This window comes from Pan paniscus, chromosome 16 (genome assembly GCF_029289425.2).
Source record: "Pan paniscus chromosome 16, NHGRI_mPanPan1-v2.0_pri, whole genome shotgun sequence".
NCBI classification, from domain to species: Eukaryota; Metazoa; Chordata; class Mammalia; order Primates; family Hominidae; genus Pan; species Pan paniscus.
Genome location: NC_073265.2, coordinates 15,070,788 through 15,142,876, shown reverse-complemented (window position 1 = coordinate 15,142,876; position 72,089 = coordinate 15,070,788). Strand labels below are relative to the sequence as shown.

Sequence of the window (72,089 nt, the reverse complement as noted above, 5' to 3'; positions counted from 1 at the left end):
TCCAAGATGCCTGAAGTGTTTAAGTGGCTATTGCTAATTGGATAGTGTTGACTGTGGAAGTAATGGATCCCAAATTGAAATGGGAGATTAGATGATTAGACGTATTCTCCAGACGCTTACAAAAACAATTATGTGTGTGCGTGTGTGTGTGGAGAGAGAGAGAGAGAAAGGTATATAGACAGACTGGGCGCGGTGGCTCACGCCGCTAATCCCAGCACTTTGGGAGGCCGAGGCGGGCAGATCACCTGAGGTCAGGAGTTTGAGACAAGCCTGGCCAACATGATGAAAACCCGTCTCTACTAAAAATACAAAAATTGGCTGGGCGTGGTGGTCTGTAAAAAATTGGCTGGGCCTGTAGTCCCAGCTACTCGGGAGGCTGAGGCAAGAGAATCACTTGAACCCGGGAGGTGGAGGTTGCAGTGAGCTGAGATCATGCCACTGCATTCCAGCTTGGGTGGCAGAATAAGACTCTGTCTCAAAAAAAAGCAAAAAAGGATATATAGATAGACAATAGACATATTCTATTACAGATGGAAAGAAATAAACTAAATAGGTTAAACTAGATAGAAATAGATAACTGTTAAAACGAGATAGATGGTAGGTATATAATTAATAGAAAAGACATAAATTAGGACAATTAAATGATAGACCTAGGTAAATATATAAATGATAGATAGATAACAGATATATTATTAATACATAGGAATAGGTGAGTTAGATTACATAAATGATAGAGATAGGTAGATAAATATATGACAGACATATAGAGAGATAACTGGATAGATGCATAGATGATAGCTAGATAGGCAGATAGTAGAGGGATGATAGGCAAATAGATAGATACAGGGATAGATGATAGGTACACAACTGATACATAGATTATAGATTTGATACATAAATATATAGATAAATGGATGGATAATAGAGGATGGATATATAGTAGATGATAAATAGTAGAGAGCTGATAGACAGCTAGCTAGCTAGATGGATAGATGATAGGTAGACAGATAATTGATACATAGATTATAGATTCAACAGATAAATACATATATAGATAGATGGATAGATGGATGGATAATAGATAGATGATGGATATATAGTAGACTATAGATAGTAGAGATGGTAGGTAGATAGCTAGCTAGCTAGATGGAGAGATGATAGATAAGTGATACACAGATTATAGATTCAACAGATAGATAGATAATGCATTAGATGGATAGATGAATAGATAGCTACAGGGATAGATGATAGGTAGATAGATAATTGTTACATAGGTTACAGATTCAATAGATAAATGCATATATAGATAGATGGATAGATGGATGGATAATAGATAGATGATGGATATATAGTAGACTATAGATAGTAGAGAGATGGTAGGTGGATAGACAGCTAGCTAGCTAGATGGAGAGATGATAGGTAGATAAGTGACACATAGATTATAGATTCAACAGATAGATAATGCATTAGATAGATAGGTGGATAGATGGTTACAGGGATAGATGATAGGTAGATAGATAATTGATACATAGGTTACAGATTCAATAGATAAATGCATATATAGATAGATGGATAGATGGATGGATAATAGATGATGGATATATAGTAGACGATAGATACTAGAGAGATGATAGGTAGATAGACAGCTAGCTAGATGGATAGATGATAGGTAGATAATTGATACATAGATTATAGATTCAATAGATAAATAGATAATACATTAGATGGATAGATAGATCAATAGGTAGGTAGGTAGATAGCTACAGGGATAGGTGATAGGTAGATAATTGATACACAGGTTATAGATTCAATAGATAAATACATATATAGATAGATGGATAGATTGATGGATGGATGATAGAGGATGGATATATAATAGATGATAGATAGATAGTAGAGAGATGATAGGTAGATAGACGGCTAGCTAGCCAGACAGATAGATGATAGGTAGATAATTGATACATAGATTATAGATTCAATAGATAAATACATAGATTAGATAATACATTAGATAGATAGGTAGATAGGTAAGTTGATAGATAGCTACAGGGATAGATGATAGATAAATAGAATAGGTAGATAGATAATTGATACACAGATTATAGATTCAATAGATAAATACATATATAGATACATGGATAGATGGATGGATGCATAGATGGATGGATGATAGATAGATGATGGATATATAGTAGATGATAGTAGAGAGATGATAGGTAGATAGACGGCTAGCTAGCCAAACAGATAGATGATAGGTAGATAATTGATACATAGATTATAGATTCAATAGAGAAATACATAGATTAGATAATACATTAGATAGGTAATTAGGTAAGTTGATAGCTACAGGGATAGATGATAGGTAGATAATTGATACATAAGTTATAGATTCAATAGATAAATACATATATAGATAGATGGATAGATGGATGGATGCATAGATGGATGGATGATAGATGATGGATATATAGTAGATGATAGATAGATAGTAGAGAGATGATAGGTAGATAGACAGCTAGCTAGCCAGACAGATAGATAATAGGTGGATAGTTGATACATAGGTTATAGATTCAATAGATAAATACATAGATAATACATTAGATGGATGGATAGATAGATGTATAGATAGATAGCTGGATAGATAGCTACAGGGATAGATGATAGGTAGATAGATAATTGATACATAGATTATAGATTCAATAGATAAATACATAGATTACATAATACATTAGATGGATAGATAGGTAGATAGGTAACTCGATAGATAGCTACAGGGATAGATGATAGGTAGATAGACAATTGATACATAGATTATAGATTCAATAGATAAATACATAGATGGATGGATGGATGATAGATGATGGATATATAGTAGATGATAGATGATTGATAGATAGATGATAGATGTTAGATAGATTATATATAAATAGATCAATAGGTTGATAGATGATAGATGGGTAATAGATAGACAGAAACTCCCCAGTCTGCCTAAGATATTTTCTGTTATTTTATAAGACATAACCCTCATGAGTTCTTTTGTATCTGCTGCTGCTGTTATTCTGAAAATAGTGTAAAGTTTTGGAGTTTCAGGTACAAGAGGACCCTGCAGATATCAGCCACCTGCTTTTCCCTCCCTTCCTGGGGAGGTTCGGTTCTGCCTAACACGCACTCTCTGGTACATCCCTGTGGGTCTCAGAGTCGCCCCCTCCTTGTCTGCAAAGAGGGAGGTGCGGTACCCACTCCGGGGACCCCCTCCATCCTTGGGGCACTCAGCGTGTGAGTCAGCTTGGCCTTCTCCTTCACAGACAAGTGGCATTGTCACAAGAGAGCATGGGCCATTCAGAGGACTCTCACCCTCATGAGGCTGGCATTGCGTGACACCGCGTTGGAGCCAGAGGCAACCTCAAAACGCATGGGCCCTGCTTCCCTCTTCTCAGAAATGAGGAGATTCTCTGGTAGAGATGACTTTTGGGGGCTCATGGGGTCGGTGCAGGGGGGTTGTCCGGGGCTGAGCTAGGACCCGGCTCTCAGGAGCCTCTTTACACTTCAGGTTGTCTGTGCCGAGCAGATCCTGGGCTGTTGAATCATGGTAGGCAAACCACAGAACGATCCTTTGGGGTGAAACCTCAGGCTCTGTTCACTCACTGGCGTCGTCAAACCACACCTGCAAAGAGCTGGCAAACTATTTCCTAAGCACAGAAATCCTCATGCTTATTTGCAGCCATTCCGAGCCCTGCAGGTGGCTAGGGAGAGAGCCATAAGGTATTTCTTGTGGCGGGGGCGGGGGGCCCTCTCTGGCATTCCCAGGGCTGCCCCCAGGACCTGGAATCAAGCAGGAGAAAGAAGGACATAACCGAGAGAAGGCTTCCTCTCCGTGAGGCCGTGGAGTCCAGCCCCGGCGGAAAATAAACTTCTTAATATGATTGAGATCAACAGACAGGGCTTTTCTCTGTGATACATTTAAGCAAATTGAATGCAATTACCTCAATTGAATTCAGAGCAAGGCCTGCCCTGACCTTCCGCTGAAGCATTCTGCCCGCTTGGAGAGCAGGCCGGGGCACACATGACATCATTTGGACAATTTGCACATATTTATACAATTTGTCATGATGCGGTCTGCACAGGCTGGAGGATGCGAGGTTTGCCTCCAGCACCGCTGTGAAATCAGGCCTGTGAGAATCACGTGCTGGACATATCTCTTGTGTGTGCTATTTACTTCGAATTCAAGTGTACCTAGTCACTAGTGGGGGGAGTGGGGTGGATGTGTCTCTGTGTGTGTGTGTGTGTGTGTGTGTGTGTGTGTGTGTGTGTGTGTGTGTGGCGGGCAGAAGATGCAAATCCGTTGATACAAATCAACAAGCAATATTATGGTATAAGGGAGGGAAATAAAGCCAGCAGGTGCTATAATACATGTCAAAAAAAAAGTCTGTTTTATGCTTATGCCACTGTAAGACAACAGACAGCTGTGTAAAGGTGTGGCTTCAGCGACTGCCGAGGAAGGGTTATTTGCAGGTACAGCCATGGGATGTCAGAGGTGTCTCTATTCTGACCTCAGGCACTGAGGTCCTGCCCACGAATGGCGTGGTAGCATGGGGAATATTCGAAGGAAAACAGAGAGGTGTCTGGATGATCTGTTTTGTTGCAGGAAGCAAACCAGCATGATGCAGGCAGCCTGAACTGAGAAAAGGAGGTTTCCAGATTTCCAAAGACAAGCTGAGTTCACTGACATGTATCAGGGAGAAAAGCTCATTCAGGGATCTCCGCTGTATTACAAATTTTAATTTCTCCTGGCGTGGGAGTTCACAGCAGCCTTATGGAGGGAAATTCCTCCAAGCATGCGTGTCATAAACTGAACTACAGGGTTTAGGGTCCTCACGCTGCCCAGGGATGCTGGAGGTCCACAGGTCAACTGCAGGGAGATGGATTCCCCAAATGAGCAAGAGGGTTCTGATGCTCAGGAAATAGATTAGTAGCTCCAGGCAGGTGTGGCTTCGTGACTGTAAGGAAATGGAAGCACAGAGTTGTTGAGCATGTAGAACTTTCATTTCTTGCACATTTATTCAGAGATAGAGCATATGCATTTTTGGTAGAAAATTCAATATTGCTGTTGATCTCAAATTCAAGTGTAGCTGGGCACACATGCATACAGCTGTTTACCTTGAATTCAAGTGTACCTGGGCTGCTGTTTACTTTGAATTCAAGTGTATCTGGGCATGCATGCATACTGCTGTTCACCTCGAATTCAAGTGTAGCTGAGCACACATCTGTTCTCCTGTTTATCTCGAATTCAAGTGTTATCTGGGCATGCTTCGTGCTGCTGTTCACCTTGAAGTCACGTGTACCTAAGCACGCATCTGTTCTGCTGTTTACCTTGAATTCAAGTGTAGCTGAGCACACATCTGTTCTGCTGTTTATCTCGAATTCAAGTGTATCTGGGCATGCATCGTGCTGATGTTTACCTCGAACTCAAGTGTAGCTGGGCACACATCGTGCTGCCGTTCACCTTGAATTCAAGTGTACCTGAGCATGCATCCATACTGCTGTTTATCTCAAATTCAAGTGTAACTGGGCACGCATCTTTTCTGCTGTTTATCTTGAATTCAAGTGTAGCTGGGCACACATGCATACTGCTGTTCACCTCGAATTCAAGTGTACCTGAGCACGCATCTGTTTTGCTGTTTATCTCCAACTCAAATGTACCTGAGCATGCATCTGTTCTGCTGTTTACCTCGAATTCCACTGTGCCTGGGTACGCATGCCATACTTTTATTGGGTAACTAGAGCAATTTGTAAAGCAAACTATCATCATTTTCCCCAAGTTGTAACCCTTGGCAAATCATTTCCCCCAAGTTTCAACTTTGTTGAAATGGAAGCTAAGAAATTCCACACAATGTATATATTCCTGGTAATGTTTGCCCAGTACCTGAGCCAGCACCTAGGGAGGTAAGAGCAGACAGTGGAGGCTGGGATACAGACAGATTTGGATGACCCAGAACAAATCTGATCTTCTAGAACCAAGAAATCCCACAGAGACGGGACAAATTGGCCCGTTTGGGGCCAGCGTCCTGCGGGATCCCAGATGCTTATGTTATGTGTATTTTAACACAATTTTAAAAATTGGAAAATAAAACAAAACACCTAGAGCCATGATCTCCAAGGCCATATGTGTTCTGCCCCTATTACTCCTCACTCACTCCATTCCAGCCCCACTGGCTTTTTTCTGGCTCCTCAGACATGCCAAGCACTCCCTGCCTGAGGGCCTTTGCAGTGTCTGTTGCCCTCACGTGGAATGCTCTTCCCACAGATCTCTCTATGACTCTCTCTCTCTCACTTGCTCTGCTCTAATGTCTCTTTTTCGTGAGGCCTTTCCTGATCACCCTACAGAAAAGCACCCAGCAACATTCTCTATTCCTTTTCCTTGCCTTGTCTTGGTAGCACTTGCTCCTTGCTGACATATAGAAAGAATATGTGTTTATGCAATGGTGAATGTGATGACCACAGATTTTTCCCCAGCCCTGTTCTAGGCAGAGACTGGGAAATGGGTCATTCCTGTCCCCTATTCCAATTCTCTCCTTCTATAATGGCTTATTTTTCCTTTTTAATGTTCTAACCTAATGTCGAGCAATTTCAGTTGATTTTTTCATAAGCTGGAAGGTCCATGAAATCTCTTTCTATGGCCATTATTTTCTCAAACACTGCAGTGTCTTTTTTCAGTGTTTTCCATATATAATGATATTCCTAGGAATATCTCCTTGGCCTTCCTATCTAAATTCACCCAATGTGGTGTTCTTCATATTTCAAGTGAATTCAATACTGCCTTCATAATTGTTGGCGCCTTTAAACTTTTATTGTCCCTGATAGGTAGGGGCTCATCTTATTGGTTAAATGAATGATTTTGGCAATTTCGCTTTTAAAATTATTTTTATTTTTATTTTGAGACAGGGTCTCAGTCTGTTGCCCAGCCTGGAGTGCAGTGACGTGATCTCAGCTCACTGCAGCCTCGACATCCCAGGCTCAAGCAATCTTCCCACCTCAGCCTCCCAAGTAGTTGGGATTGCAGACATGTGCCACAGCACTCCACTAATTTTTTTCTATTTTTGTAGAGACACGATCTTGTTATGTTTCCCAGGCTGGTCTGTAACTCATACACTCAAGTAATCAGCCCATCTGGGTCTCCCAAAGTGCTGGGATTACAGGCTTCAGCCACAATGCCCAGCCTAAAATGTCTTTTTGATAGAGTGATTTTGAAGATTAAGCAGGCTAGTGGGTCAAGCACGTAGTACAACATTTGAAGCCCAAAGGCAGGGAGTGTGAGCCCCAGGTGGTGGTGGTGGGGATGAAAGGAGAAGCAGGAGGCAATGGGGAATGAGACACTTGAGACTGGAACTCAGGGCTCTTCAGAGAGAGAAGCTTCCAGGTCCTGGAGAAGGGGCGAGACCCATGCGAGTCCCCTGGACGCTCAAAAGGAAGGGCCAGGTTTCCCTGACACAGTGGGCTCTGTGGTCTCCTCCCCTCCTTTTCACCTCAGGAGGGAGGGAAAGAGGGAAAGAGAAGGTCCTGCAGAGGAGGCAGGATGGCCGGTTGAGGGGGGCCTTGGGCGCTTTTTCCCAAGGGCTGCCTCCTGCGGCTGCCCCAGGGGCTTCCTTGAACAAGAATTCCCTGCTCTCCCGCTGAGAGCCAGGGTGGGTCCTCTGTCCCTCACCATGAAGTTCAATGAGTATTGGAGAGTCCGCATGAGGTGAAGGGGCTTCAGCCCAACCACTGGTCCCTGCTGCACTCACTCTTCAAGAAGGACTACCAGCTGCCTGATGGTGAGCATGGAGCAGGTCTGAGTGGACCAGACTAGGGCCAAGAAACACACCAAAATTGAAACACAAAGAAATACAAAACATGAACAGACCAATAACAAATAATGAGATCAAAGCTGTAATAAAAAGTCTCCCAGTAAAGAAAAGCCCCAGTATTCTATGGCTTCACTACTGAATTCTAACAAACATTTAAAGAACGAACACCAATCCTACCGAAACTATTCCACAAAATAGAGATGGGGAATACTTCCAAACTCATTCTATAACACCAGAATTACCTTTATACCAAAATTAAAGACACTTTAAAAAAAGAAAACTACAATATCTCCAACTAATATTGATGCAAATATCCTCAACAAAATGCTAGCAAACCTTTAAGCAATACATTAAATATATCATTCTTCATGATCATGTGTGATTTATCACAAGGATGCAAGAATGGTTGCAAATAAATCCAAATGATACATCACATCAACAAAATGAAGGAAAAGATTATATAATCATTTAAATTAAGGCATTTTAAAAAAGCATTTGATAAAATTCAACATCCCATCATGATTAAAAACCCTCAAAAACCTGGGTAGAGAAAGAACATTATTAACATAATGAAAGCCATATATGACATACCCACAGCTAGTATCATACTGACAAGGGAAACACTGAAATCCTCTTCTCTAAGATCTGGAACATGACCAGGATGCCCACTTTCACCACTTTTATTCTCCATAGTACTGGAAGTCCTAGCAAAAGCAATCAGACAAGAGAGAGAAATAAAGGGCATCTAAAGGGAAGAAGACAAATTATCCTTGTTTTGCAGATGATATAATCTTATATTTGTAAAAAACCTGAAGACTCCACAAAAACTACTAGAACTGATAAATTCAGTAGAGTTTCTGGATACAAATCAATATATAAAAATCAGTAGCTTTTTTTTTTTTTTTTTTTTGAGACAGAGTCTCGCTCTGTCACCCAGGCTGGAGTGTAGTGGTGCAATCTTGGCTCACTGCAAGCTCCGCCTCCTGGGTTCACACCGTTCTCCTGCCTCAGCCTCCCGAGGAGCTGGGGCTACAGGCACCCACCATCACGCCTGGCTAACTTTTTTTGTATTTTTAGTAGAGATGGGGTTTCATCGTGTTAGCCAGTATGGTCTCAATCTCCTGACCTTGTGATCTGCCCACCTCACCTTCCCAAAGTGCTGGGATTACAGGCGTGAGCCACCGCATCCGGCAGGAATCAGTAGCATTTCTATATGCCAAGAGTGAACAATCTGAAAAAGAATTTAAAAAGAAATACCATTTATCATAGCCACAAATAGAACTAAATACATAGAAATCAACCAAAGAAGTAAAGGATTTCTACAACAAAAACTATAACAAATCATAAAATAAATTGAAGACACAAAAATTGAAAGATATTCCATGTTCATGGATTGATAGTGTTAGTATGTTAAAATGTCTATATTACCAAAAGCAATTCACAGATTAAATGCAGGAATCACATTAACTGACTCCAAATTATATTACAAAGCTATAGTAACTCTAGCAGCCTGGTACTGGCATAAAAATAGACACATAAACCAATGGAATTGAACAGATAACCCAGAAAAAAATGTTATACATTTTCACTGAACTCATTTTCAACAAAGGTGCCAAGAACTTAAATTAGGGAAAAGACAATCTCTTCAATAAATCATGCTTGGAAAACTGGATATCTACATGCAAAAGAATGAAATTATAACCCCAACTCTTGCCAAATACAAAATTCAGATCAAAATGGATTAAATACTTAAATCTAAGACCTCGAATTAAAGAACTACTGCAAGAAAACATTGGGGAAAGTCTCTCCAGGTCTTGGCAAAAATGTCTTGAGTAATACCCCACAAGCACAGGCAACCAAAGCAAATATGGACAAATGAAGTTACATCAAGTTAAAAATCTTCTGCATGTCAAAGGAAATGATCAATAAAGTGAGGAGACAACCCACAGAATAGGAGAACATATTTGCAAACTATTCACCTGACAAAGGATTAATAACTAGAACAGATAAGCAGCTCGAACTACTCTATAGGAAAAAAATCTAGTAATCTGATCTTTAAAATGGGCAAAATCTTTCAATAAACACGTCTTAAAAGAAGGCATATGAATTGCAAGCAGTTATATTATCAGAAACATGCAAATCAAAACTACAATGAGATATCATCTTATCCCAGTTAAAATGAATTTTGTCCAAAAGTCAGGCAACAGCAAATGCTAGTGAAAATGTGGAGAAATGGGAAGCCTGGTACACTGTTGGTGGAAATGTAAATTAGTACAACCACTATGGAAACAGCTTGGAGGTTCCTCATAAAACTAAACTAGAGCTTCCATATAATCCAGCAATTTCACTGCTAAGTATATACTCACAAGAAAGGAACTCAGTATGTTGAAGAGATGTCTACATTCCCATGTTTGTTGCAGCATTGTTGAAAATAGCCAAGATTTGGAAGCAACGTAAGTGTCAATCAACAGATGAATGGATAAAGAAAATGTAGTATGTATACACAGTGGAGCCAGAAAGAAAGAATGAGATTCTGTCATTTTTAACAACATGGATGAGGGTTATTATGTTAAATGAAATAAGCCAGGCACAGAAAGACAAACTTTGCATGTTCTCACTTATTTATGGGCGCTAAGGATCCCATTGAGTTGAACTCAACGGAGATAGAGAGTAGAAGGATGGTTACCAGAGGCTGAGAAGCATAGTAAGGGGGCAGTTTGGTAGGGCCATGGAGGGAAGTGAGGATGGCTAATGGGTACAAGAAATAGTTAAAAAGAATGAATAAGAGGTAGAGGTACTATTTGATTGCACAACAGGGTATTTGTGCTAATAGCACAACAGTAGTATTTGTACTGATAACACAGTTTGTACTGGTAGCACAACAGTAGTACTGGATACCACAACACTGCAATTGTCAATAATTGACAATTATTATAATCAATAATAATTTAGTTGTACCTTTTAAAATAACTGAAATCATATAATTCAATTTTTGTAATACAGAGTAAATGCTTGAGGAGATGGATACCCCATTTACCATGCTGTGATTGTTACACGTTGCATGCCTGTATCAAAGTATCTCATGTACCCCATTTATACATACAACTACTGTATACCCACAAAAAATAAAAATAAATGTGATATAATAATCAGGTATGGTTTTGCCGGGGTATATATTACATTGTTGTATTTTGCCTAGTCTATAGGATTAGGGGGAATAGCTGTGGTAAATTCCCACAGAGGCAGTTGCAAAACTCCCTACACTTCTCTCTCCCATTTGCACTTTAGTTTGTTAAAATCTGCTAAAGCTGTTTCTAATTCACTACTTTGTAGCATTCTTTGGCTTTGTTTTGGAGGACTAGTAAATCAGTTAGCTGATATTGGTTTGAAAACCCTGAATCATAGGTCTTAAGCATTATTTGGAATTCCTTGGCAAACCTAAGGTGTCTTGAGTCAGATCAGGAAATCCAAACATCAGAGCACTTAATTTTGACTTGGTGTAAGGTGTATATCTTATGTTTGAACCCACTCTTCCTGTGGGTTTTGTTTTAAAAGAAATGACTACTATTTTGTCTTCTCCTGTAGCCATTTCTGGACCCTTTGTGGTTTAAGAAGGAATACAGAGAGGAGAAAGAGAAAAAAAATGAAATCATCCAGGCAAGGAAGTTTAGAAAGCAGAGGTTTAGGAGAAGAAAAAGAAGAGACAGTTTCTGGCAGCTTCCTGATTTTAGAAGCTGATTTTGCTACTTTTCTTTAATTCTGAGGTAGTTTCAAATATTTTGTTGTTACCTTTCTGGAAAGAAATAAGTTTATCATTTCTACTTTTGGATGTTTTTAGGTGCCAGCTAAAATACAAAACTCATTTATTTTCCTTGATGCAGAAACCTAACTTCTCTAATTTAGCATACCAGAAGACCAGTTTGGGAATATTTAAAGTTCTTCACTTTGGGAACCTTAAATGTTGGTCGTCCTTAGTAAAATCCTCCCTTTACATAAATGTTTGCAAGAAGAGGTGCTATAATTATCACACATAAAACCAGCTGGGGTGCCCAAAGGGGGACACTCTCCTTGCCTGTCCTTGATTTTAGAGATTTTTTTCTCATTTTTCTTTAAAAGGAGTAGTTGAACTGTGGCTTGTGATTTGGTTAGAGGATCAGAGTGTGCCGATTGTGGATGAGACTCCATGGTGTCTATCACTGAGTCGTTTCTGTCCTCTTGTATCTCCCAGTTTCTCTGTCTTGGCATTTATCACCTCCAGGTAGATGCAAATCAAAACAATACCAGACATTACCTTATCTTAAGTAGAATGGCCATAATCGAAATGACAAAAGAGAACAAGTGTTGGCAAGGATGTGGAATAAAGGGAACTCTTATAAACTGTTGGTTTGAATACAAATTAATACAGCCACTATGAAAAACAAGTATGGAAGTTTCTCAACCTAAAATGGAACTACTGTATGTTCCAGCAATTCCACAACTGGGCATATAGCCAAAAGAAATAAAATCAGTATGTTAAAGAGATAGCTACACTCCCATGTTTATTACAGCACTATTGACAATGGCCAAGATATGGAATCAATCACAGTGCCCATCAAAGAATAAATGGATAAGACAACATGGTATGTAAACATAATGAAATGCTATTTGGCCACAAATATATGGCATAATAAAATAAATGGCAGAATAAAATTCTGCCATTTAAGACAACATAGATGAACCTGAAGGACATTATGTTAAGTGAAATAAGCCAGACATAGAGAGACAAATAACACAGGAATTTATTAAATGTGGAATCTAAACAAGCTTATCTCTTAGAAGTAGAGAGTAGAATGGTGGTTACCAGAGCCTGCGGTGGTTAGTGGGGAGGACAGGATGGAAAGATGTTGGTCAAAGGAAACATAATTATTATTAGATAGAAGAAATATATTTTACAAGATCTGTTATGCAGCACGGCAGTCATACTTAATTATGATATATTGCAGTCCTGAAAAATGAAAAGGTAGTTGATGTTAAGTGTTTTCACCACAAAAAAACAATAACTTTTAGATCATGCATTTGTTACTTAGCTAGATTTAATCATTTTATAATCTATATGTAATTCAAAACATACATAATAAACTTACACAATGTTATTTTCAATTAAAAACAAATTTTAAAATTATGCTTAAAAAATTTTTTATTCAAGCTAGAATTTGAATATAGCTAAATATCTTCAATAAATAAGAAAAATTAAAATAATTTCAAAAATTAAAACTAAGAGATTTGCTTGCCAATAGGAGCTGCATAAGAGTGTACTCAAGAAGAAAATAACATTTTCCTGTATGAAGGTAAAATTAAAATGAAGGGGTGAGAGACAGACCTTGAGAATACAAAATCATAGTGGACATTGAACTGAGGAAAGCACACAGTTCTTGGCACCAAAAAATTAAAAGATATTGAGATATTATAAAAGTACAATTCACATGTTTTATTTAAATCAGAAAGAAAATTATGTGCTTTTTGTATAATTTAATTGATTACAAAGAAATAATTTTTAGAAAATTTTATCACCAACTTGTTAAAAATAGATGGCACTTCCATTGAAACTTTTGCAGAATATTGATGATTCTTTTATCAGATCTGATTAGCACCAGAGGACTGACAGTGGCATAGGCATTGACCACAAACTTGTGGACACCATAGGTGACAGGGCCAATTACCCATAACAGCATTGTGGATGATGAGAGGATGAAGTCCACTGAGTACATCAGCACAAAGAAATTCACCAGCATCAGGATGGTCTTGGCGGCCATTTTCACTAGAGAGGTCCTTAATATAAGGCTGCTGCTGTGAAAGTGCTGGGAGTGCCTCTGATGCTTGGACAAAAGAATGACCATGTATACACTTGAGAGCAGCGTGATTCCTATGAAGAAGGCATCTCTGGATAATGACAGCATAAGAAATAGCGCCCTGATGAGGACATTCATTGGGAAAAATGTGCAATATTTGCTGATATTCAAAATCATCTGGGTCATTGGAATAACCTACAGTGTAGATTATCATGTCACTACTGAAAGACAAATTGCTAAACCAAAAAACGGATAAGCCCAGGGTATCGTATTTTGTAAATTTCTGTTTAAATCTCACCAACCAGGAGGTGCTGGGGCTGATGGTAATGGCCTGGAGCGTGCTCAGGAGGCAGGTGGTGCAGATGGAGAGGCCCCTCATCACCTTGTGCAAATAGAAGAAAGCTTTAGGCCGGGCGCGGTGGCTCATGCCTGTAATCCCAGCACTTTGGGAGGCCGAGGCGGGTGGATCACGAGGTCAGGAGATCGAGACCATCCTGGCTAACACGGTGAAACCCCGTCTCTACTAAAAAATACAAAAAAAAATTAGCCGGGCGTGGTGGCCTGTAGTCCCAGCCACTTGGGAGGCTGAGGCAGGAGAATGGCGTGAACCCGGGAGGTGGAGCCTGCAGTGAGCTGAGATCGCACCACTGCACTCCAGCCTGGGCAACAGAGCGAGACTCCGTCTCCAAAAAAAAAAAAAAAAGAAAGAAAGCTTTACGTCTAAAGTTATTCTGAAAATTCAGTGACTCAAACATGTCTGGAGACAAAAACTCCATTGCAGTGAAGAGCATTACTTTGTCCACAGGTGACAAAGGCCAAATGACAGGTGACCAGGTCATGGGTCTTAGGCCTGTGATCCTGAAAGAATGTAAAATTGTGGAAGAGAAGATGGAAGATGTTGGCTGAGATTCTAATGCTAGCTTGACAACTAAAGGCATTTTTAAAAGATAACATAAGTGAAAACTGTGTTCATCCTAATGGCATAGAAGAAACATATTTTGTAGATCTGAAAAAAATGACTTCATATCATCAATGTTCTTTCTTCAGTGTTTGAAATTATTACCATCATTATTATTTTTATTTTACTCACTTATTCTTGATTAACCTTGATGCTAAATTCTTGATAATGTACCCCCTGCACTCTTTTCTAAGCCAAATAATTATATATATATAATTATATATATATAATTATTACTCTCTATATATAATGAATACATTTACAATCATGCCTGTATAGGGTGCACACTATCTATATTCCTAATGCCCTTTGCCCTCCATCTTTAGAAATCAATTTTTGTTATTTTGTGTTCTCTCATTTTATTTTTAGCACCCAATTCAGTAACAGGCATATAAAATGAATCACATTTGCACAGTTGAATTGAATAAAATATATGCTAAAGTGGAAAGACTCACTAAAGCAAACAATTAAAAATATATCCAATTGAGTCTTTCTCACGATCAATCACTTTGATATGGTTTATTCTTCACTCTTCCATGGTTTTTGATGCTTATGATTCTACTGGGCCCACCATGATAATTCATAATAGTCTGCTTATTTTTCATCAGCATATCAGCAATTTTGATCCCATTTGCAACCTTATATTCTCTTTGCCATGAATTGTAATGTATTTCCAGTATCTAAGAACTTGGATGTAAATATCTTTTTTAGGGAGTGGGGAACATTATTCTATTTATCCAAACCCAAATTAACTGTATGTCTTAGAAATGGTCCTGGTGCTTTCCCAGTTTAGTTCACATCCCAGAGACTTATCATGTGAACTCTCTTCATCTCAGAACAAAATTTTTAATATTTGCCTCTCAGTTATCAACAAGATAAACACTACTTTTAATCATTTTATTTCAACCAAGAGGTTGCATTAAGATAGTCACACATGGTTCTTTTTCCTGAGACTTTACTTGATACAGGAATGTCAGTCTCCAATGAGAAAGATAATGCCTCTCAAGTTTTCTTGGGATATCCTCAATACCATAATACCTTGTAAAATTTTGCAGAACAATTTTGCAGTTGCCATTTCATGTTATTTGGCAAGGATTCAGGTATCATTGTATCATTTTGCTTTAATCCATGGTTAAAAACAATTTAGCTTCATGCATGAAATATAAAAAACAGTAAATTAGCACAGATTTGGGGGGGATGAAGTTGTGTCTGGTTATATATTCAAAGCCATTTATCATTACACTGTCCCCTAAATAAAAATATGAAAGGCAATGCAAACATCTTGACACTTAGTATTCTTGTCTAATAAACACAAGTGACTGAGGTAAAAAATATTGCTCTAAAACCACCAGGTATGTTTGATTTTATAAAGAAAATATGATCTAGGTGATTACATGGTTATTACTCTCTCTACAAAACTTTAGTAAGTGAATCCATTTATCATAAATGTCAGAATCAAACAATGAAAAGTTCCCACCAACATGCATCTGCACCATCAGCATGGTTGAGTTCTGCTGTCAAGTTGAAATCAGAAAAAAAAACATGGGGAGGCACCAAGATGGCCAAATAGGAACAGCTCTGGTCTACAGCTTCCAGCACTATCAACACAGAAGACAGATGATTTCTGCATTTCCAACTGAAGTACATGGAACTGGTTGGACAGTGGGTGTAGCCCACGGAGAGGGTGAGCTGAAACAGGCTGGGGCATCACCTCATCCAGGAAGTACAAGGGGTTGGGGGATTTCCCTTTCCTAGCCAAGGGAAGCCATGACAGATGGTACCTAGAAAATTGGGACACTTCCACCCTAATACTGTGCTTTTCCAACAGTCTTGGCAAATGGCACACCAGGAGATTATATCCTGCACATGGCTCGGAGGATCACACGCCCATGGAGCCTTGCTCACTGCTAGCGCAGCGGTCTGAGATCGAACTGGGAGGCAGCGGACAGGCTGGGGGAGGGGCATCCGCCATTGCTGAGGATTGACTAGGTAAACAAAGCCACTGGGAAGCTTGAACTGGGTGGAGCCCACCACAACTCAACGAGGACTGCCTGCCTCTGTAGACTCCACCTCTAGGGGCAGGGCATAGCTGAACAAAAGGCAGCAGAAACTTTCTACAGCAGAAGTTTCTACAGCCTTAAACTTCCCTGTCTGACAGCTCTGAAGAGAGCAGTGGTTCCCACAGAATGGAGTTTAATCTCTGAGAATGGACAGACTGCCTCCTCAAGTGTGTCCCTGACCCCCAAGTAGCCTAACTGAGAGACACCTCCCAGTAGGGGTCAACTGACACCTCATACAGCCAGGTGCCCCTCTGAGACAGAGCTTCCAGAGGAAGGATCAGGCAGCAACATTTGCTCTTCTGCAATATTTGCTGTTCTGAAGCCTCTGCCAGTGATACCCAGGCAAACAGGGTCTGGAGTGGACCTCCAGCAAACTCCAACAGACCTGCAGCTGAGGAATCTGTTAGAAGGAAAACTAACAAACAAAAGCAATAGCATCAACATCAACAAAAAGGACATCCACGCCAAAACCCCATCTGTAGGTCACCATCATCAAAGACCAAAGGGAGATAAAATGACAAAGATGGAGAGAAACCAGAGCAGAGAAGCTGAAACGTCTAAAAACCACTGCACCTCTTCTCCTCCAAAGTGTCACAGCTCCTCTACAGCAATGGAACAAAGCTGGAAGGAGAATGACTTTGATGAATTGACAGAAGTAGGCTTCAGAAGGTTGGTAATAACAAACTTCTCCAAGCTAAAGGAGGATGTTTGAACCCATCGCAAGGAAGCTAAAAACCTTGAAAAAAGATTAGATGAATGGCTAACTGTAATAAACGGCATAGAGAAGACCTTAAATGACCAAATGGAGGTGAAAACAATGGCACAAGAACTACGTGATGCGTGCACAAGCTTCAGTAGCCGATTTGATCAAGTGGAAGAAAGGGGATCAGCGATTGAAGGTCAAATGAATGAAATGAAGTGAGAAGAGAAGTTTAGAGAAAAAAGAGTAAAAAGAAATGGACAAAGCCTCCAAGAAATATGGGGCTATGTGAAAAGACCAAATCTACTTATGATTGGTGTACCTGAAATTGACAGGGAGAATGGAACTAAGCTGGAAAACACTCTTCAGGATATTATCCAGGAAAACTTCCACAACTTAGAAAGGCAGGCCGACATTCAAATTCGGGAAATACAGAGAACACCACAAAGATACTCTATGAGAAGAGCAACCCTGAGACACAGAATTGTCAGATTCACCAAGGTTGAAATGAAGGAAAAAAGTTTAAGGGCAGCCAGAGGGAAAGGTCGGGTTACCCACAAAGGGAAGCCCATCCGACTAACAGCGGATCTCTCAGCAGAAACTCTACAAGCCAGAAGAGAGTGGGGGCCAATATTCAACATTCTTAATGAAAAGAATTTTCAACACAGAACTTCATATCCAGCCAAACTAAGCTTCATAAGTGAAGGAGAAAGAAAATCCTTTATAGACAAGCAAATGCTGAGAGATTTTGTCACCACCAGGCCTGCCCTACAAGAGCTCCTGAAGGAAGCAGTAAACACGGAAAGAACAACCAGTACCAGCCACTGCAAAAACATGCCAAATTGTAAAGACCATCGATGCTAGGAAGAAACTGCATCAACTAATGGGCAAAATAACCAGCTAACATCATAATGACAGGATCAAATTCACATATAACAATATTAACCTTAAATGTAAATGGGCTATATGTTCCAATTAAAAGACACAGACTGGCAAATTGGATAAAGAGTCAAGACCCATCAGTGTGCTGTATTCAGGAGGCCCATCTGACATGCAGAGACACATATAGGTTCAAAATAAAGGGATGGAGGAAGATCTACCAAGCAAATGGAAAACAAAAAAAAGCAGGGGTTGCAATCCTAGTCTCAGGAAAAACAGACTTTAAGCCAACAAAGATCAAAAGAGACATAGAAGGCCATTACATAATGGTAAAGGGATCAATTCAACAAGAAGAGCTAACTATCCTAAATATATATGCACCCAATACAGGAGCACACAGATTCACAAAGCCAATCCTTAGAGATGTACAAAGAGACTTAGACTCCCGCACAATAATAATGGGTGACTTTAACACCCCATTGTCAACATTAGACAGATCAACGAGACAGAAAGTTAACAAGGATATCCATGATTTGAACTCAGCTCTGCACCAAGTGGACCTAAGAGACATCTACAGAACTCTGTACCCCAAATCAACAGAATATACATTCTTCTCAGCACCCCATCTCACTTATACTTAAATTGACCACATAGTTGGAAGTAAAGCACTACTCACCAAATGTAAAAGAACAGAAATCACAACAAACTGTCTCTCAGACAACAGTGCAATCAAATTAGAACTCAGGATTAAGAAACTCACTCAAAACTGCCCAACTACATGGAAACTGAACAACATGCTCCTGAATGACTACTGGGTACATAATGAAATGAAGGCAGAAATAAAGATATTGTTTGAAACCAAAGAGAACAAAGACACAACATACCAGAATCTCTGGGACACATATAGAGCAGTGTGTAGAGGGAAATTTATAGCACTAAATGCCCACAAGAGAGATCAGGAAAGATCTAAAATCGATACCCTAACATCACAATTAAAAGAACTAGAGAAGCAAGAGCAAACACATTCAAAAGCTAGCAGAAGGCAAGAATTAACTAAGATCAGAGCAGAACTGAAGGAAATAGAGACACAAAAAGCCTTCAAAAAATCAATGAATCCAGGAGCTGGTTTTTTGCAAAGATCGACAAAATAGATAGACCACTAGCAACACTAATAAAGAAGGAAAGAGAGAAGAATCAAATAAACACAATAAAAAATGATAAAGGGGATATCACCACCAATCCCACAGAAATACAAACTACCATCAGAGAATACTATAAACACCTCTATGCAATAAACTAGAAAATCTAGAAGAAATGGATAAATTCCTCGACACATACACCCTCACAAGACTAAACAAGGAAGAACTTGAATCCTTGAATAGACCAATAACAGGCTCTGAAATTGAGGCAATAATTAATAGCCTACCAACCAAAAAATGTCCAGGACCAGATGGATTCACAGCCTAATTTTACCAGAGGTACAAAGAGGAGCTGGTACCATTCCTTCTGAAACTATTCCAATCAATAGAAAAAGAGGGAATCCTCCCTAACTCATTTTATGAGGCCAGCATCATCCTGATACCAAAGCCTGACAGAGACACAACAAAAAAAGAGAATTTTAGACCAATATCCCTGATGAACATCGATGCAAAAATCCTCAATAAAATACTGGCAAACCAAATCCAGCATCACATCAAAAAGCTTATCCACCAAGATCAAGTTGGCTTCATCCCTGGGATGCAAGGCTGGTTCAGCGTAAGCAAATCAACACACATAATCCAGCATAGATACAGAACCAATGAAAAAACCACATGATTATCTCAATAGATGCAGAAAAGGCCTTTGACAAAATTCAACAACCCTTCATGCTAAAAACTCTCAATAAATTAGTTATTGATGGGATGTATCTCAAAATAATAAGAGCTATCTGTGACAAACCCACAGCCAATATCATACTGAATGGACAAAAACTGGAAGCATTCCCTTTGAAAACTGGCACAAGACAGGGATGCCCTCTCTCACCACTCTTATTCAACAGAGTGTTGCAAGTTCTGGCCAGGGCAATCAGGCAGGAGAAAGAAATAAAGGGCATTCAATTAGGAAAAGAGGAAGTCAAATTGTCCCTGTTTGCAGATGACATGATTATATATCTAGAAAACCCCATCGTCTCAGCCCAAAATCTCCTTAAACTGATAAACAACTTCAGCAAAGTCTCAGGATACAAAATCAATGTACAAAAATCACAAGCATTCTTATACACCAATAACAGACAAACAGTGAGGCAAATCATGAGTGAATTCCCATTCACAATTGCTTCAAAGAGAATAAAATACCTAGGAATCCAACTTACAAGGGACGTGAAGGACCTCTTCAAGGATAACTATGAACTACTGCTCAATGAAATAAAAGAGGATACAAACAAATGGAAGAACATTCCATGCTCATGGGTAGGAAGAATCAATATCATGAAAATGGCCATACTGCCCAAGGTAATTTATAGATTCAATGCCATCCCCATCAAGCTACCAATGACTTTCTTCACAGAATTGGAAAAAACTACTTTAAAGTTCATATGGAACCAAAGAAGAGCCACGTCAATCTTAAGCCAAAAGAACAAAGCTGGAAGCATCACACTACCTGACTTCAAACTATACTACAAGGCTACAGTAACCAAAACAGCATGGTACTGGTACCAAAACAGAGATATAATCCAATGGAACAGAACAGAGCCCTCAGAATTAATGCCGCATATCTACAACCATCTTATCTTTGACAAACCTGACAAAAACAAGCAACGGGGAAAGGATTCCCTATTTAATAAATGGTGCAGAGAAAACTGGCTAGCCATATGTAGAAAGCTGAAACTGGATCCCTTCCTTACACCTTATACAAAAATTAATTCAAGATGGATTAAAGACTTACATGTTAGACCTAAAACCATAAAAACCCTAGAAGAAAACCTAGGCAATACCATTCAGGACATAGGCATGGGCAAGGACTTCATGTCTAAAACACCAAAAGCAATGGCAACAAAAGCCAAAATTGACAAATGGGATCTAATTAAACTAAAGAGCTTCTGCACAGCAAAAGAAACCACCATCAGAGTGAACAAGCAACCTACAGAATGGGAGAAAATTTTTGCAACCTACTCATCTGACAAAAGGCTAATATCCAGAATCTACAATGAACTCCAACAAATTTACAAGAAAAAACAAACAACCCCATCAACAAGTGGGCAAAGGATATGAACAGACACTTCTCAAAAGAAGACATTTATGCAGCCAAAAAACACATGAAAAAATGCTCATCATCACTGGCCATCAGAGAAATGCAAATCAAAACCACAATGAGATACCATCTCACACCACTTAGAATGGCGATCATTAAAAAGTCAGGAAACAACAGGTGCTGGAGAGGATGTGGAGAAATAGGAACACTTTTACACTGTTGGTGGGACTGTAAACTAGTTCTACCATGGTGGAAGTCAGTGTGGCGATTCCTCAGGGATCTAGAACTAGAAATACCATTTGACCCAGCCATCCCATTACTGGATATATACACAAAGGATTATAAATCATGCTGCTATAAAGACACATGCACACGTATGTTAATTGTGGCAGTATTCACAATAGCAAAGACTTGGAACCAACCCAAATGTCCAACAATGATAGACTGGGTGAAGGAAATGTGGCACATATACACCATGGAATACTATGCAGCCATAAAAAATGATGAGTTCATGTCCTTTATAGCGACATGGATGAAGCTGGAAACCATCATTCTCAGCAAACTATCGTAAGGACAAAAAACCAAACACCACATGTTCTCACTCATAGGTGGGAATTGAACAATGAGAACACATGGACACAGGAAGGGGAACATCACACACTGGGGACTGTTGTGGGGTGGGGGGAGTGGGGAGGGATAGCATTAGGAGATATACCTAATGCTAAATCACAAGTTAATGGGTGCAGCACACCAACATGCCACATGTATACATATGTAACAAACCTGCACGTTGTGCACATGTACCCTAAAACTTAAAGTATAATAATAATAATAATAATAATACATTTTAAAAAAGAGAATTTCTTTGTTAGTTTTCATCACAATGATTGATCTGTCTAAAGCTGTCAGTGGGATGTTCAAATCCCCCACTATTTTTTTTTAATTATACTTTAAATTTTAGGGTACATGTGCACAACGTGCAGGTTAGTTACATATGTATACACGTGCCATGTTGGTGTGCTGCACCCAGTAACTCGCCCCCACTATTATTGTGTGGCTGTCTAAGTCTTTTTGCAGGTTTAGAAGTATTTGTTTTATGAATCAGAGTGCCCTAATGTTGGATGCCTATATTTTCAGGATTTTTATGTCTTCTTGTTGAACTAAATGCTTCATCATTATGTAATGCCTTTTTTTTTTTTTTTTTTACTGTTGTTGGTTTAAAGTCTGTTTTATATGACATAGCAATAGCAACCTCTGGTCTCTTTGTTTTTCATTTGTATGAGAGATCTTTCCCCAACCCTTTCCTTTCATCCCATGGATGGCATTACATATTAGATAGGTGTCTTGAAGACAGTATATGGTTGAGTCTTCCAACTTACCACTCTGTCCCTCTTAAGTGGGGTGTTTGGACCATTTACATTCAAGGTTAATATCGATATGTGAGATTTGTATCTTGTCATTGTTTTGTTAGCTGGTTGTTTTGTAGATTCAACTGTGTAGTTGCTTTACATGGTCTTTGGGCTATGTATTTAAGTGTGTTTTATGTTAGCAGGTTTTATTTTTCATTTCCCTAAAGAACCTCTTGTAAGGCTAGTGTAATGGTAACAAATTCTCTTAGCATTTGCTTGCCGGGAAAGGATTTTATTTCTTCTTTGCTTATGAAGCTTAGTTTGGCAGGATATGAAATTATTGGTTGGAATTTATTTTCTTTAAGGATGCTGAAAATAGCCTCCTAAGATTTTAAGGATTGTAAGGTTTCTGCTGATAGGTCTACTGTTAGCCTAATAGAGTTCCCTTTGAAAGTGACCTGACCCTTTCCTCTAACTCCGTTAAGGCTTTTATTTTCATGTTGACCTTGGAGAATCTGATAACTGTGTTTTGGGGATTGTTGTCCTGTATAGTACTTCACAAAGGTACTCTAAATTTCTTGAATTGGCATGTTGGCCACTCTAATGTGATTGAGGATAATTTTGTGTGGATTATATTCCCAACAACTTTTCCAATTTTTTTTTCTTTTTAGATGGAGTCTCTCTCTGTCCCCCAGGCTGGAGTTCAATGGCACAACCTTGGCTCACTGCAACCTGCACCTCCCAGGTTCAAGCAATTATGCTGCCTCAGCCTCCCAAGTAGTTGGGACTACAGGCATGCACCACCACACCTGGCTAATTACGTATTTTTAGTAGAGACTGGGTTTCTACATGTTGGTCAGGCTGGTCTGGAACTCCCAACCTCAGGTGATCAGCCTGCCTCAGCCTCCCAAAGTGCTGGGGTTAGAGGCATGAGCCACCACGCCCAGCCTGTTTTAACTCTTTGATTATCTGAATCTTCCAATTCCCCCCAACCACCAGTGAATTATTTCTGCTAATTTTTTTTTTTGTTTTTGAAAAGAGAAGGATGGAAACCCACCCTGTTCCAGTGGGAGAGTACAGGGATTCCCTGGAAAGACTCTGGCTTGGAGCCCTCAGACCAGAGTTTAGGTCCAGGGGTCCACTTGGTGACTCAGGAGAAACCCTGGACCCCACCTCAAGGAATCTTGGATCCCCCGGTGGGGGTCTCAGAAGCAGGAGGCTGCTGGGCCACGGCAGGGACAAGGCTTTCTCCGGCACCCCCATGCAAGGTTCCTCCATAGAAAGAAATCATGTTGCCCGTTCCGCAGCAGGCATGCCATCCCAGGCCCCTGAGACCCCCAGGGGACATCCCCACTCTGCCAACCGTGTGAATACCTCCCAGCCTCTGCCATGTCACAGATGACTTAAGGCTTCAGATGAGTGACTCCCCAGAGTCACATGGGCCTATGCTTGGGTCCCAGCCTCTTCTATGACCCTTGAGGTGGCTCTCAGCATAGGAGGCTGATTTCTAGGCCTCTGTGTGCTGTTCTGTGAATGGGACAGGTAACAGACCTCTATGGCAGGCATGAAATGCCAAGCGCCCACCACAAGGCCTGGCAACAAACTCTCAGGAAATTCAGGTCATTCTCTGGGAGTGGCCACAGATGCTTCTCAGAACCCCAACCCCTGGCACTGCTCCAGCCCATGCTGGACCCTTCATCATCCAGGTGTCCCAGGCCCACAAGTATCTGACATCTCAGGTGGCACTTGTGGCCCACTGTGTGACCCTAAGCATACCTCCATGTTCTCTGGGCTGAGTCTCTGAGCCGCCACAGCTCTGCAGAGCCCAGGCTGTGGGCTCCAGCCCCTGACCTCCAGCTTGACTTACTAAATGTAATCTCCAGGGCTAATTTTAATCCTGGGCAGGAATTGGACACATTCCCATGGCTAGGATGAGTCCCTGGAGGCTGGAGGTGACACCATCCCACAGGACCCAGAGCCAAGATAATCCCCCAAATGACCCCTATGCATGTGGTCTCATGAGAGCAGGGACTGGGGCTGATCTTGGGCCTGAGTCTCTTGAGCATAGAAGGCTCAACTAAGCCCTTTCTCAATCTGTCTCAATTTTAGTTATAGGGACACTATGGCTAGTGCAGAGGTCACGTGACAGGGAAACCCCGAGAGGCAGGAAGTTGGGGGCCTTTCTGGACTGATGTCCTAGAGCTGAGACAGGAAGTGAATTCCATGCAGAAGAAACAGCAGGTATAAGGATCCCAAGGGGGAGAGAAACAGCAGTGAGGTTGGAGTGGGTGGGGAGGGCAAGAGGCCACAGAGGCTGGGCCACACTGGGCCTTCTGAGCTGCAGGAGGCTCTGGGTTTTAGTCTAAGAGCAAAGATGAGCTATGAGAGGGTTTTGAGGAGAGAAGGGATGGGGCTGATTTATCATTTTAACACGCAGCTCATGGCTACCATGGAAAGCAGGACTATCAGGGCTGGGGTGGAGATGGCAGGAGGCTGGAGATGAGGTCAGGGCTGTGTCCATCTGAGCAGAGCCTGGGGCGGTACCCTCTCTGTGCTGGTCTGTACCTCACACTGTAAGTCACTGGATCCCACGGCTTATTTGGCCTCCAGAACATCAGGAGGTCCCCCACCAACTCTGGTGCGAGGTGACAGGTGCAGATGAGTTGATGCAGGGCTTAACTCTCCTGACCCCCCATGACACTGGAACTCTCCTGATCCCATCACCAAAGAACCAAGCTGTCCCCCACTCTGCCCCTGAGAGATCAAGCTCTAATCATGGCCTCCCTTGCTCACACATTCTCCATGGTTCCACATTGGCCTTGTGAGAAAATTTCTGCATCCAGCCTGACATTCAAACACCTTGCCCTAATCAGCTCCTGCCTACTTCTTTCTATCTTTGACAAATATTTCTGTCTAGAAGGTCCTTTTCTCCCTTCTTCACCTAGCCAACTCCTATTCACACTTCAGAACTCAGCTCAGGTCAGATGAGGTGGTTCATGCCTGCAATTCCAGCACTCTGAGAGGCCAAGACAGGAGGATTACTTGAACCCAGGAGTTTGAGACCAGCCTGAACAACATGATGTAACCCCATCTCTACAAAAAATACAAAAAGTAGCTGTGTGTGGTGGCATGTGCCTGTAGTCCCACCCTGAAGTAGGAGGATCAATTGAGCACGGAAGGTCAAGGCTGCAGTGAGCAGTGATTGTGCCACTGCATTTCAGACTGAGCTACAGAGAAAAAAAAACTCAGCTCAAGAACAAGCATTCCTCCAAGAAGCCCTCCCTGTTGTTCCTCTGGAATCCCACAGTCCCCATCCTTCCCCTGTAGTTCTGACCCCATGGGGCTGGCAGTAGATAAATCCAACTTTGTCTCCCCTAGACTAGACAGCCCTCTAGATCAGGCCTAGGAGTGGACAGTAAAATTTAGAGAGTGCAACAGGTGAAGAGAGACGTGACTGACTCCCTCCTCTTTAGCTTCCCTTGACAGCTTCCTCTCAGACTGCCCCAGCTGATATCCTGCCCAGAAACACACATGCTTGCAAATCCAGCCACTAACCATTGACCTGTCTTAGACTCAAGTGTGAAGAGCCAGCCAAGGAATGCAGACCTGGAAGCCTAGGGTGTATGTGTGTGTATTTGTAGTCAAGTGAAAATCCCACCCAAGCTCCAGACAGACCCTGGCGGCCCATTCTGCAGATGTTGGTGAGGTTGGTATTTCTGTGGAGGTGTCAGCAAAGGTTGAATGTGCCAGGCATGAGGCAAAGGCCAAGGTTTAGGGGGACTTTTACACACACACCTGCCCCCTTGCCTTGTCCAGCCAGAAAGCAGAGAGCAGTGGCATCTGCCCAGCACAGAGGCAGATGGGTGGATCCACTCACCTGAGGATAGAGCAGGGAAGACGGGACAGGAGAAATCCAAGAGGGCTTCTCAGGGGAGGAGGCGTGTAGTTTGGCTTAGATACAGAGGCTAGACAGGGGCCTGAGCAGATGAGTAGGGGACTGGGCATTTGAAGCCAAGAGTCTTGCACCTCCCTACCCCTTTCTTTGCACCCTCATACTCGAGCATTTATTAGCAACTTGTGCTAACCACTGAGCTAAGCTGACCTCCAAGTAATTAGAAAGCTTAAGTAAACCAACATCTGTGGATGAGAAAGGTGATTGAGGACCTACTGTTACAAAGGCAAGGTAATTTGAGGCTGTAATGACCTATGAGCAACTGTGTTCCAGCCTGGGAGACAGAATGTAAAAAAATAGTAATAACAGAAAGTATACATCAATCTCAATTTTTTTTTAAAAAGGCAGATGGTTTTACAGTTGTTTTATCAAAACTCAAAGAACAGGAAAGCCCACATTATTTCAACAAAGTCAGACCTTTTAAACAGATGATAGCTGCCCAAGTCATTTTTATGAAACTTCTTTATATCAAAACCTAAGTCTAAAAAGAGAAAAGTGTTGACCTTGATACGGGCTGTGTTAGGCAGAGATTTCAATGAAGTCCTCTCCGAAGAGGTGACATTTGATCTGAGACCTGAAGCACCAGAAAGAGGCAGCCAAGCCAGGAAGAGGCAGGAATGGGAAGGTCTAGGGAAAGACTGGTCCTGGCAGGCGGAACTGCAGTGGCAAAGGCCCAGCGGTGATCAGGAGCTTGGCATTTGGAAAAATAAAGAGTGTGTGTGACTGGACAGCATGAGCAAGTGGGCAGAGGAGGAGATTGTGATAGGGTGTGCACTGGTCAGGCCACCTAGGTCCTGGAGCCCACAGTGAGAAGCATGGGCTTGACTCTGAGGGCAAAGGAGAGCCACGGAGAGTTTGGGTAAAGGGGAAAATTGGCATTTAATTTTATAGCTTTTTGAAGTTTGTTTTGTTTTCTTAGAAACAAGGTCTCAGTCTGTTACCCAAACTGGAGTGCAGCTCAAAATATTTTCCAATTTATCTTGTGATTTTTTTTTGATCCAATGATTTAGAGGTGGGTTGTTAAATTTTCACATATTTTCAGATGTCCAATATTTCTTACTGTTGTTAGTTTCTAATTCTGTTTCAGTCAGATAACTTATTTGTTTTCCCTGTCTCTCCTGTCTTCTGATCCTGTTTTTCCATTGACTACCATTTTTAAAATAAACTTATTTCAGTGTGTCATTTACAATCCTATTTTAATTTTTTGCTCTATCTCTGAAGTGGTTGTTCCAGGGATTATAATGTGCTTTTCCATTTTTCCAACGAATGAAGAACGAAGTGATCGACTTCTTGCCTCTGCCGGGGATCTGAACCGCTGCCCCGAGGCAGTGGATGGAGGGTGTCAGGCGTGACATCAAGAGCTCTGCAGCCAGGGCCTGGGGCAACCTCCCGCTCCACCTCCCCAGAGCCTCGCAGCCAGCATCCCCAGCGGCCCGTGCGCCCCGGCCAGGCGGGACCTCAGCGCTGTGGCGGCCGCAGACCTCACCTGGGCAGTCCCCGGGCTGCATGCGGACCGCCGGGCGCCCAGGACCCTAGAGGCAACCAGCGGGCTGGATCTGCACAGCGGCCCTGGGGAATGGATGGTGTACAGGGGACAAAGCTACACACGTCTTTCATTTTGGAGGGGGGAAAAAATAAAAAACGGAAATGAAAGATAGAAAATGTGTGGGCTCTCTGTCCTTTCCTTTGCTCCTGAGCGCTCTCTGGGGTGGGGGGCTCAGCGAGCTTCAAGAGGTGGCCGAGATTCCCCCACCTCGCCCCCAGATCCCCGGGAGAGGTCAGCACGGCCCCTCCCGTGGGTGTCACAGAGACCGATGCGGGTCCCGCTCCCCGGGAAGGAGTGGGTCTGGGTCCAGTCCGCAGGACCCCCTCGCGGATGCTGACGCAGAATGGAGTTGAGGTGGGGGCAGCGCTGGACCCCAGGGTCCCTGCCTGCCTCCTGGGGAGCCCGGTGACCCAGGCAGCCCTGGTGAGGCCGCAGGAGTCTGGGCCCTAGCGACGCCCCTGGGCTCCCACAGGACGAATGTAGACGGTGAGGCCAAGGACGTCCTGCTGCCCTCGGGACTGTCCCTCCAGCCCCCAGCTTTCCATGGCTATTGGGCCCCCTCTGCAGAGGAGCAGGGGAGCCCACCCTGGATCGTGAGGCGCCGAGCTTGAGGGACCCCAGAGCTCCAGCCAGGCCGCTTTCTTTGCGGATGGTGAAGCTGAGGTCCCGAGGAGGGCAGGGGCAGGTCCCGGGCGCTCCTCAGGCAAAGGGAGCCGATTGAGGGGCTGGGGTCACAGGAGGGGCTTCTGCGACCTCTAGGGCCCTAGAGCCCGGGAGTATGAGAGACTGGGGGCCTTTCGTCCACCCCTGGGGCTGGGCAGACGCTCAGCCTGTGCAACCCGAAGCTGCTTCTGCCCAGTCCAAGCTGCGGCCCCTTTAAGAGGGGGTGGTGCTTCAGCCTGGCGCCAGGGAGGCTGCCAGCATGCAGGCCCCGATGGAAGCCGAGACTGCGCTTCGTGCGAGGCCCGGGCAGCATCGGCGGCGTGGTCAGAGCGAGTCTCGGAGAAGATGTGGTGGCTTCCGTTTGTTGGTGGAGGAGGTGGCAGGCCTCGGCGGTAAGTGGAGGGGGATGAACCCCACCTGGAACCCTCTGGGTCTCCCTACTCCTTCTCGGCCGCTCCCTGCTTTTGGGCCCTGACTTCTAAGTGGGCATCTGGGCCCGAGTCGTCAGCGTCGGGGCGGTTGTGGGATCCTGGCCTCGGCAGCGTCCACACCCCCGCCGGGAAGGCTATGCCCCTGTCCGACCCGCGTCCAGCCTATAGGAGCGCCCTGGCCCAGGGCCGGCGGTGAAGCGCTGGACTGGGTCCCTCCGAGCCCCACGGGCCTCTGAGCTGGGGCCTAGGGTTATTTTTTATGCCTCAGGACCTTTAGAAAGAGACCTCGCTAGAGCAGGGGACATCTGTAGTTTCAGTTCTTTGAGGAGTTTCCAGCTATTTAACTGTTTTCCATGGTGTGTACCCTAATTTTCATTTCCACCTACAGTGTATGAGTTCCCCTTTCTCCAAAACCAAACCCCCATTCCAATTTGTTTTTGTTTTTGTTATTTTGAGACGGAGTCTCGCTCTGTCTCCAAGGCTGGAGTGCAGTGGCGCCATCTCGGTTCACTGCAACCTCCACCTCCCGGTTTCAAGGAATTCTCCTGTCTCAGCCTCCTGTGTAGCTGGGACTACAGGCGCCCGCCACCACGCCCAGCTAATTTTTGTATTTTTATTTTTAGTAGAGACAGGGTTTCACGATATTTGTCAGGCTGGTCTGAAACTCGTGACCTCAGGTGATCCATCCGCCTTGGCTTCCCAAAGTGCTGGGATTACAGACGTGAGCCACGGCTCCCAGACCCTCCTATTTTTAAAACATTTTTCTAGGAATATTCAATAAGTGTGAGATTATCTGCGTGTGGTTTTGAATTACAGTATTCTAATGAATAGTTAATTTTGAGGACCTTATCTCTTATCTGTTGTTCAATTTTATATCTGTGCAGAATTGTCTTTTCAGGTTATTTGTGAATTATTAGATTGGATTCTTTTTCTACTTTGTAGTGTTTTTTTGTGTACACGTTAGTTGACAACTCCTCGTGAATTACATGATTGCCTGAAATTTTTGCATAATCTATGGGATGCTTTTTTATTTGGAAAGTAGTTTTCTTTGCTATGCAGAAACTTTTCACGTTGATGTAGTCCCATATGTTTTTTTTTTTGCGTTTTATGCGTGTCATAATGGTCACCCATATTAGAAAATATGCATCAGTAACAAAGCATTTAATTGTCAATGAGGTTTTTCTTCCAGGGTGTTTGTTTCTTTTCCTCTTTGCAAAGGTTAGCAGAGATTCAAGTGACCCAAAATATATGCTCAACCTGTGTTTTACTTAAGTAAACACAGTAATGTTTTTAAAAACATTTTGTGGTTTATGGTATTTTGTTTTGGCCTTCAGTTGATGGCGGGGGGGGGGCGGTTGATTTTCATACATCGTGTAAAATAAGGGTCCTGTTTCTCGCTTTTGCATCCGGATATCATTTTTCTCAAAGCTATTCATTGATCAGACTCTGCCTTCCACGTTGTGGTGTTCTTTATCAAAGTCAGTTGACTGTGTCCATATTTGTGTTGTTTTTGTCCTCCCTGTTTTTGTCCATAGCTCTAGGTATTTCTTTTTATGCAAGTACCATATATCTACTGCATAACTACAACTTGGCAATTTAATTTGATATCAAGGATTGTGAGTTCTCACTTTGATTGTATTTCTCAAGATTCCTTTAGATATTCATTGCTTTTGTGGTTCCCTGTGATTTTTAGCACTATGTATTTATTTCTGTTAATTTTTTTACAACATAAAGGGCCATAATTAGGGGTACATTTTTATACATATAAATTGGGTAATGATCAAATCAGGGTACTTAGGATCTCTATTCCCTCATACAGGTATTATTTTTGTGTAAAGAGAACATTCAAAATTCTCCTTGCTCTTTAGAAAAATGTAATACGGTTAAGTCCAGTCACCAGGCTGAGGAGAACACTCAGATTTATTCTTTTAATGTTAAGATAACTTTGTTTCCATAACCAATCCTTCTCCATTCCCCTTCTGTCTCCCGGACTCTGGTAACCAATATTGTGCTTTCTACTTCTTTAAGATAAACATCTTAAGATTTCACATGAGTGGTATCATGCAGTGTTTGTCTTTCTAGGCCTAGCTCATCACATTTAACATAATGTTTTCCAGGTTCATCTGGGTTGCTCTAAATGACACTGTTTGATTATTCTGATAGCCGAAGAATATTCCCCAGTGTATGTATATGAGAGTTTCTTGATCTCTTTATCTGTGGGTGAACAGGTAGGTTGAATGTATAGCCAGTAGTGGGACTGCTAGATGGTATGGTATTTCCTTTTTTTTTCTATTGTTTGCAGGACCCCCAACTGTTTTTTATAGTGTTAATACCAATTTACATTTCCACAAACAGTCCCCCTTTCTGGAAATTCATACTAGGAATTTTCTTTTTAAATATTTTAATCTTTTTGTGATGTTCATTCTAGTTGGAGTGAGATAAGATCTGAGAGTGGTTTTGATCTACATTTTTCTCATGAGTAGTAATGTTAACCACGTTTTTATAAATGTTGAATCTGTTTTCTGTCTTCTTTGCACAAATATCTACTCAGGTTATTTGCCCAATTTTGGTCTGGTTATTTCTCTGTTGTTTTGTTTTTTTTGCCAGCTGTTAGTGTTACTGGCTTGTGCCTTTTCAAAAGTAACCTGTTATCCACTGTATGTTTGCCCAAACTTTTCTTATAAGTTTTAGTATGCCTTTTCATTTTGTTCGTTCTTTCCTTTTTTGGGCACAAATTCTTCAGTTTGATGCGGTCCCACATGTGTATAATTTCTTGGTTAGTGTGCTATTGTTTACTAATCAAGAAAAAACAAAATCACTGCCAAAGCAGTCCATTGTCAGTGATTTTTCCCTTGTATTTTTGTTACTTTTTGCAAACCGTGAGCATACATCCAAGTTTCCCTAAATATACACACACTCGTGGTTGTGTTTATAAGAGCTTTATGGTGGCAAGTTTTGTGAATTATTTCTGTATTATTTAGTACCACACATTTTGTATTATTTAGTACACTAAATATATTTTGTATTATTTAGTATAAATACAAAATAATACAAAATAAAAATATTTTTTATTATTTAGTACACACTATTTGTATTATTTAGTACCACACTTTTTGCAAACCGTGAGCATACATCCAAGTTTCCCTAAATATACACACACTCGAGGTTGTGTTTATAAGAGCTTTATGGTTACAAGTTTTGTGAATAATCTTTAATCCTTTTGAGTTAAAGTGTTTTTTTTGGTACCACAAGAGTCCTGTATTATTTAGTACCACAAGAGTCCTGTATTATTCTTTTGCATATGGATATCTAGTTTTGGAAACCTTCCCCATTGTGTTGTTTTGGTGGTGTTTTGAAAAATGTGTTCACTCTGTGTAAACTTGTGTTTATTATTGAGTGCCCTCATTTTGCTCACTGGTCTGTGTTTCTCTGTGTATGCCAGTAACATATGGAATGGTTAACTAGGGATTTTCGTTTAATTAGAACTCAGGGAATGTGATGCAGCCCATATGGTTTGTATTTCTCAGGATTGCTTTAGAAATTCAGGGTGTTTCATATTTCCACATAAATTTTGGCATTGTTTCTTTGTATTTCTTAAAACACTATTTGCCATATACTAAGTGTATATAAGTAGAGGGTACAAGGAAGATTTCGATACATGTATATGTTGAGTAATGAAAAAATCAAGTTATTTAGCATCTCTTCACCTCATAGTTACTACTTTTTGAGTGGTAACAACATTCAGAATCTTTCCTTCTAGCTACTTTGAAATATATGATAGATTTGTATTAAGGCTAGTCACCCTGCTGTAGAATAGAAGACCAGAATTGATTACTGTCATCTAAGAGTAACTTTGTACCCATTACTGATTCCTTCCCAGACCCTCTCCACCTCCCCAGCAGCCTCTGGTAATCCCTATTGAACTTTATACTTCTAGGAGATAAAGCTTTTTTCAGTCTACATGTCTGAGATCACGTGGCATGGGACTTTCTCTACCAGTCTCATTTGTTGGACCTGATGTTCTCCAGGTTTCTTCATGTGGCTGCAGATGGCAGGATTTCCCAAAGCTTTATGGCTGAAACATATTCCGTGGTGTATCTGTATGGCAGTTTCTTCATCCCTGAAGCTGTGTACGGACAGGTAGGTTGGTTTTGTACCTTGGCCACAGTTAGGGGTGCTTTAGTACCCATGGGAAGGCAGGTAACTCTCTTCAACCTGGGGATTTCAAGTGCTTTAATTGTGGAACCAGTGATGGGGCTTCTAGCTGACATGGTAGTTGTACTGTGAATTTTTTCAGGAACCTCTAGCTGTTTTTCATAGTGTGTATACTAATTTACATCCCCACCAATAGCATTTAAGAGGTTTCTCTTCTGTAAGTCTACACTGGCTGTCACCTTTAAAAATTTGTGTTTTGTTTGTTTTTGGTAGTATTCATTCTGAGTGGAATGAGATGGACTCTTAGTGTGGTTTTTGTGGACATTTTTGTGAGGATTGGTGATGTCGAGAAAGTTATTTGAGAAATCCCCACATCGTTTTCCATGGTGTCTGAACTAGTTTGCATTTCTACCAACAGCAGACCAGCATCCTCTCCTCCTCTGCCTGGCTGGCATTCATTCTTGTGGACTGTGTCATAATTGTCATTCTGACCAGTGTGAAATACTATCTCATGGGCCTTTTGCTTTGCATTTCTCTGATGATTACTGAGGTAGAGAAATGTCCTGTCCGTTGGTTGCTATAAACCTTCCTTTGAGATGTGTGTTTTCATGCCCTTTGCCCTTTCTTCACTGAGTTTTTGTTTTGCTGATTTATTTGCTTAACATTTTTGAGGTAGATCCTGGATATCAGACTTCATGAGATGCATATGTGGGGACATTTTCTCCCATTGTTTAGGCTTTCTGTTTACTCTGTTGGTAATTTCTTCTGCTGTTCAGCAGCTCTTTTGTATATTAGGTCCCACTTGTCAATAATTTTTTTAGTTGCACTTGCTTTTGGGGACTTAGGCATATCCATGCTCTGCCAAATCCTCTGTCAGGAAGTGTGTTTCCTAGGTTCCCTTGCAGGCTTTTAATAGTTTGAGGTCTTGCATTTACAGCTTTCATTCATCTTGCGTTAATTTCTTTACATGGTGAGACACAGGGGCCCACTGTTTTTCTTCTGCAACTGGCTAGCCATTTTATCCCAGCACCATCTATTGAGAGGAGGGAGTTCTTTCTCCAAAGCTTGTTTGTGTGGTTTTTGTTGAAGATGAAAAAATAGTGTCAACGTGGTGTTTGATGTCCAATGTTCACCAGGCTCCAGGTGGACACCTCTAGAAGTAGATCTTTACAGATGAGAATCTGGAACTGGTTTGCTGACCCGTTTTAGTCGGAATGAATTCCTGACCTTCTTGTCAGGAGGAGACAGAAACCTGATCATCTGTAGTGAACAGTGGTATCGTGATTACTTAAATCATCAAATGTGGTTATTGGGAATGATGTGTTTTTTCAAGTGGTATATGAGAGGTAAAATTGCTATTGTAGTTGACTGTTGCAGTTATAATTTTGTCAACATGGTCTGTAAGAGTGCAATGGAGTCGGCCCGGCATGGTGGCTCACGCCTGTAATCCTAGTACTTTGGGAGGCCAAGGCGGGCCGATCATGAGGTCAGGAGATCGAGACCATCCTGGCTAACACAGTGAGACCCCGTCTCTACTAAAAATACAAAAAATTAGCTGTGCGTGGCGGCACACGCCTGTAATCCCAGCTACTTGGGAGGCTGAGGCAGGAGAATGGCGTGAACCTAGGAGGCAGAGCTTGCAGTGAGCTGAGATTGCACCACTGCACTCCAGCCTGGGCGACAGAGCAAGACTCCATCTCAAAAAAAAAAAAAAAAGAGTGCAATGGAAAGCTGGTAGAAAATGGACATTGTTTAAAGACCAAAACAACCACACTACTTTGCTAATCCCTATCAGCTAAAGCCTAGAGAATATATGAGGCATAGATTTACATGGTGTTTGACTAAGGCATGCAGAATATAATCTTGACATAGGTTAAGTTTATCAACATGGATACATAGAGATTCTGAAGTTAAAGTCTTAGCCCAAGAAGTTAGAAGGGGTGCTCAAGTTTGTCTGACAGAAACTGTGAATCCACACTGGCCTGCTTATTTTGAGGTTGTGTTGCCAGAGCTTTCCTAGCATAATAAAGAGAGGTGCATACAAAGGAATAGGAATAGTAGGAGGTGGGGGTAAAAATATCAGGTGTGATCCACATGCCAAGCCGACCCCCACTGTGTCCCACAGGAAGCCCCAGAAGATGTTTCTCTAAGAAATTAAGGATTCGTTTGTTGGGGAGGGCTGCTGGCATGCTAGAAAAGTACTGTGACGGCTGAATTTTGTGGGCTTGGGGTGATTGCGGGTTCTCTGATTTCAAGGGGAATAATGTGATCCTAGAGTTGCAAAGAACAAGTGACAGTGGAGGCGCTTATGCTTTGTGATTGCACTAGAGACAAGGAAGACACAACTAGAATAATGGGGAGCAGGAATGGAGCGGCCCACAGAATATCTGACTGCTAGGGATCTTTGATGAAGGCTGATTCTCAGGGAGTGAACTAGATCAGTGACCAACTATTTGTCTTTATATAACTGGGTAATGTGGGTGGATTCTAATAAAGGGACTACTTACAGCACAGCAGGAAAGATACAAAGAAACCAGACAGAAGAGTGTAAGTAGTAAGGGGCCAAGCAGTCACCTGACTAGAGACAGTGCCAGCTTGCCAAGAAGGCACCAGACAGAAGCTGTGATCTTCAGCAAAGGGACACAGTCTGCCTGTGCTGACCCTGCAGGGGCAGAGGTGGGGGATAAACACACTCTTCTCTCACCTGTCTTCTGCCACCCCCTCCATTAGCTGAACCCCAATAAAAGCATGAGGGTAAGGGAGATCTCTGCAGTATCCAATTCAGGTGAGCCTCCTAAGGAACAAAGCAGAACGTAGAAAAATTAAGAATGGGTCTAGGGAATAAAATAGAGATATGCACCGGAGTATGATGATGTGTCTGGGAAATAATATACAAATACTTTTAAAATTACTAGACAATAAACCTGAGATGACAGTAATACAGGTAAATCTCATTTAATGGTAATATATTCCAAGAAATGCATCATTACGTGATTTTGTGGCTGTGCGGACACCATAGAATGTAGTTTATACAAACCTAGACAGTGTAGCCTACTACATACCTAGGCTATATCTTACAGCCTGTTGCTCCTGGGCTACACACCTGTGCAGCATGTCACTGTGCTAAATACAGTAGGCAAGTAGTCCCCAACACCCAAGCCATGGGCCAGCACCGGTTCGTGTCCTGTTAGGAACTGAGCACAAAGCAGGAGATGAGTGGCTGGCCAGCCGAGCATTACTTCCTCAGCTCCACCTCCTGTCAGATCAGCAGCAGCATTAGACCTTCACAGGAGCGCAAACCCTATTGTGAACTGCACATACAAGGGATCTAGGTTGTGTGCTCCTTATAAGAATCTAACTAGGCTGGGTGCTGTGGCTCATGCCTGTAATCCCAACACTCTGGGAGGCCAAGGCAGGTGGATCACAAGGTCAAGACACTCCTGGCCAACATGGAAACCCCGTCTCTACTAAGAATACAAAAATTAGCTGGGTGTGGTGGTGCATGCCTGTAGTCCCAGCTACTCGGGGGGCTGAGGCAGGAGAATCACTTGAACCCAGGAGGCAGAGGTTGCAGTGAGCCGAGATAGTGCCACTGCACTCCAGCCTGGCGACAGTGGGAGACTCAGTCTAAAAAAAAAAAAAAAGAAAAAATAGAATCTAATGCCTGATGATCTGATGATCTGAAGTGGAACAGTTTCAGCCCAAAGCCATCCCCACTCCGTGGAAAAATTATCTTTCACAAAACCAGTCCGTGGTGTCAAAACTTTGGGGACCACTGCTGTAGGCAGTTATATCACAATAGTAATATCTAAACATGGAAAAGATACAGTAAAAACATAGTACATTGGGAGACCGAGGCAGGCGGATCACCTGAGGTCAGAAGTTCGAGACCAGCCTGACCAACATGGAGAAACTCCATCTGTACTAAAAATACAAAATTAGCTGGGTGTGCTGGCGTGGGCCTGTAATCCCAGCTACTCATTAGGCTGAGGCAGGAGAATCACTTGAACCCTAGAGGCAGAGGTTGCAGTAAGCCAAGATCGTGCCATTGCACTCCAGCCTGGGCAACAAAATAAAACTCCTTCTCAAAAAGAAAGAAAGAAAGAAAAAAAAATATATATATATTACAAAAGTTAAACAGAGTGGTACACCAGTATAGGACACTTAGCATGAACAGAGGTTGCAGGACTGGCAGTTGCTCTGATGAGTCAGTGAGTACTTGGTGAGTGAATGCGAAGGCCTAGGATATTACTGTACATAACTATAGACTTTATATGCACTGTACACTTAGGCTACACTAAATGTATTTAAAATTTTTCTTTCTTTAACAAGTTCATCTTAGCTTATTGTAACTTTATAAACTTTTAATTTTTTTAACTTTTTGATTCTTATAATAACACATCTTAAAACAAAAACACATTGAACAGCTGTACAGAAATACTTTATATCCTTATTCGATAAGCTTTATTTATTTTTATTTTTTATGTTTTAAACATTTTTGTTAAAAACTAAGATACAAACACACACACAAGCTTAGCTCTGTAAGGGTCAGGATAATCAATATCACTGTCTTCCATCTCCAAATCTTGTCCCAGTGAAAGGTCTTCAGGGTCTTCAAGGGCAATAACATACATGCAGCTGTCATCTTCTATGATAACAAGGCTTTCTTCTGGAAGAACTCCTGAAAGACCTTCCCGACGCTGTTTTATAGTTAATTATTTTTAATGAGTAGAAGTACTACACTCTAAAATATGAATAAAATGTATAGTGTTGTAAATACTGTTGATCCTTGAACAGTGCAAGGGTTAGGGGACCAGCTCCTGTGCAGTTGAAAATCCATATATAACTGTGGGCTATCCCCAAACTTAACTACTAATAGCCTATTCTTAACTGCAAGCTTTGCTGATCAAATAAACAATTAATGCATACTTTGTTAATTATATACTGTATCCTTATAATAAAGAGAAAAGAAAATTCTATTAAGAAAATCATAAGGAGGAGATAATATGTTTACTATTCATTAAGTGAAAGTGGATCATCATAAAGGTCTTTGTCTGCATATTCATGTTGAGCAGCCTGAGGAAGAGAAGAGGAGAAGTTGATCCTGTTGTCTCAGGGGTGGGAGAAGCAGAAGGAAATTTGCCTATAAGTGAACTTGTGCATTTCAAATCCATGCTGTTCAAGGAGCAACTGTACATAAACTAGTCACATGGTCATTTATTATCATTACCAAGTATGACATATGGTACATAATTAGATGTGCTAACCTTTAATGCCACTGACAAATGTAGTGGGTTTGCTTATACCAGCCTCACTGCAAACACATGAGTAATGCGTTGTGCTATGATGTCATCATGGCCACAGTGTTACTAGATGGTAAGAATTTTTCAGCTCTGTTATCTTAAGCGACCACCATTGTATGCAGTGTAGCATTTACCAAAAAACCATTATGCCACACAGGACCATATTTGGGGCTTTTAGTGTCCCCTGTCCCCAAGATCCTTGTATTCAAAATGTGAGCTCATGCGTGGTTTAAAATTTGTGATGGTGTGCAGTGGACACATGGTGGATTGACATATTTTTTTCTTTACTTTTGAATAGTTGGATTTTTTTTTTTCCAAGACAGAGTCTCACTCTGTCACCCAGGCTGGAGTGCAGTGGCGCGATCTCAGCTCACTGCAAGCTCACAAGCTCTACCTTCTGGGTTCACGCCATTCTCCTGCCTCAGCCTCCTGAGTATCTGGGACTACAGGTGCCCACCACCAGGCCCAGCTAATTTTTTATATTTTTAGGAGAGACTGGATTTCACTGTATTAGCCACGATGTTCTTGATCTCCTGACCTCGTGATCCGCCCACCTTGGCCTTCCAAAGTGCTGGGATTACAGGTGTGAGCCACCACGCCCAGCCGAAGATGACTTCTTAAAATAGACACGAAGTATGAAAATACTTGCAGCCCAAGTAAATTCTTATTAGAGGGAATCCACTGAAGAGGAGTAATCATATGCATACAATGACATGTTATATAATAGATGTTAGTCAACTGATACTTGTTCAATGGGCTCATGGACAAATGCACATAATATTAAGGATAGAAGGTATTCACGACTTTACATAATCAAATTGTATCTGGACCAATGTAGAACAACTAAGGCTAATATGACCGCCTTCCCTCAGGGGCTACCCAGTCAACTTGCTGATTGATGACATTGAAACCCATCCCTCAGGGATTTTGTTCTCACCGAAATAGACACTTATTCTGGGTACGAACTCACCTTTTACATTTGCAATTGTTCTGCTGGTACTACCATGAGTGAACTTAAATAATTTGTTATTCACCATCATGATATCCTATACAACATTGTTTTTGACTAAGGAATTCATTTCACTGCAAAAAAAAAATATGGTATTAGGCTCATGTTTGTGCAATTCATTGGATTTACAACATAATCCCCATCACCTAGAAGAATCTGACATGATGGAATGGAATCATGTAACTCAGTTAATGCTCCCAGCTGGTAAACAACACATAGTGAGGTTGGGATGTTGTCCTACAGTGTGTGGTATAAACTTAGAGTCAGTGACCACCGTGTAGTGTTATTTATCTTACAACAAAAACACATGAAACTGAAAGTCAAGGGGAGGGGGCTCCCTGCACTATTATGCCTAATTTGCACTTGCAAACTTTTTCTTCCCTTTTGTGAAACTTTGGGTTCTCCTCATTTAGAGATATTGATTCCCCAGGGAGGAAACTAACTTCTTTTTTTTTTTTTTAATTTACAAAAGGTAGGCTATGATTATTAGAGTCACACACAGTTGACTGTCTCAGTGTGACTCAAGACCACAAAAAAACCATTTTTCCTTCACTTCTGAGTCCTGGGGTTAAGACCTAGACCAGCAAGCGTACTGCTTGGGGTCCCTTCACAGGTTTACAAGTTTTTCATTGAGGGCAATCTGTGACTGTGTGAGGTTGGCCAGTTAGGTCACCATCAACAGGTCATTGATGTTGCTGTGGAGCATGGTCTCGAAGTCATCGGGAACTATTTTTGGTACTTGGTTAACCAGGCTCATCAGGAAGTGGCCCACCTTCCTGATGGTATTGTCAGCTGACACCTTTCCAGATAGTATATCCTCTGCATATAGCAACACTATGCTCAGGGTATCCTGGATGCGAGCTGATGCCCCTCCTACTTGCTGCAAGTCACTTGAGAGTCCAACCACTCTGTTGGGGTTAAAGCAGGTCTTCATGATCAGGTCAACTCTGATGCATTCAGTGTCATAGTATGCGTATTTCACTGTCAGAGGTGTGAACAATCCCACGGTCCTCCCAGGGACACCCATTAAAGTGCTGACATAGGCTTCGATGCTCATATGGCCGTTCTGGAGACTTGTGTCCACAGTGAGGTGGATGGGGTTGGGGGCCTCTCGGCTGTAGTACTCATGGATCAGCACAGAGTGCTCTGTGATGTCATGGCCTGCAGCGTACCACCCCAAGATGAGCTTATTTGGAGAAACTTTTTTAGGCAGTTCATACATGTTCTTAGCAAATTCCATGTCAACAGCCACTTCATCTGACTCATTGTGTGACACTGAAAAGCAATTGGTGACCTCCACTGAGTGTTTGTTGACAGTTCCCAACAGGGTCCCGATAACTCGGGCAGCACCCTTGTTGCGTCTCTCGTAGCTGTCCACAGTGGAGGCCAAAATGACTGGGTGCAGCCTGACCACATGGCCACCAGGGAAGGGCCCTAGAAGAGCAGGACCAGGCAGAGCGGGTGCTGGGGTCTGCGCTAGAGCTTGTGCTGAGGCCAGGGTCTGGCTTTAGATGACAGGTTTCATTAAGTGGAAACTGAAATACCATTCAGGGATATTTAGTTCTTCTTGAAACTAACGGTAAAGAAAACAGCAGACCTATTAACAGGTAATTGATCTAGAGATAGCCAAGGTGAAATTGGGTTTCTCTATTCATTAGGGGCAGGGAGGACTATGTGTGGAACACAGGATTATCTCAGTCATTCCATGTGTGATAGTACATGAAAGAGATGAGCAGTTGTAGTGCTGTTCACTGTGCAAAAGTATCCCTTCTTCCTAACGTGGGAGGGGTGCTTTTGCAAATATGTCTGTGCTATTTCTCACTGGTCCTGCTTCTTCTGATCTTGGAATCAAACTCAGTCCATGACAGATCCCACTACTAGCTGAATTTCTTTATTAGTCCTATCACAAATGAAATTTTGTATTAGCACCTCAGGGGATTTCTTTAATTTTGCAAAAGTATGTCATCCTAATTTATTATTTTTTTCCTAAGATCTGTCAATGAGCATCGGTTCTCTGCTTCCTATCTTACCCTGCTCACTCACAGCTGCTTCAGGTGACCTCCTTTTTAGGTTCAGAGTTATGGCTGACCTCTGCTTTAATCAAAACGAATGTATATTGGTTTCTCATTTTGTTTATTCCTTCTGTCTTCAAATTAGAAATCCTAGAGCTCATCAGATTTACTTTTATGTTTATTTTTGAAAGAGCATCCTGCTCTGTCACCCAGGCTGGAATGCAGTGGTACAATGACTGCTCATTGCGGCCTTGACCTCCTGGGCTCAAGTGATTCTCCTGCCTCAGCCTCCCGAGTAGCTGGGATTACAGGCACCTGCCACCACACCTGGCTAATGTTTGTATTTTTAGTAGAGACAGGGTTTCACCATGTTGGCCAGCTGGTCTCGAACTCCTGATCTCAGGTGATCTGCCCACCTTGACCTCCCAAAGTGCTGGGATTACAGGTGTGAGCCACCGTGCCCAGCCGATTTTTATGACCATGAATGGGGACAGATTTCTTAAACAGATCACAATGAGCCATAGTTTTAAGGGAATAAATTGATAAATTAGACTATATTCAAATTAAGAATTTCTGTTTATTAAGAGACACCACTAAGAAAGTGACAAGACAAGTTGCAGAGTGGAAACAGATCTATGAACACATAGAACTGACAGAGGGCTCACATCAACAATATGTAAACAGCTCTTAAAAATCACTAAGAGAAAGAACAATGGGTAAAACACTTAAACGTGTAATTTATAAAAGCAAAACTTGAATGTGTTCAGCTTTAATATTCATGTAAATGCAAATTAACATCACAACAGGATAACACATCCTCCAAAACGGCTAAAATGTAAAAGATAGAACACCAAGTGTTGGAGAGAATCTGGAGCAACAAGAACTCTCATCACTGCTGGAGGGGATACTGTGTTTGGCATTGAATAAAGGTTCTAGAAAGGAGCACATTTAGGACTCAGGTATTTCACTCTTAGGATAACAGAAACGCATGCACATCTGCATCAAAAGACATCTATGGAAACGTGTGTGGCATCATTCTCTGTCATTGGAAAAATATCTTGAAACAAAACCCAAATGTGACTTCTGTTTTCCAGCTTGGAAGCTGTCACTCCTGTCCTCACAACAACAACAAAAAACACCTTGAACAAACTGAAAATTACAACTTTTCTTAGATCCGTCAGAGACTTGAGGTTAACAGGGCAAACCGTTATCCCCCAAATTGGAGAGGCAGTGAGTCCCAGCCTAACAGGATCGGAGGCTGGCCACTGGAGCCAGAACCACGGTGGGAAGACTTACATGTAAACAACAAATCGCTGGAGGCTCCATGCACGTAAACTTGAGAATTAGGAGTTAAGGGAGCCCAGTCTTAGGGGCCCCTACACTTTCATGAACCTCCAAGAGCTCTGCCAGACGCTCTTATGCACATCAGAGAAAAATTCCCTCCTGCTTCCCACAGGGAAGGGGAAAAGTAACTACTTTGAAATATGCCCTGGGTGTTCCGTTCTCCTTAGCAAAAGCCTGCCCCAGGGAAACCATTTCACAAGAGTCTAACCACCTTGGGCTTTAGCAGGGCCTAACACATGTTAGAATAAGAATAAAAATTGCATCAAACTTTTCTTCAGAACCCATGCAAGCAAGCAAGAAAATTCCACCAAACTAAAATTCTGTGTCCTGCAAAATTATCTTTGCAAAGTGAAGAAAAATAAAGACTTTCTCAGACAAACACAAATTTGCTGTCAGTAGATCTGTCAAAATGTTAAAAGAAGTTATCCAGAGAGAAGAAAATGATATAGGCTAAAAACTTGGAGCTACATAAAGAAAAAAGGTTTTAGAGAAGGAAGAAAGGGGCTTCCTGCCTCCCTCCTCCATGGGGCACTGGTGCTATGCCCAGCACCCAGATGCCCCTACTCAATGCTGAATAAGAACACAGAGCACCGTGAATGGCTGGCTCTAAAAGGAAAAGTGGAAGACTTGTGTTCTCAACCCACAGCTGCTACTGCTACATTTAAAGACACTGCAGTGAACATGGTAAGTTCTCTGGCTCATGGAGGGAGGAATCTATTCCAGAGACTCTGAGAAAAACTGTAAATTAAACAAAAATATGGTGAAAGCTGGTTCCTGAGCTTTATTGATGTTAATAATGCACCTTATTGGCCAGGCCCAGTGGCTCATGACTGTGATCCCAGCACTTTGGGGGGCCAATGTGGGAGGATCACACGGTCAGAAGATCGAGTCCAGCCCGGCCAACATGGTGAAACCCTGTCTCTACTAAAAATACAAAAATTAGCTGGGTGTGGTGGCACGTGCCTGTAATCCCAGCGACTCAGGAAGCTGAGGCAGGAGAATCGCTTCAACCCAGCAGGTGGAGGTTGCTGTGAGCTGAGACGGCACCACTCCACTACAGCCTCGTGACAGAGGAAGACTACCTCTCAAAAAACAAACAAAAACAAAAACAAAAAAACAAAAAACGGGTCACCTTTTCACAATATACAAAAATTAACTCAGGTTGGATTAAAGATTTAAATTTAAGACCTCAAACTACAATAATCCTGGAAGAAAAACTACAAAAGTACCATTCTGGATATGGGCTATGGGAAATAATTCATGACTAAGTCTTCAAAAGAAATTGCAACAAAAGCAAAAGTTGACAAATGGGACCTAATTAAACTAAAGAGCTGCCACACAGCAAAGGAAACCATCAGCAGAGTAAACAACCTACAGAATGGGGGAAATTATTCACAAACTATGCATCCAAAAAAGGTCTAATATTTAGAATCTATAAGGAACATAATTCAACAAGCAAAACACAACCCCATTTAAAAAGGGGCAAAAGACATAGACACTTCTCAGAAGGAGACATACATGCAGCCAACAAACATGAAAAAAATGCTCATCATCACTAATCACGAGGGAAACGCAAATCAAAACCACAATGAGATATTACACCAGTCAGAATGGCTATTTTTAAAAAGTAAAAAAAAAAAAAATAGCAGATACTGGCGAGGATAAGGAGAAAAGGGAATGTTTATACACCTTTGGTGGGAATGTAAGTTAGTTCAGCCACTGTGGAAAGCAATTTGGAGATTTCTCAAAGAACATAAAACAGAACTAACATTCAACCCAGCAGTCTCATTACCGAATATGTATCCAAAAGAAAACAAATCATTCCACCAAAAAGACATATGCACTTGTATGTTTATTGCAACACTATTCACATTAGCAAAGACATGGGATCAACCTAGGTGCCCATCAACAGTGGACTGGATAAAAATGTGGTACATATAGATCATGGAATACTGTGCAGCCACAAAAAAGAATGAAATTATGTTCTTTGAGGGAAAATGGCTACAGCTGGAATCCAGGAAATGAACTAATGTAGTAACAGAAAACAAACGCCTCATGTTCCTATAAGTAGGAGCTAAATTCAGAGTACCCATGGATATGAAGATGGTGAAAATAGACACTAGGGACTGCTAGGAGGGGGAGGGAGGAAGGAAAAGGTTGAAAAACTGCTGAATACCATGTTCAGTACCTGGGTGTTGGGATCATTCACACCCCAAACCTCAGCACCACACATTACACCCAGGTAATAAACCTGCACATGAAGACCCTGAATCTAACATAAAACTTGAAAAAGAAAAAACAGAATGGAATCTCTGTTTATTCTCAACGTATCAGTTGTGCCTTTCTTCAATTTGAAACTCTCACTATTGGCTATATTTGGGGGTGCCCTATTTCCCATCTCATAACTAATTTTAAGAAGCACAGCATAATAATGTGTGGGTTTGGGATTCAGTTTCTGAAACAAAACACTGAGCCTTCAATGACCTTCCGGTCCATGTAAAAGCACACCTGTCTGCATGGCAGCAGTTGGACCTCACAATGTGGATTGTGCCTTCACCCAGGAATGTTTATGCCCTATCGCCATGGTGATGGCATTAGAGATCTCCTGCCCTTGGTCCTAAGTGCCACTGTCTGGGCTGAGTTTTTCAAAGGTCAGAGCAGATTGAACTTTGGTGGTTTCATTTTCCCTGATTTTGATTTTTCTTAAGGGGAGCCTGTGTTCCTGCAATCGAGGTATGTTCATACTGGCCTGTCAAATGCGATCTTTTCAAATTATTAGTTAATGCTTTCAAAATTTGTTATTTAAAAATTATTCTCTGTACTTTCCATATGCAGTTATAAATATGTTTCATGGTTATGTTTTATTCCTCAATTTACATACTTGGTTATTGTACCAAGCAGAGTACCTTTGAAATTTTTCTTCATTTAAAAAATATGGATCTTGGCTCAGGCCTGTAATCCCAGCAATTTGGGAGGCCAAAGCACGAGGATCACAAGGTGAGGAGATCAAGACCATCCCGGCCAATACAGTGAAACCCTGTCTCTACTAAAACTACAAAAAATTAGCCAGGCGTGGTGGCAGCTGGTGCAGTCCAAGTGTGGTGTAGTCCCAGCTACCTGGGAGGCTGAGGCAGGACAATCGCTTGAACCCGTGAGGCAAAGTTTGCAGTGAGCCAACATGGCGCCATTGCACTCCAGCCTGTGAAACAGAACAAAACTCTGTCTAAAAAAAAGTATACATATATAAAATATATGATATACGTAATATATAATATATATCATATATAATATGTCATAATATATGATATATAATATATATTATGTCATATTACATATATTATATATAATATATATGACATATATTATATATTATATATGACATATATATTATATATAATATATATGACATATATTATATATTATATATGACATATATATTATATTATATGAAATATATATAATTTATTGTATATAAAATGTTATAAATATATATAATATATAATATATATGATATTATATATTATATATAATACATAATGTATATAATATGTAATATATATTACATATATGTCATGTTATATAATATGATATATATGTGATATACGATTATATTATATATAATATATATTTCGTATGTAATATATGATATATGATATATATTACATATAATATAAGATATATATTATATATTATGTATGATATGTAATGTATAAGATATAATATATAATATACATATATATTCTATAAAATATGATAAATATATAATGTACATATTATATATTATATATTATAAGATATATAATTATATTATATTATACTGTATTATATATATCATAATATATTATATATTATAATTATATATTATTTAATATATTATATATTAATATATATTATATATTATTCTTTTATATAATATATATTATCTTATATGATTAATCTTATATATTATAATATATTTATTCTATTATGATATATATAATAGATATATATTATAAATTATATATAATGTACATTATATGTATTATATATTATATAATATATTGTATATAGTATATATTATATATTATATATAATTATATATAATTGTATATAATTATATATAATACAATATATAATTATATATTATTTTAAATTATATATAATATATTATATATAATATACGGATGCAGGATGTAAAAGGAAATGATATATATAATATATATTATATATATTTTATATGTATAATTAAACATATATTCTATATATTATATATATTTTATATGTATAATTAAACATATATATATATATAAATATTTGGGGATGTCCTATTTCCAATCTCAAAACTTATTTTAAGAAGCACAGCATAGTAATATGTAAGCTTCAGATTCAGTTTTTGAAACAAAACACTGAGCCTTCAATGACCTTCCTGTACATGTAAAAGCACACCTGTCTGCATGGCAGCAGTTGGACCTCAAAATGTGGATTGTGCCTTCACCCTGGAATGTTTATGCCCTATCGCCATGGTGATGGGATTAGGGATCTCCTGCCCTTGGTCCTAAGTGCCGCTGTCTCTGCTGAGTTTTTCGAAGGTCAGAACAGATTGAACTTTTGTGGTTTCATTTTCCCTGATTTTGATTTTTCTTATGGGGAACCTGTGTAGCTGCATTCAAGGTATGTTCATACTGGCCTGTCAAATGTGAATTCTTCAAATTACTAGTTAATGCTTTCAAAATATGCTATTTAAATTGTCCTCTGTATTTTCCATATGCAGTTATAAATATGTTTCATGGTTATGTTTTATTAATCAATTTATATATTTGATTATTGTACCAAGCAGAGAACCTTTGAAATTTTTCTTCATTTAAAAAATATGTATCTTGGCTCAGGCCTGTAATCCCAGAGCTTTGGGAGGCCAAGGCAAGAGGTTTGCAAGGTGAGGAGATCAAGACCATCGTGGCCAATACAGTGAGACCCTGTTTCTACTAAAAATACAAAAAATTAGCCAGGCGTGGTGGCAGCTGGCGTACTCCCAGTGTGGTGTCGTCCCAGCTACCTGGGAGGCTGAGGCAGGACAATCGCTGGAACCCGTGAGGCAGAGGTTGCAGTGAGCCAAGATGGCGACATTGCACTCCAGCCTGTGCAACAGAACAAGACTCTGTCTAAAAAAAAATTATATATATACAATATATATTATATATACTATACATTATATAATATATGTAATATATATATTATATGTCATAGTATTTATAATATATATCATATGTCATATTATATGTATTATATATATTTATTATATATTAAATAATGTATAATATATAATATACATTATTATATACATGAAAATATGTAATATAATTATATTTAATATAATATATAATTATATATAATATAATATATAACATATATTATATATCATATATGATATATGTGTATATTTTATATTATATCATATATTATATATAATATAAGATAATTATATATTATATTATCTATGTAACATAAAATATATGTATTATTATATATAATATATAAAAATATAAATATAATATATAATTATATGTATAATATATATCATATATTTTTATAATATATATTATATATTATATATAATTGATAATATAATATATATTTAAAAATTATATATGTAATATATTGTATAAAATAAAATAATATAATATGTAATAATATAATATATATAATATATTATGATCTATTATATAGAACATCTAATTATATATAATATATTATACAATTATATATCATATAATATATACTTATATATAATATAACAAATTATACATAATATATACCATATTATATTATATATATCATACATATGATATATCATATATATTATATATGATATATCACATATATCATATGTATCATATATTATATATTATATATCTATATATCATATATTTTATGTTATATATCTTATATTACATATCATATATATCATATATCATGTATATTATATTACATATAATATATAGCATATGTAATAAAAATATACGATATATATTATACATATTATATAATATACTATATATTATATATAACATATATAATATATATTATACATAATATATATTAAATATTTAATATATATTACATATAATATAATATATACTATATATTACACGTCATAAAATACAATGTATATTGTATGTCATTTTGTATATTTAATAATTATATATTAGTATATATTATATATTACATATAAGATGTATCACGTAAAAGGGAATTATATATATGTTGTACATATTAAATATATAATTAATATATATAATATATATAACATATATATATATATTTGTGTGTGCCCCATTTCCCATCTCATAACTTCTTTTAAGAAGCACAGTATAATAATGTGTGGGCTTTGTATTCAGTTTTTGAAACAAAACACTGAGCCTTCAATGACCTTCCTGTACATGTAAAAGGACTCCTGTCTGCCAGGCAGCAGTTGGACCTCACAGTGTGGATTGTGCCTTCACCCTGGAATGCTTATGCCATATCGCCATGGTGATGGGATTAGGGACCTGATGCCCTTGGTCCTAAGTGCCACTGTCTGTGCTGAGTTTTTCGAAGGTCAGAGCAGATTGAACCTTTGTGGTTTCATTTTCCCTGATTTTGATTTTTCTTATGGGGAACCTGTGTTGCTGGATTCAAGGTATGTTCATACTGGCCTGTCAAATGCGAACTCTTCAAATTACTAGTTAATGCTTTCAAAGTATGTTATTTAAAAAATTATACTCTGTATTTTCCATATGCAGTTATAAATGTTTCTTGGTTATGTTTTATTCCTGATGTTATATATTTGATGATTGTACCAAGCAGAGTACCTTCGAAATTTTTCTTCATTTAAAAAATATGTATCTTGGCTCAAGCCTGTAATCCCAGCACTTTGGGAGGTCAAGGCAAGAGGATCACAAGGTAAGGAGATCAAGACCATCCCGGCCATTACAGTGAAACCCTGTCTCTACTAAAAATACAAATAATTAGCCAGGCTATATAAATATTTATTGATTTAAACAGATATCTATATAAATAATATTTATATATTTAAACATATCAAAATAAATATTTACACATTTAAACAGATACCTATATAAATAATATTTACACATTATACAGATACCTATATAAATAATATTTATATATTTATACAGATATCTATGTAAATATTTATACATTTATAGAGATATCTATAAAATAATATTTATATATTTATAGAAATATCTATATATATTTATACAGATATCTACATAAATATTTATATGTTTATACAGATTTCCATATAAATAATATTTATGTGTTTATACAGATATCTGTATAAATATGTTTATACAGATGTCTATATAAATATTTATATATTTATATAGATATCTGTATAAATAATTACATGTTTATAGAGATATCTCTATAAATATTTACATGTTTATAGAGACATCTTTATAAATATTTACATGTTTATAGAGACATCTTTATAAATATTTACCTGTTTTTACATATATCTGTATAAATATTTACATGTTTATACAGATATCTGTATAAATATTTACATGTTTATACAGATATCTGTATAAATAATTACATGTTTATTCAGATACCTGTATAAATATTTACATGTTTTTAGAGATATCTGTATAAATATTTACGTTTATACAGATATCTGTATAAATATTTGTATGTTTATACAGATATCTGTATAAATATTTGTATGTTTATACAGATATCTGTATAAATATTTGTATGATGATACAGAAATCTGTATAAATATTTACATATTTATACAGATATCTGCATAAATATTTACATATTTATACAGATATCTGTATAAATATTTACATATTTATACAGATATCTGTATAAATATTTACATATTTATATAGATATCTGTATAAATATTTACATGTTTCTGCACATTCTGTGTAAATATTTACTTGTTCATACAGATTCTGTGTAAATATTTTCATGTTTATACAGATAACTGTGTAAATATTTACTATGTTTATACAGAAAACATAGTAAATATTTACGTTTATACAGATATCAGTGTAAATATTTTCATGTTTATACAGATATCTGTGTAAATATTTACATGTTTATGCAGATATCTGAGTAAATATTTACATGTCTATACAGAATATGTATAAATATTTACATGCCTCTACAGATTCTGTGTAAATATTTACATGTTTATACAGATATCTGTGTGAATATTGAAATGTTTATACAGTTATCTGTGTAAATAGACATGTTTATACAGATACCTGTGTAAATATTGACATGTTTACAGAGATATCTGTGTAAATATTGACGTTTATACAGATATCTGTGTAAATATTGACATGTTTATACTGATATCTGTGTAAATATTTACAGTTTATAGAGATTCTGTGTAAATATTTACATGTTTATACAGATTCTGTGTAAATATTACATGTTTATACAGATTCTGTGTAAATATTTACATGTTTATACAGATACCTGTGTAAATATTTACATGTTTATACAGATACCTGTGTAAATATTTACAAGCTTATGCAGGTATCTTTGTAAATCTTTCCATGTTTATACAGACATCTGTGTAAATATTTACATGTCTATACAGATATCTGTATAAATATTTACATGTCTATACAGATTCTGTAAAAATATTTACATGTCTATACAGATTCTGTTTAAATATTTACATGTCTATGCAGATATGTGGGTAAATATTGACGTTTACAGATATCTGTAAATATTGACTGGTTTATACAGATACCTGTGTAAATATTGACATGTTTATACAGATATCTGTGTAAATACTGACATGTTTATACAGATATCTGTAAATATTGACATGTTTATACAGATATCTGTGTAAATATTGACATGTTTATACAGATATCTGTGTATTGACATGTTAATACAGACATCTGTGTAAATATTGACATGTTTATACAGATAGCTGTGTAAATATTGACGTGTTTATACAGATATCTGTATAAATATGGACGTGTCTATACAGATATCTAGGTAAATATGGACATGTCTATACAGATCTCTGTGTAAATATGGACATGTCTATACAGATATCTGTGTAAATATTGACATGTCTATACAGATCTCTGTGTAAATATTGACATGTCTATACAGATATCTGTGTAAATACTGACATGTTTATACAGATATCTGTGTAATTATTGACATGTTTGTAGAGATATCTGTGTAAATATTGACATGTTTATACAGATATCTGTAGACATTTACATGTTAATACAGATTATGTGTAAACATTGACATGTTTACACAAATATGTGTGAAAATATTGACGTGTTTATACAGATTTCTATGTAAATATTTACATTTATACAGTTATCTGTGTAAATATTTACATGTTTATACAGATTCTGTGTAAATATTTACGTTTATACAGATTTTGTGTAAATATTTGCATGTTTATACAGATTCTGTGTAAACATTTACATGTTCATACAGATTTCTGTGTAAATATTTACATATTTATATGGATATCTGTAAATATTTACATGTTTATACAGATATTTTGTAAATATTTACATGTTTAGGCAGATATTTGTCTAAATATTTACATGTTTTTGGAGATTCTGTGTATATATTTACATGATTATACAGATTCTGTGTAAATGTTTACATGTTTATACAGATATCTGTGTAAATGTTTACATGTTTATACAGATATCTGTGTAAATATTTATGTTTATACAGATTGTGAATATATACATGTTTATACAGATATTTGTGTAAATGTTAACATGTTTATACAGATATCTGTGTAAATATTGACATGTTGATACAGATATCTGTAAATATTGACATGTTTATACAGATATCTGTGTAAATATTGACGTGTTTATACAGATATCTGTGTAAATATTGACATGTCTATACAGATCTGTGTAAATATTGACATGTCTGTACAGATATCTGTGTAAATATTGACGTGTTTATACAGATATCTGTGTAAATATTGATGTGTTTATACATATATCTGTGTAAATATGGACGTGTCTATACAGATATTTATGTAAATATGGACATGTCTATACAGATATCTGTGTAAATATTGACATATCTATACAGATAACTGTAAATATTGACGTCTATACAGATATCTGTGTAAATATTGACATGTCTATACAGATATCTGTAAATATTGACATGTTTATACAGATATCTGTGTAATTATTGACATGTTTATTTAGAAATCTGTAATTATTGGCATGTTTATACAGATATCTGTGTAAATATTGACGTTTTTTCAGATATCTGTGTAAACATTGACATGTTTATACAGATTCTGTGTAAATATTGACATGTTTATAGAGATCTGTGAATATTTACATGTTTACACAGATTCTGTGTAAATATTATATTTTTATACAGGTAACTGTGTAAATATTTACATGTTTATACAGATATCAGTGTAAATATTGACATGTTTATACAGATATCTCTGTAAATATTGACATGTTATACAGATATCTCTGTAAATATTGACATGTTTATACAGATATCTGTGTAAATATTGACATGTTTATACAGATATCTGTGTAAATATTGACATGTGTATACAGATTCTGTATACATATTTACATGTTTATACAGATTCTGTGTAAATATTTGCATGTTTATTCAGATTCTGGGTAAATATTTACAGGTTCATACAGATTCTGTGTAAATATTTAAAGGGTCACACAGATTCTGTGTAAATATTTAGAGGTTTATACAGATTCTGTGTAAATATTTATAGGTTTTTACAGATTCTGTGTAAATATTTAAAGGTTTATACAGATTCTGTGTAAATATTTACAGGTTTATACCAATTCTGTGTAAATATTTACATGTTTATACAGATTCTGTGTAAATATTAACATGTTGATACAGATTCTGTGTAAAGATTTACAGGTTTTTGCAGATTCTGTGTAAATATTTACAGGTTTCTACAGATCCTCTGTAAATATTTACATGTTCATACAGATTCTGTGTAAATGTTTACATGTTCATGCAGATTCTGTGTAAATATTAAAGTGTTCATACAGATCCTTTGTAAATATTTACATGTTCATTCAGATCCTTTGTAAACATTTACTTGTTCATACAGATTCTGTGTAAACATTTACATGTTCATACAGATTCTGTGTAAATATTTACAGGTTTATACATATTCTATGTAAATGTTTAAATGTTGATACAGATTCTATGTAAATATTTTCATGTTCATACAGATTCTGTGTAAATATTTACCTGTTCATACTGATTCTGTGTAAATGTTTACATGTTTATACAAATTCTGTGTAAATATTTACAGGTTTTTACAGATTCTGTGTAAATATTTACAGGTTTTTACAGATTGTGTGTAAATGTTTACATGTTTATACAGATTCTGTATAAATATTTACATATTTATACAGAAACTGTGTAAATATTTACATGTTTATACAGATTCTGTGTAAGTATTTACATGTTTTTATAGATTCCGTGTAAATTTTTACATGTTTATACAGATTCTGTGTAAATATGTACATGTTTATACAGGTTCTGTGTAAATATAGACGTCTTTATACAAATTCTGTGTAAATCTTTACAGGTTTTTACAGATTCTGTGCAAATATTTACATGTTTATACAGATTCTGTGTAAACATTTACATCATTATTCTGACTCTGTAAATATTTACGTCTTTCTACTGATTCTGTGTAAATATTTACAGGTTCATACAGATTCTGTGTAAATATTTACAGGTTTTTACAGATTCTGTGTAAATATTTACATGTTCATTCAGATTCTGTGTAAATATTTACATGTTCATACAGATTTGGTATAAATATTTACATGTTTATACAGATACTGAGTAAATATTTCCATGTTTATACCGATTCTATGTAAATATTTACAAGTTTATACAGATTCTGTGTATTTACATGTTTATACAGATCCTGTGTAAATATTTACATGTTCATACAGATCCTGTGTAAATATTTACATGTTCTTACAGATTCTGTTTAAACATTTACAGGTTTATACAGATTCTGTGTAAACATTTACAGGTTTTTACAGATTCTTTGTAAACATTTACAGGTGTTTACAGACTCTGTGTAAATATTTCCTGGTTTATACAGATTCTGTGTAAATATTTCCAGGTTTATACAGATTCTGTTTAAATATTTACATGTTCATACAGATCCTTTTGAAACATTTACATGTTCATACAGATTCTGTGTAAACATTTACAGGTTTATACAGATTCTCTGCAAACATTTACAGGTTTTTACAGATTCTGTATAAACATTTACTGGTTTTTACAGATTCTTTGTAAATATTTAAAGTTTTATACAGATTCTGTGTAAGTATTTGCCGGTTTATACAGATTCTGTATAAATATTTACATGTTTATACAGATTCACTGTAAATGTTTACATGTTTATACAGATTCTTTGTAAATATGTACATGTTTATACAGTTTCTGTGTAAATATATACGTCTTTATTCAGATTCTCGGTAAATCTTTACAGGTTTTTACAGATTGTTTGTAAATATTTACATGTTTATACAGATACTGTGTAAACATTTACGTCTTTATACTGATTCTGTGTAAATGTTTACATCTTTATACTGATTCTGTGTAAATATCTACATGTTCATATTGTTTCTGTGTAAATATCTACATGTTCATACAGATTCTGTGTAAATATTTACATGTTCATACTTATTCTGTGTAAATATTTACATGTTCATACAGATTCTGTGTAAATATTCACATGTTTATACAGATCCTGTGTAAATATTTACAGGTTTTTACAGATTCTGTGTAAATATTTACATGTTTATACAGATTTTGTGTAAATATTGACATGTTCATACAGATTCTGTGTAAATATTTACATGTTTATAGAGATTCCGTGTAAATGTTTACATGTTTATTCAGATTCTGTGTAAATATGTACATGTTTATACAGGTTCTGTGTAAATATAGACGTCTATATACAGATTCTGTGTAAATCTTTACAGGTTTTTACAGATTCTGTGTAAAAATTTACAGGTTTATACAGATTCTGTGAAAATATTTAGAGGTTTTTACAGATTCTGTGTAAATATTTACATGTTCATAAAGATTCTGTGTAAATATTTACATGTTCATAACGATTCTGTATAAATATTTACATGTTTATACAGATACTGAGTAAGTATTTAGATGTTTATACAGATTCTATGTAAGTATTTACAAGTTTATACAGATTCTGTGTAAATATTTACATGTTCATAACGATTCTGCATAAATATTTACATGTTTATACAGATACTGAGTAAATATTTACGTGTTTATACAGATTCTATGTAAGTATTTACAAGTTTATACAGATTCTGTGTAAATATTTACTTGTTTATACAGATCCTGTGTAAATATTTACATGTTCATACAGATCCTCTGTAAACATTTACATGTTCTTACACATCCTGTGGAAACATTTACAAGTTCATACAGATACTGTGTAAACATTTACATATTCATACAGATTCTGTGTTAACATTTACTTGTTTATACAGATTCTGTGTAAATATTTACATGTTTATACAGATCCAGAGTAAATGTTTACATGTTTATGCAGATTCTGTGTAAATATGTACATGTTTATATAGTTTCTGTGTAAATATATAGGTCTTTATACAGATTCTTTGTAAATCTTTACAGGTTTTTACAGATTCTGTGTAAATATTTACATGTCTATAAAGATTCAGAGTAAACATTTACATCTTTAAACTGATTCTTTGTAAATATTTACATCTTTCTACTGATTCTGTGTAAATATTTACATGTTTACACAGATTCTGTGTAAATATTTACAGGTTTTTACAGATTCTGTGTTAATATTTACATGTTCATACAGATTCTGTGTAAACGTTTACATGTTCATACAGATTCTGTGTAAATGTATACATGTTCATACAGATTCTGTGTAAACATTTACATGTTCATACAGATTCTGTGTAAACATTTACATGTTCATACAGATTCTGTGTAAACATTTACATGTTCATACAGATACTGTGTAAACATTTACATGTTCATTCAGATGCTGTGTAAACATTTACAGGTTTATACAGATTCTGTGTAAACATTTACAGGTTTTTACAGATTCTGTGTAAATATTTACAGGTGTTTACAGATTCTCTGTAAATATTTACAGGTTTATACAGATTCTGTGTAAATATTTACAGGTTTATACAGATTCTGTGTAAATATTTACATGTTTATTCAGATTCTGTGTACATTTTTATATGTACAGATTCTGTGTAAATATTTACAGGTTTTTACAGATTCTGTGTAAATATTTACATATTGATACAGATTCTGTGTAAATATTTACATGTTCATACAGATTGTGTGTAAATATTTACAAGTTCATACAGATTCTGTGTAAATATATACATGTTCATACAGATTCTGTGTTAATATTTACATGTTCATACAGATTCTGTGTAAATATTTACATGTTCATACAGATCCTGTGTAAACATTTACATGTTCATACAGATTCTCTGTAAACATTTACAGGTTTTTAGAGATTCTGTGTAAACCTTTACAGGTGTTTACGGATTCTGTGTAAATATTTACAGGTTTATACAGATTCTGTGTAAATATTTACAGGTTTATAGAGATTCTATGTAAATATTTACATCTGTATACTGATTCTGTGCAAATATTTACATGTTCACACAGATTCTGTGTAAATATTTACATGTTCATACAGATTCTGTGTAAATATTTACATGTTTATACAGATTCTGTGCAAATATTTACAGGTTATTACAGATTCTGTGTAAATATTTTCATGTTTATACCGATTCTGTTTAAATATTTACAAGTTTATGCAGATTCTGTGTAAATATTTACATGTTTACACAAATTCGGTGTAAATATTTACATGTTTATACAGATTTGGTGTAAATGTTTACATGTTTATACAGATTCTGTGTAAATATGTACATGTTTATACAGTTTCTGTGTAAATATATACGTCTTCATACAGATTCTGTGTAAATCTTTTCAGTTTTTTACAGATTTTGTGTAAATATTTACATGTTTATACAGATTCTGTGTAAACATTTACATCTTTATACTGATTCTGTGTAAATATTTACGACTTTCTACTGATGCTGTGTAAATATTTCCAGGTTTATAAAGATTCTGTTTAAATATTTACATGTTTATTCATATTCTGTGTAAGTATTTTCAGGTTTTTGCAGATTCTGTGTAAATATTTACAGGTTTTTACAGATTCTGTGTAAATATGTACATGTTTATACAGATTCTGTGTAAATATATACATGTTCATACAGATTGTGTGTAAATATTCACATCCTTATACAGATTCTGTGTAAATATGAACATGTTCATACAGATTCTGTATAAATATTTACATGTTTATACAGATACTGAGTAAATGTTTACATGTTTATACAGATTCTGTGTAAATATTTACATGTTTATACAGATCCTGTGTAAATATTTACATGTTCATACAGATCCTGTGTAAAAATTTACATGTTCTTACTGATTCTGTGTAAACATTTACATGTTCATACTGATTCTGTGTAAACATTAATAGGTTTATACAGATTCTGTGGAAATATTTACAGGTTTTTTCAGATTCTGTGTAAGCATTTACAGGTGTTTACAGATTCTGTGTAAATATTTACAGGTTTATACAGATTCTGTGTAAATATTTACAGGTTTATACAGATTCTGTGTAAATATTTGCATGTTCATACAGATCGTTTGTAAACATTTACATGTTGATACAGATTCTGTGTAGACATTTACAGGTTTATACAGATTCTGTGGAAACATTTACAGGTTTTTCCAGATTCTGTGTAAACGTTTTCTGTTGTTTACAGATTCTGTGTAAATATTTACAGGTTTATACAGATTCTGTGTAAATATTTACAGGTGTATAAAGATTCTGTGTAAATATTTGCATGTTTATACAGATTCGGTGTAAATATATACATGTTTATACAGTTTCTCTGAAAATATTTACATGTTTATACAGATTCTGTATAAATATTTACATGTTTATACTGATTCTGTCTAAATATTTTCCTGTTTATACAGATTCTGTGTAAATATTTACATGTTTATTCAGATTCTGTGTAAATATTTTCATGTTTCTTTATACAGATACTGTGTAAATATTTACATGTTAATACAGATTCTGTGTAAATATTTACATGTTGATACAGATTCTGTGTAAATATTTACATGTTGATACAGATTCTGTGTAAATATTTACATGTTCATACAGATTTTGTGTAAATATTTACGTGTTCATACATATTCTGTGTAAATATATACATGTTCATACAGATTCTTTGTAAATATTTACATGTTCATACAGATTCTGTGTAAACGTTTACATGTTCATACAGATTCTGTGTAAACGTTAACATGTTCATACAGATTCTGTGTAAACATTTACATGTTCAAATAGAGTCTGTGTAAATATTTACATGTTCATACAAATTCTGTGTAAACAGTTACATGTTTCTGCAGATTTTGTGTAAACATTTACATGTTTATACAGATTGTGTGTAAACATTTACAGGTTTATACAGATACTGTGTAAACATTTACAGGTGTTTACAGATTCTGTGTAAATATTTACAGGTTTATACATATTCTGTGTAAATATTTACAGGTTTATACATATTCTGTGTAAATATTTACAGGTTTATACAGATTCTGTGTAAATATTTACAGGTTTATACAGATTCTGTGTAAATATTTACATTTTTATATTGATTCTATGTAAATATTTACAGGTTTATACAGATTCTGTGTAAATATTTATATGTTTATACTGATTCTGTGTAAATATTTACATGTTTATACAGATTCTGTGTACATATTTACATGTTTATACAGATTCTGTGTACATATTTAGATGTTTATAGAGATTCTGTGTAAATATTTACAGGTATATACAGATTCTGTGTAAATATTTACATGTTCATAGAGATCCTGTGTAAACATTTACATGTTCATACAGATACTGTGTAAACATTTACATGTTCATTCAGATTCTGTGTAAACATTTACAGGTTTATACAGATTCTGTGTAAATATTTACATGTTTATTCAGATTCTGTGTACTTATTTATACGTTTATACAGATTCTGTGTAAATATTTACAAGTTTTTACAGATTCTGTGTAAATATTTACAGGTTTTTATAGATTCTATGTAAATATTTACATGTTCATACAGATTCTGTGTATATATTTAGGTGTTCATAAAGATTCTGTGTAAATATTTACATGTTCATACAGATTCTGTGTAAATATTTATATGTTCATACAGATTCTGTTTAAATATTTACATGTTTTTACAGATTCTGTGTAAATGTTTACATGTATATACAGATTCTGTTTAAATATTTTCGGGTTTTTACAGATTCTGTGTTAATATTTACATGTTTATACAGATTTTGTGTAAATATTTATATGTTCATACAGATTCTGTGTAAATATTTACATGTTCATAAAGATTCTGTGTAAATATTCACATCCTTATGCAGATTCTGTGTAAATATTTATATGTTCATACAGATTCTGTATAAATATTTACATTTTTATACAGATACTGAGTAAATATTTACGTGTCGATACAGGTTCTGTGTAAATATTTACATATTGATACAGATTCTGTGTAAATGCTTACATGTTCATACAGATTCTGTGTAAATATTAACAATGTCATACAGATCCTTTGTAAACATTTACATGTTCATACAGATCCTGTGTAAACATTTACATGTTCATACATATTCTGTGTAAACATTTACATGTTCATAGAGATTCTGTGTAAATATTTACAGGTTTTTACAGATTCTCTGTAAATATTTACAGGATTTTACAGATTCTATGTAAATATTTACAAGTTTATACAGATTCTGTGTAAATATTTACAGGTTTATATACATTCTGTGTAAATAATTACAGGTTCATACAGAATCTGTGTAAATATTTACATGTTTATACAGATTCTGTGTAAATATTTACATGTTTATACAGAATCTGTGTAAATATTTACATGTTTATAGAGATTTTGTGTAAATATTTACAGGTTTTTACAGATTCGTTTTAAATATTTACATGTTTATACAGATTGTGTATTTACATCTTTATACTGATTTTATGTAAATATTTACATCTTTATACTGATTCTGTGTAAATATTTACATGTTTATACAGATACTGTGTAAATATTTACACGTTCATACAGATTCTGTGTAAATATTTATATGTTTATACGGATTCTGTGTAAATATTTGGCAGGTTTATACAGATTCTGTGTAAATATTTACAGGTTTATACAGATTCCGTGAAAATATTTACAGGTTTATACAGATTCTGTGTAAATATTTACATGTTTATACAGATTCTGTGTAAATATTTACATGTTTATTCAGATTCTGTGTAAGTATTTAAATGTTTAAACAGATTGTTTGTAAATATTTACATGTTTATACAGATTCTGTGTATATATTTACATGTTTATTGAGATTCTGTGTAAATATTTACATGTTTATACGGATTCTGTGTAAATACAGGTTTTCACAGATTCGGTTTAAATATTTACATGTTTATACAGATTGTGTAAATATTTACATCTTTATACTGATTTTGTGTAAATATTTACATCTTTATACTGATTCTGTGTAAATATTTACATGTTTATACAGATTCTGTGTAAATATTTACATGTTCATACAGATTCTATGTAAATATATACATGTTTATACAGATTCTGTGTAAATATTTACAGGTTTTTACAGATTCTGTGTAAATGTTCACAGGTTTATACAGATTCTGTGTAAATATTCACATCTTTATACAGATTCTGTGTAAATATTTACATGTTTATACAAATTCCGTGTAAATACATGTTTATACAGATTCAGTGTATATGTTTACATGTTTGTACAGATTCTGTGTAAATATGTACATGTTTATACAGTTTCTGTGTAAATATAGACGTCTTTATACAGATTCCGTGTAAATCTTTGCAGGTTTTTACAGATTCTGTGTAAATATTTACATGTTTATACTGATTCTGTGTAAACATTTACATCTTTATACTGATTCTGTGTAAATATTTACATCTTTCTACTGATTCTGTGTAAATATTTACATGTTCATTCAGATTCTGTGTAAATATTTACATGTTCATACAGATTCTGTGTAAATATTTACATGTTCATACAGATTCTGTGTAAATATTTACGTTTATACAGATTCTGTGTAAATATTTACTTGCTGATACAGATTCTGTGTAAATATTTACATGTTTTTACAAATTCTGTGTAAATATTTACAGGTTAATACATATTCTGTGTTACTATTTACAGGTTTTTACAGATTCTGTGTAAATATTTACTTGTTTATAGAGATCCAGTGTAAATATTTACATGTTTATACAGATTCTGTGTAAATATGTACATGTTTATACAGTTTCTGTGTGAATATATACGTCTTTATACAGATTCTGTGTAAATCTTTACAAGTTTTTACAGATTCTGTGTAAATATTTACATGTTTATACAGATTCTGTGTAAACATTTACATCTTTATACTGATTCTGTGTAAATATTTACATCTTTCTACTGATTCTGTGTAAATATTTACATGTTCATACAGATTCTGTGTAAACATTTATAGGTTTATACAGATTCTCTGTAAATATTTGCAGGTTTATACAGATTCTTTGTAAATATTTACAGGTTTATACAGATTCCGTGTAAATATTTACAGGTTTATACAGATTCTGTGTAAATATTTACATGTTAATTCAGATTCTGTGTACATATATATGTTTATACAGATTCTGTGTAAATATTTACAGGTTTTTGCAGATTCTGTGTAAATATTTACATGTTTTTACGGATTCTTTGTAAATATTTACATGTTCATACTGATTCTTTGTAAATATTTACAGGTTCATACAGTTTCTGTGTATATATTTACATGTTCTTACAGATTCTGAATAAATATTTACGTGTTGTTACAGATTCTGTGTAAATATTTACATGTTCATACAAACCCTGTGTAAACATTTACATGTTCATACAGATACTGTGTAAACATTTACAGGTTTTTAGACATTCTGTGTAAACATTTACAGGTGTTTACGGATTCTGTGTAAATATTTTCAGGTTTTCACAGATTCTGTATAAATATTTACAGGTTTATACAGATTGTGTGTAATTATTTACAGGTTTATACAGATTCTGTGTAAATACTTACATGTTTATACAGATTCTGTGTAAATATTTACATGTTTATACAGATTCTGTGTAAATATTTACATGTTTATAGAAATTCTGTGTAAATATTTACAGGTTTTTACAGATTCGGTTTAAATATTTACATGTTTATACAGATTGTGTAAATATTTACATTTTTATACTGATTTTGTGTAAATATTTACTTCTTTATACTGATTCTGTGAAAATGTTTACATGTTCATAGAGATTCTGTGTAAATATTTACATGTTTATACAGATTCTGTGTAAATATTTACAGGTTTTTGCAGATTCTGTGTGAATATTTACATGTTTATACAGATTCTGTGTAAATATTTACATGTTCATACAGAATCTGTGTAAATATTTACGTTTATACAGATTCTGTGTAAATATTTACATGCTGATACAGATTCTGTGTAAATATTTACATGTTTTTACAGATTCTGTGTAAATATTTGCAGGTTTTTACAGATTCTGTGTAAATATTTACATGTTTATACAGATTCTGTGTAAATATTTACATGTTTATACAGATTCTGGGTAAATATTTACAGGTTTATAGAGATCCAGTGTAAATGTTTACATGTTTATACAGATTCTGTGTAAATATGTACATGTTTATACAGTTTCTTTGTGAATATATACGTCTTTATACAGATTCTGTGTAAATCTTTACCGGTTTTTACAGATTCTGTGTAAATATTTACATGTTTTTACAGATTCTGTGTAAATATTTACATGTTTACACAGATTCTGTGTAAACATTTACATCTTTATACTGATTCTCTGTAAATATTTACATCTTTCTACTGATTCTGTGTAAATATTTACATGTTCATACATATTCTGTGTAAATATATACATGTTCATACAGATTCTTTGTAAATATTTACATGTTCATACAGATTCTGTGTAAACGTTTACATGTTCATACAGATTCTGTGTAAACGTTAACATGTTCATACAGATTCTGTGTAAGCATTTACATGTTCAAATAGAGTCTGTGTAAATATTTACATGTTCATACAAATTCTGTGTAAACAGATACATGTTTCTACAGATTTTGTGTAAACATTTACATGTTTATACAGATTGTGTGTAAACATTTACAGGTTTATACAGATACTGTGTAAATATTTATGTGTTTATACTGATTCTGTGTAAATATTTACATGTTTATACAGATTCTATGTAAATATTTACAGGTTTATACAGATTCTGTGTAAATATTTATATGTTTATACTGATTCTGTGTAAATATTTACATGTTTATACAGATTCTGTGTACATATTTACATGTTTATACAGATTCTGTGTACATATTTAGATGTTTATACAGATTCTGTGTAAATATTTACAGGTATATACAGATTCTGTGTAAATATTTACATGTTCATAGAGATCCTGTGTAAACATTTACATGTTCATACAGATACTGTGTAAACATTTACATGTTCATTCAGATTGTGTGTAAACATTTACAGGTTTATACAGATTCTGTGTAAACATTTACATGTTTACATGTTTTTAGAGATTCTGTGTAAACATTTACAGGTGTTTACAGATTCTGTGTAAATATTTACAGGTTTATACAGATTCTGTGTAAATATTTACAGGTTTATAGAGATTCTGTTTAAATATTTACAGGTTTATGGAGATTCTGGGTAAATATTTACATGTTTATACAGATTCTGTGTAAATATTTACATGTTTATTCAGATTCTGTGTACATATTTATACGTTTATACAGATTCTGTGTATATATTTACAATTTTTTGCAGATTCTGTGTAAATATTTACAGGTTTTTATAGATTCTGTGTAAATATTCACATCCTTATGCAGATTCTGTGTAAATATTTACATGTTCATACAGATTCTGTATAAATATTTACATTTTTATACAGATACTGAGTAAATATTTACGTGTCGATACAGGTTCTGTGTAAATATTTACATATTGATACAGATTCTGTGTAAATGCTTACATGTTCATACAGATTCTGTGTAAATATTAACAATGTCATACAGATACTTTGTAAACATTTACATGTACATACAGATCCTGTGTAAACATTTACATGTTCATACATATTCTGTGTAAACATTTACATGTTCATAGAGATTCTGTGTAAATATTTACAGGTTTTTACAGATTCTCTGTAAATATTTACAGGATTTTACAGATTCTATGTAAATATTTACAAGTTTATACAGATTCTGTGTAAATATTTACAGGTTTATATACATTCTGTGGAAATATTTACAGGTTCATACAGAATCTGTGTAAATATTTACATGTTTATACAGATTCTGTGTAAATATTTACATGTTTATACAGAATCTGTGTAAATATTTACATGTTTATAGAGATTCTATGTAAATATTTACAGGTTTTTACAGACTCGGTTTAAATATTTACATGTTTATACAGATTGTGTATTTACATCTTTATACTGATTTTATGTAAATATTTACATCTTTATACTGATTGTGTAAATATTTACATGTTTATACAGATACTGTGTAAATATTTACACGTTCATACAGAGTCTGTGTAAATATTTATATGTTTATACAGATTCTGTGTAAATATTTGGCAGGTTTATACAGATTCTGTGTAAATATTTACGTGTTGATACAGATTCTGTGTAAATATTTACATATTGATAAAGATTCTGTGTAAATATTTACATGTTCATAGAGATTCTTTGTAAATATTTACAAGTTCATACAGATCCTGTGTAAACATTTACATGTTCATACAGATTCTGTGTAAAAATTTACATGTTCATACAGATTCTGTGTAAACATTTACAGGTGTTTATGGATTCTGTGTAAATATTTACAGGTTTATAAAGATTCTGTGTAAATATTTACAGGTTTATACAGATTCTGTGTAAATATTTACATGTTTATACAGATTCTGTGTAAGTATTTACATGTTTATGCAGATTGTAAATATTTACATGTTTATACAGATTCTGTGTATATGTTTACATGTTTATAGAGATTGTGTGTAAATATTTACCTGTTTATAGAGATTTTGTGTAAATATTTACAGGTTTTTACAGATTCGGTTTAAATATTTACATGTTTATACAGATTGTGTAAATATTTACATCTTTATACTGATTTTGTGTAAATATTTACATCTTTATACTGATTCTGTGTAAATATTTACATGTTCATACAGATTCTGTGTAAATATTTACTTGTTCATACAGATTCTATGTAAATATATACATGTTTATACAGATTCTGTGTAAATATTTACAGGTTTTTACAGATTCTGTGTAAATGTTCACATGTTTATACAGATTCTGTGTAAATATTCACATCTTTATACAGATTCTGTGTAAATATTTACATGTGTATACAAATTCTGTGTAAATACTTACATGTTTATACAGATTCAGTGTAAATGTTTTCATGTTTGTACAGATTCTGTGTAAATATGTACATGTTTATACAGTTTCTGTGTAAATATAGACGTCTTTATACAGATTCCGTGTAAATCTTTGCAGGTTTTTACAGTTTCTGTGTAAATATTTACCTGTTTATACAGATACTGTGTAAACATTTACATCTTTATAATGATTCTGTGTAAATATTTACATCTTTCTACTGATTCTGTGTAAATATTTACATGTTCATTCAGATTCTTTGTAAATATTTACATGTTCATACAGATTCTCTGTAAATATTTACATGTTTATACAGATTCTGTGGAAATATTTACAGGTTTTTACATATTCTCTGTTAGTATTTACATGTTTATACAGATTTTGTGTAAATATTTAGATGGTCATACAGATTATGTGTAAATATTTACATGTTCATACAGATTGTGTGTAACTATTCACATCCTTATACACATTCTTTGTAAATATTTACATGTTCATACAGATTCTGTAAAAATATTTACATGTTTATACAGATACTGAGTAAATATTTACATGTTTATACAGATTCTTTGTAAATATTTACATGTTTATACAGATTCTGTGTAAATATTTACATGTTTATACAGATCCTGTGTATTTACATGTTCATACAGATCCTGTGTAAACATTTAAATGTTCATACAGATTCTGTGTAAACATTTATAGGTTTATGCAGATTCTGTGTAAACATTTACTGGTTTTTACAGATTCTGTTTAAACATATACAGGTATTTACAGATTTTGTGTAAATCTTTACAGGTTTATACAGGTTCTGTGTAAATATTTACTTGTTTATACAGATTCTGTGTAAATATTTACATGTTCATACAGATCCTTTGTAAATATTTACATGTTCATACCGATTCTGTGTAAAGATTTACAGGTTTATACAGATTTTGTGTAAACATTTACAGATTTTTCCAGATTCTGTGTAAGCATTTACTGTTGTTTACAGTTTCTGTGTAAATATGTACAGGTTTATAAAGATTCTGTGTAAATATTTATAGGTTTATACAGTTTCTGTGTAAATATGTGCAGGTTTATACAGATTCTGTGTAAATATTGACAGGTTTATAAAGATTCTGTGTAAATATTTACATGTTTATACAGATTCTGTGTAAATATTTACAGGTTTATACAGATTCTGTGTAAATATTTACATGTTTATACACATTCTGTGTATATATTTACAGGTTTATACAGGTTCTGTGTAAATATTTACATGCTGATACAGATTCTGTGTAAACATTTACATGTTCATACAGATTCTGTGTAAACATTAATAGGTTTATACAGATTCTGTGTAAACATTTACAGGTTTTTACAGATTCTGTGTTAATATTTACATGTTTATACAAATTTTGTGTAAATATTTACATGTTCATACAGATTCTGTGTAAATATTCACATCCTTATACAGATTCTGTTTAAATATTTACATGTTCATACAGATTCTGTATAAATATTCATATGTTTTTACAGATACTGAGTAGATATTTACATGTTGATACAGATTCTGTGTCAATATTTACATATTGACACAGATTCTGTGTCAATATTTACATATTGACACAGATTCTGTGTAAATATTTACATGTTCATACAGATTTTGTGTAAATATTTACAAGTTCATACGGATTCTGTGTAAATATATACATGTTCATACGGATTCTGTGTAAATATTTATATGTTCATACAGATTCTCTTTAAATATTTACATGTTCATACAGATCCTGTGTAAACATTTACATGTTCATACAGATTATGTGTAAACATTTACAGGTTTTTAGAGATTCTGTGTAAACATTTACAGGTGTTTACGGATTCTGTGTAAATATTTACAGGTTTTTACAAATTCTGCGTAAATATTTACAGGTTTATACAGATTCTGTGTAAATATTTGCAGGGTTATAAAGATTCTGTGTAAATATTTACAGGTTTATAGAGATTCTGTGTAAATATTTACGTGTTTATACAGATTCTGTGTATTTACATGTTTATACAGATTGTGTAAATATTTACATCTTTATACTGATTTTGTGTAAATATTTACATCCTTATGCTGATTCTGTGTAAATATTTACATGTTCATACAGATTCTGTGTAAATATTTACATATACAGATTCTCTGTAAATATTTACATGTTTATACAGATTCTTTGTAAATATTTACAAGTTTTTACAGATGCTGTGTAAATATTTACATCCTTATACTGATTCTGTGTAAATATTTACATGTTTATTCAGATTCTGTGTAAATATTTACAGTTTTTTACAGATTCTGTGTAAATATTTACGTTTATACAGATTCTGTGTAAATATTTACATGTTCATACAGATTCTGTGTAAATATTTATAAGTTCATACAGATTCTGTGTAAATATTTACATGTTCCTACAGATTCTGTGTAAATATTTACGGGTTTTTACAGATTCTGTGTTAATATTTACATGTTTATACAGATTTTGTCTAAATATTTACATGTTTGTACAGATCCTGTGTAAATGTTTACATGTTCATACAGATACTTTGTAAACATTTACGTGTTCTTACATATCCTGTGTAAACATTTAAATGTTCATACTGATTTGGTGTAAACATTGTTAGGTTTATACAGATCCTGTGTAAACATTTACAGGTTTTTACATTTTCTGTGTAAACATTTACAGGTGTTTACAGTTTCTGTGTAAATATTTACAGGTATATACAGGTTCTGTGTAAATATTAACAGGTTTATACAGATTCTGTGTAAATATTTACATGTTCCTACAGATCCTTTGTAAACATTTACATATTCATACAGGTTTTTAGAGATTCTGTGTAAACATTTACAGGTGTTTACGCTTTCTGTGTAAATATTTACAGGTTTTTCCAGATTCTGTGTAAACATTTACAGGTGTTTACAGATTCTGTGTAAACATTTAAAGGTTTATACAGATTCTGTGTAAATATTTACAGGTTTATACAGATTCTGTGTAAATATTTACATGTTTATACGGATTCTGTGTAAATATTTACATGTTTATTCAGATTCTGTGTACATATTTATATGTATATACAGATTCTGTGTAAATATTTACAAGTTTTTACAGATTCTGTGTAAATATTTACAGGTTTTTACAGATTCTGTGCAAATATTTACATGTTCATACAGATTCTGTGTAAATATTTACATGTTCATACAGATTCTGTGTAAATATTTCCATGTTCATACAGATCCTGTGTAAACATTTACATGTTCATGCAGGTGCTGTGTAAACATTTACAGGTTTTTAGACATTCTGTGTAAACATTTACAGGTGTTTACGGATCCTGTGTAAATATTTTGAGGTTTTCACAGATTCTGTATAAATATTTACAGGTTTATACAGATTGTGTATATATATTTACAGGTTTATACAGATAATGTGTAAATATTTACAGGTTTATACAGATTCTGTGTAAATATTTACATGTTTATACAGATTCTGTGTAAGTATTTACATGTTTATACAGATTGTTTGTAAATATTTACATGTTTATACAGATTCTGTGTAAATATTTACAGTTTTTTACAGATTCTGTGTAAATATTAACATGTTTATACAGATTCTGTGTAAATATTTACATGTTCATACAGACTCTCTGTAAATATTTACGTTTATACAGATTCTGTGTAAATATTTACATGCTGATACAGATTCTGTGTAAATATTTACATGTTTTTACAGATTCTGTGTAAATATTTACTGGTTTTTACAGATTCTGTGTTACTATTTACAGGTTTTTGCAGATTCTGTGTAAATATTTACATGTTTATACAGATTCTGCTTAAATATTTATATGTTTATACAGATTGTGTGTAAATATTTACATGTTTATAGAGATCCAGTGTAAATGTTTACATGTTTATACAGATTCTGTGTAAATATGTACATGTTTATACAGTTTCTGTGTGAAAATATACGTCTTTATACAGATTCTGTGTAAATCTTTACAGGTTTTTACAGATTCTGTGTACATATTTACATGTTTATACAGATTCTGTGTAAACATTTACATCTTTCTTTCTACTGATTCTGTGTAAATATTTACATCTTTCTACTGATTCTGTGTAAATATTTACATGTTCATACAGATTCTGTGCAAATATTTACATGTTCATACAGATTCTTTATAAATATTTACGTGTTCATACAGATTCTGTGTAAATATTTACATGTTCATACAGATTCTGTGTAAACATTTACATGTCCATACAGATCCTGTGTAAAAATTTACATGTTCTTACAGATCCTGTGTAAACATTTACATGTTCATAAAGATTCTGTGTAAACATTTATAGGTTTATACAGATTCTGTGAAAACATTTACAGGTTTTTACAGATTCTGTGTTAATATTTACATGTTTATACAGATTTTGTGTAAATGTTTACATGTTCATACAGATTCTGTGTAAATATTCACATCCTTATACAGATTCTGTGTAAATATTTACATGTTCATACAGATTCTGTATAAATATTTACATGTTTTTACAGTTACTGAGTAAAGATATACATGTTGATACAGATTCTGTGAAAATATTTACATATTGATACCGATTCTGTGTAAATATTTACATATTCATACAGATTCTGTGTAAATATTTATACGTTCATACAGATTCTGTGTAAATATTTACATGTTCCTACAGATTCTGTGTAAATATTTACATGTTCATACAGATTCTGTGTAAATATTTACATGTTCATACAGATCCTGTGTAAATATTTACAGGGTTTTAGAGATTCTGCGTAAACATTTACAGGTGTTTACGGATTCTGTGTAAATATTTACAGGTTTTTACAGTATCTGCGTAAATATTTACAGGTTTATACCGATTCTGTGTAAATATTTACAGGTTTACATAGATTTTTTGTAAATATTAACAGGTTTATAGAGATTCTGTGTAAATATTTACATGTTTATACAGATTCTGTGTAAGTATTTACATGTTTAAACAGATTGTGTAAATATTTACATCTTTATACTGATTCGTTGTAAATATTTACATGTTCATACAGATTCTGTGTAAATATTTACA

At 35.8% G+C, this 72,089-nt stretch overlaps 1 protein-coding gene and 1 pseudogene across 1 annotated transcript; both read right to left on the bottom strand.

Moving 5' to 3' along the window:
• Positions 1 to 13,390: 13,390 nt before the first annotated feature.
• On the bottom strand, positions 13,391 to 14,928 carry LOC117977809 (putative vomeronasal receptor-like protein 4; annotated as a pseudogene).
• A 25,172-nt stretch (positions 14,929 to 40,100) lies between these two features.
• Positions 40,101 to 41,352, bottom strand: LOC117977808 (eukaryotic translation initiation factor 3 subunit F-like). Its single transcript, XM_034950799.3, has one exon. It carries the CDS (start codon positions 41,143 to 41,145, stop codon positions 40,570 to 40,572), a length of 576 nt encoding a protein of 191 aa, XP_034806690.2. The 5' UTR covers positions 41,146 to 41,352; the 3' UTR covers positions 40,101 to 40,569.
• Between the last annotated feature and the right edge of the window lie 30,737 nt (positions 41,353 to 72,089).

Coding starts and splice junctions, on each gene's coding strand:
- LOC117977808 (XM_034950799.3), bottom strand. CDS start 41,145: ATGGAATTTGCTAAGAACATGTATGAACTGCCTAAAAAAGTTTCTCCA.